This window comes from Lithobates pipiens, unplaced genomic scaffold (genome assembly GCF_037356315.1).
Source record: "Lithobates pipiens isolate NorthernLeopardFrog02 unplaced genomic scaffold, aLitPip1_a1.2 Scaffold_27, whole genome shotgun sequence".
Taxonomy (NCBI): domain Eukaryota; kingdom Metazoa; phylum Chordata; class Amphibia; order Anura; family Ranidae; genus Lithobates; species Lithobates pipiens.
Genome location: NW_027507788.1, coordinates 155,941,270 through 156,013,358, shown reverse-complemented (window position 1 = coordinate 156,013,358; position 72,089 = coordinate 155,941,270).

Here is a 72,089-nt window from a genome sequence, read left to right as displayed (position 1 = left end):
GGGGGGAGGGGGGTCCGGGGCCACGCCGGTGGTGGACCCCCCGACCGCTGCGGCTTCTGGGGGGGTGGTAGACATGGGGCCTGGGGGCACGGGGGTCCCCCCAGTGGTCACGGAACCTGGGGCGTGGACCGATGTGGTCAGGATTGCGGATGCTGCCCGGTGCGAAGTATATGTTGATTCGAGGGCCCGGTGGGGGCGTGCCTGGAGCAGGAGGTGCGGGAGAATATTGGCATGGGTGAGTATGTGGAGATTTTCTCTTTGCTCCCCCTTGAGAAGTTCAACTTGGATAGGGTCAAGCCGGACAGTTCAAAAAGGACAACGAGGAGCGGCGTAGGTATCGGTGATTCTGCGCACTTTCTCCAATTGGCTTCAGGCGTTCGCTGGCTTAGCTAGGGTGATTGGGGAGAAGAACCCCGAGCATTGCTCGGCGTTGTTCTGCTGTATGGACGCGACTGGAGAGGCTTATCGGGTGTATGGGGGGTGGCATGGCTGCGTTATGACGAACAGTCCAGGCAGCGGTGCGGCCGGAACTACGCTGGGACCACAAGGACATCAGCCTCTGGATGAGGCTTATGTCTGCGGCTCGGACTCCTGCTCCGTTTCTTCAGGGGGGGGCGGGAGTGTGTTGTCCTCAGGGCTGCCGGCCGGGAAAAAGTGGGGTGTGTGCTGGCCCTTTAATGGGGGGCTTGTAAATTCGGGAGAGCGTGCCGATTTAAGCACGAGTGCTCCCTCGCACTGTCCCGCTGTTTCAGGAAAGAAAAGCGTTCCGGCGATGTTGCTCACGAAAGGGATGACGCCGGTAACCCTGGAAAGGATACTTCCTTTCCTAAGTAAGTATCCGGATGGTTAGGCGGCGCGGGGGTTGATTTCGGAGTTTTCGGGACGGTTTCAGGATTCCTTGTTCATTGGCGGAGGTGCCCCTAGTGGCCCGGAACTTGCGATCGGCTTTGGTACACCCGGGGGGTGGTAGGCGAAAACTTGGGCAAGGAAGTGGCGTTGGGCCGGATGGGTGGGCCTTTCGAAGTGCAACCGTGGGGCGACCTGGTGGTGTCCCCGCTGGGTGTAGTTCCTGAGAAAGAGCCTGGGAAATTTTCGCTTGCTTCATCACTTGTCCTTTCCTAAAGGGGGGTCGGTCAATGACTTCATCGGCCCTGATGCGTGTACGGTCTCATACACGTCTTTTGATGCGGCGGTGAGGTGGGTCAGGCTTTCTGGATGCGGGGCTCTTATGGCCAAGGCAGATGTGGGGTGCCATTGGCGGGGCCAGTTCTATATGAGTAAGTGCCTGCCCATGGGTTGTTCCATTTCCTGCGCCTACTTTGAGGCGTTTAGCTCATTTTGGAGTGGGTGGTGAGTGACGTTTCGGGCCTGGAGTCGGTCATCCACTATTTGGACGACTTTCTGTGCGTGGGCCCCGCCTGCCTCCAGTGTGGGTGCGATTTTCTGTCCACGTTGCAGCACATTGCAGGTAAGTTCGGGGTACCGTTGGCGGGGGATAAAAAAGAGGGACCAGTTACGGACTTGAGTTTTTTGGGGATAGTGATCGATTCGAGGGCAATGGAGTGTCGATTGCCCGAGAATGAATTACTTGATCTGAGAATGGAATTGGTGGAGATGCAAGGATAGTAGAAGGTCCGGTTGAGGGCCCTGCAGTCTCTGTTGGGCTAGCCTAACTTTGCTTGCCGGATCATCCCTATGGGGGCGGGTGTTCTGCAGACAGCTGTCGGCAGCCTCGGCTGGGGTGAGTGTGCCTAACCATTTTGTGCGTCTGCGGGAAGGAACACAGGGAAGACTTGCGGGCGTGGCGTGAATTCCTAGCCTCTTGTAGCGGGCGGGACATGTGGATGTCGGGGCCAGCGAGCAATTTCGATGTGGAATTGGTCGCTGCCGCGGCTGGGTCGGCGGGTTATGGGGCGTATTTTCGGGGACGGTGGAGTGCTGACCCTTGGCCGCAATCTTGAGAGGTGGCGGGGTTGTTGGGCAACCTGGTTCTGCTTGAACTATTCCCGGTGGTGTTGGCAGTGGAGCTGTGGGGGGAGGAGTTCCGTAATATGAAGTTGCGCATTAGTTGAGACGGCATGGGGGTGGTTCAGGTCCTCAACCATTTGGCTGCTACGGCGGCTGGTGTTTCGGTGCTTACGGCTCAATGTTTACGTTTCGGCAGTGCACATACCTGGGGTGGAGAATTCTTTGGCTAACTCGCTCTCTCGTTTTCAGTGGGACGAGTTCCGGGATCTGGCGCCGAGAACGGAGGAGTCTAGGGCGTCTTGCCCTGGGTGGATGTGGGGGATGCCCTTGTAGTCGCCGCAGGTTGGATTCAGGGGTCTTTGAGTGAGTCCACGTGGGCGGCCTATTCTAGGGTGTGGTCAGAATGGTTGAGTTGGAGCGGTTGGTCGGGGCTCCGACCAGCGCTGGTTGGGGCTGTATTGGGTGGCACGGAACATTGAGATGGGATTGGCACCTGCGTCGATTGATCGGAAATTGGCGGGGTTGGCATTTTGTTTAAGCTGTGGGGAGAGCCGGACGGGAATGCGGCTTTTTGGGTGCGGCAAACCTTGAAGGGGTATAGGAGGGAACGGAAAGGTCGGGAGGCGCACAGGCTGGTGAAGTGTGATAACTTGGTGGCGATTTGTTCCCGGCTTGTGGAAGTTTGTTCTTCCGCTTACAAGGCCATCCTGTTCACAGCGGCTTTTTCATTGGCGTTTTATGGGGCGTTTGGGACTGGGGAGTTGGTGTGTCGGTTTAAACGGGGTGCTGTGGGGCTGTTGGATCAGGATGTACAGGTGGCTGCTGATCGGGTGAGTATACGGTGGCGGAGGTCCAAGCCTGACCAGCTGGGCAGGGGAGTGGTGATTATACTGTTTGCCTTGCCAGGCTCGGCAGTGGGCCCTGTGGTGGCGGTAAGGGCCTTTCGGGCGGTGCGGCTGGAGGGGGGGGGGGCCTTTCTTGCTGCATGCGGGGTGCTCTTTTCTCTCTAGGTTGCAATTCGTGTCAGTTTTCAACGGTGCCTGCGGACTGTGGGTTTGGACGACCGGGAGTACTCGTCGCACTCCTTCCGTATTGGGGCGGCCACTGAGGCGGCCCGATGTGGGCTGGCTGAGGCGATTGTTCGCCGGATCGGTCGTTGGGAATCTAAGAGGTTCCGTTCGTATGTCCGGCCGCAGTTGATCCTGGGGTGAGTGGGGGCGCGGCTGGGAGTGTTTTGCAGTATGGGGTTGGGAGTTACAGGTGTTATGGTATATTACGTTTGTTGGTTGTTATGTGTTCTGTGTTATGTTTTTTATTCCAGATGGAGGTTCCTCACGCCTCGTTTGGATCCTAGGGCACTCGGACGTGTGCTGGGGGGCCGGGAGAGGTGATGCTCAGCCGGCAGGCGGGCCGTTGGGAATTCCTGGGGGGAGGCTAGGTTGATGTGGTTGGGATTCCCGGGCATGCGGTGGGAGCGTGTGATGAAGGAAGTTGAGCGCTTTGCAATGAGGGACAGGCCCCCGGATGTGTTGGTCATTTACGCAGGGGGCAACGACCTGGGCATACGGAAGGAAAGGGACATCTTAGCTGATGTTAGGGCGGATGTTTTGCACTTACGAGTCCGCTTCCCGGGTACCATCTTGGTTTGGTAGGTCGTTGCGGGCAGATCGGTGTGGAGGTGGGCTAGGTCCATGGTAAGCATCAACAAAACCAGGATGGGGGTCTGACGTGGGTATTGACCTTTGGTCATTGGGTCTGCAGGAGGGTATACAAAATAGCTCTTAGGGTGTGGGGTGGCCCTCAAGGTTGAGGGGGTCACCCTTTCGGGCTGTGGCGGTGTGTTTTCTGGTGGTTTCTGACGGTAGACAGGTACTCAGAAGGGATCTGAGGGTGTGGGGGGCTCATCTAACGATCGGCCCCTCTGGGTATTCCTGAACGTTGGAGGGAATACGGTTATGTTCACTGGCGGAAGTTGTCTCCGACCGGTCACAGGTGGAGGCCTTTGGGAAGTTGGTGAGGTGTACCGCAGTGATTTGGTATTGTCTTAAGTGGGGTCACCGTCAGAGATCACCAGAATGGGCAGTTAATGTTATTTAATGTGGTTTAATGGTAATAAAGTTATTTATATTTATATATCTATATATATTTAGATATTTTCATATTTACAAGTTATTGGAGTGAATTTTGAGTTATGTTTAATAAAGGCTGTTGTGGCCAGTTTACTCCAACCTATGGTGTGGTCTCGTTTCTAATAGGGGAAGGTATGGGTAAGGAATAATATAAGGGGAACATTCAGACTACACTAGTCAAGAGAAGCACGGATTATGAATGCAATGATATAAGGAGTGCTGGACATGACAGTGTGGATGAGGGACACAGAGGGTTAAGCTTTATGGGTGGAGCTGAGGAAAAAGGTTTGCAGGAAGCAAGTTCAGTGTAGGGGAGGGGTCATATAAAAGGGAGGGGTGTGGCTTTAGGGGATCATTCGGATCCCAGCGTGACACAGAGGAGGCAGTTTTTCCCGCCCTCCCGCCCTAATGTTATGTGTTTGTTTTGTTGTGTCGTTTGTTGCTGGTCTTTTCTTCTTTTGCAGGTTTCGTCGGTTGTCACGGCAGCTGAAGGTTTTCCTGTGTTGGCGGTGTGTTTTCTGGTGGTTTCTGACGGTAGACAGGTACTCAGAAGGGATCTGAGGGTGTGGGGGGCTCATCTAACGATCGGCCCCTCTGGGTATTCCTGAACGTTGGAGGGAATACGGTTATGTTCACTGGCGGAAGTTGTCTCCGACCGGTCACAGGTGGAGGCCTTTGGGAAGTTGGTGAGGTGTACCGCAGTGATTTGGTATTGTCTTAAGTGGGGTCACCGTCAGAGATCACCAGAATGGGCAGTTAATGTTATTTAATGTGGTTTAATGGTAATAAAGTTATTTATATTTATATATCTATATATATTTAGATATTTTCATATTTACAAGTTATTGGAGTGAATTTTGAGTTATGTTTAATAAAGGCTGTTGTGGCCAGTTTACTCCAACCTATGGTGTGGTCTCGTTTCTAATAGGGGAAGGTATGGGTAAGGAATAATATAAGGGGAACATTCAGACTACACTAGTCATGTGAACCCAGCCTTAGTGACACTGGCGACGGGGGGTGATCACGGGGTTAAACCTTTATTGGGGGGGTTAGGGGGGTACATTAGAACTAAAGGGGGCTAACCCTAACTGCCCTAACAGTTATTACAGTCACAAATGACACCAATGCAAAAAAAAAAAAAAATGACATTGGTGTCACTGTGACTGGGGGGGCAGGGGTAATTGGGGGGGTGATCGGGGGGGTGTGAGTGTGCCTGGCATGTTCTACTGTGTAGTGTCGTGTTGGTGCAACTCACCGATCCTCTCTCCTCGGTGTCGGAACGAAAAATACCGACACGGAGGAGAGATTACATCACTTCCTCTCCTGTGTTTACATTACAGGAGAGGAAGTGATGTCACGGAGCATTTCTATTCGTCGGGAGCGATCGCGAGGGGGTGGCCATGAATGAATGGCCGCCCCCTCATCCCGGATCGCTCCCGAACGAATACCGACCGCCGCAGGCACCGGGGGGGGGCCCGATCGGGCCCCCCACCCACGGGAAGGCAGGGACGTATATATACGCCCATATGCCTGCCCGTGCCATTCTGTCGACGTATATCGTCGTGCGGCAGTCGGCAAGTGGTTAAACAGGTACATCTAAGTATGCAGGCATTCGGGGGAAAAGCTGTTCCCATAGACCATCCTCCATACCGCCATCAATGTCATCCCTTCCACGCTGCACTCCACAAGCACTTCAAGCCTCGCTTTCAGATCGCTGTACTGCAGGGTAGTCTTCCTGGTCATGATTGCAGACTGACAGCGGTGAGAGTCGGCTGTGTGGTGGATGGTCTATGTGGACAGCTTTACCCCGGAGGCCTGCATACTTAGATTTGCCTCTTTTAATCATCAACCGTGTGAGTTGCTAAATGTTGTCCCTTCATTACATGTAAGCATATTGCTACACTTACATAGTTACATAGTAGGTGAGGTTGAAAAAATTTAAGTCCAACCTATGTGTGTGATTATATGTCAGTATTACATTGTATATCCCTGTATGTTGTGGTCGTTCAGGTGCTTATCTAATAGTTTCTTGAAACTATCGATGCTCCCCGATGAGACCACCGCCTGTGGAAGGGAATTTCACATCCTTGCTGCTCTTACAGTAAAGAACCCTCTACGTAGTTTAAGGTTAAAACTCTTTTCTTCTAATTTTAATGAGTGGCCACGAGTCTTGTTAAACTCCCTTTTGCAAATTTTTTTTATCCCTATTGTGGGGTCACCAGTACAGTATTTGTATATTGAAATCATATCCCCTCTCAAGCGTCTCTTCTCCAGAGAGAATAAGTTCAGTGCTTGCAACCTTTCCTCATAACTAATATCCTCCAGACCTTTTATTAGCTTTGTTGCTCTTCTTTGTACTCGCTCCATTTCCGGTACATCCTTCCTGAGGACCGGTGCCCAGAACTGCACAGCATACTCCAGGTGCGGCCGGACCAGAGTCTTGTAGAACGGGAGAATTACTGTTTTATCTCTGGAGTTGATCCTCTTTTTAATGCATGCCAATATTCTGTTTGCTTTGTTAGCAGCAGCTTGGCATTTCATGCCATTGCTGAGCCTATCATCTACTAGGACCCTCAGGTCCTTTTCCATCCTAGATTCCCCCAGAGGTCCCCCCCCCCCCCCCCAGTGTATTTTTCATATTTTTGCCAACCAAATTAATTATTTTACATTTTTCTACATTAAACCTCATTGGCCATGTAGTTGCCCCCCCCCCCCCCCCCCATTAATTTGTTCAGATCTTTTTGCAAGGTTTCCACATCCTGCGGGGAAGTTATTGCCCTGCTTAGCTTAGTGTCTTCCGCAAATACAGAGATTGGGCTGTTTACCCCATCCTCCAGGTCGTTTTTTGAACAAATTAAATAGGATTGGTACCAGCACAGAACCCTGGGGGACCCCACTACCCACCCCTGACCATTCCGAGTACTCCCCATTTATCACCACCCTGTGAACTCACCCGTGTAGCCAGTTTTCAATCCATGTACTCACCCTATGGTTCATGCCAATGGATTATTTTGTACAGTAAATGTTTAGAGGCGCCTCTCTTCTCTTTTATACTCTGTGGCTCCTGCTGGATTTTTCTTCTAATCCCCTTGTGGAGGCTTCCATTTGTGGATGGACATTTTATGTTTACACAGCCTATCACATTGCTATAATCTTTCTATATGGACTATAAACTGAAAGACCTATGAATAAATGGTTGTGGAATGAATCATCTGAGTTTCCTTTATTTCTTATGGGGAAATTTGCTTCAATATACAAGTGCTTTGGATTACAAGCACGTTTCCAGACCGAATTATGCTCGCAATCCAAGGTTTTACTGTACATTTTTTACCTAATGAACTGGCTGAAATTTGCTTAGTGGAGCAGCTGGTGGGGCTGTGGATGGGCGAATCTCCCACTGTGGCTATTGATTTTTGACAGTTGGCCCCACCCTCTATCAAAATACTGGGGCAGCGATTGCTTGTGTTTTGATGCAGCGGCTGTTTGGCTGACAAATTTCCACCTGGGAAGGAGGGAGACAACAGTGCCACCCACTAAACAAATTTTGCCAGTTTAATATTATTAAATAACGCCAACAGTTTGTGCAGCACTTTGCAACACGAGGGCAGACAGTACACTTACAATACAAATCAATACAGGAGGGATCAATCGGAACAAAATGAAATTTGTGCAGTATATGGCCAGCTTAAAGTGTTTGGAAACCCTTACATATACCCAGCAGCATGACTGGCCTCAGGTGATACACAGAGATGAAACAAATCCTCCTACATAAGTTGTACCTGTCTATCTGCAGTTGTCTTTGCCCTACATTCAAAGTGCCAAATTTACACAAGATCTCTCAGCTCTGAAAAGCAGGAGGTGGGGAGCTGAAGATACATCAGTGAGGAGAGCTCTGAAAGCTGATTGGAGGGAAGGGGCACTGCCCCCTTCACAGAGCACACGGGAACAGAGCTGAGGCTGTCCATCAGCTGGAGTCCCCTCCCCTGTCACCATTTTTCTCTTGGTGTCAGGAAAACTTGTCAGAAATGATTCATAATTATAGCAGAGGAATGAAGCAGCAGACAGAAATGACACTTAGGGGGAGATTTACTAAAACTGGTGCACACAGAATCTGGTGCAGCTGTGAATGGTAGCCAATCAGCTTCTAACTTCAGTAGTTTAGGGGTATACCTCGATTGGGATATTCTTTAAATAAAGGTAGGTACCATCATCTATATTATTGTATAGAAAAGGAAAGCCTGGGGCTGCCCCAAGCATGCCCCTGCCAAAAAAACTTGAAGAATTTTGGACTCGGTACCCAAGGATTTGAGCAAGAATATAATTAAAATAAAATTTATTAATAGAAAAAAAATGATTAAAAACAAAAAAAGTGAATGACATAATGATTGGAAGTTGCAGAGATGTTGATGAACCCCCGATATTAATATGGGGTATCAGATATAGTGAGGACTGTTGCCAAGACTCACTATATCTGGCACCCCATATTAATATCGGGGTTCACCAACATCTCTGCAACTTCCAAACATTATGCACGGGTGTATTTATTGACTGTTTACAAGTTTATTTGTGAAAATGTCATTCACTTTATTGTTTTTAACCACATGTTTTTCTATTAATACATTTTATTTTAATTATATTCTTGTTCAAATCCATTTTTTTTTTACCAGTGGCATGCTTAGGGAAACCCCGGGCTTTCCTTTTCTAGCTTCTAACTTCAGCTTGCTCCGTTAAGCTTTGACAATAAAACCTGGAAGCTGATTGGTTACTATGCACAGCTTTACCAGATTCTGCATGCATTCGTTTTAGAAAATCTCCCCCTTAGTGCTTTGGATTGAGACAAGTAAACACTATAGAGAGATATGCTTTGTTCATATTTCATGTCTAAGGTTTACAACCACTACAACCACTGGGGTAGCGATGAGCAGGTTATCTGGAGAAAACTAGAGGGGAGGGGCTGAGGGGGAATATGGGTGTGTTCTTTCCTGCTTGGTCTCCCTAAATCCTTGGTCTCCCAGAAGAAATGTTCGACGTCAGGCTGTTGTCGGTAAATCCGACTGTGTGTACGCTCCAGCGGACAATTGTTGTTGGACTTTCCACCAACAAATGTTGGATGGCAGGTTTTTAAATTTTCCGCGGACAAATGTGTGTTGTCGGATTTTCTGAGAGTGTGTACACAAGTCCGTCGGACAAAAGTCCAAAGTACAAACACGCATGCTCGGAAGCAAGGACGAGCCAGAAGCGGTCAGTCTTGTAAACTAGCGTTCATAATGGAGAATTAACATTTGTGACGCAGCAAATTATGAAATCTCGAAATGCAACGCACAATTCTCTTCTTCTTTAACCCCCCCCCCCCGGTGGTATTCCCGAGTCTGGCTCGGGGTGAAGATTTTATACCAAAAGCGGTAACCCCGAGCCAGACTTGGGACCGCATCGCTAACTGCAGGGAGAGTTTACTTACCTTGTCCCCTGGATCCAGCGATGTCACCCCACTGTACGAGCGTCTCGTCCTCCGCTCGATTCATCACGGAGCCAATCTCCATTCCCTGCGAGCGTTGCGACGCACGGGGACGGAGAACGGTGCCAAATTCAAAAGGTGAATCACACATTACATAAAGTATAATGTGATCTTACAGATTACATTGCTGTATGTAATTATTTCACATCCCCGTTGTCCCTAGTGGTCTGCCCAGTGTCCTGCATGCAGTTTTATATTATAAAAACTGTTCTTTATGCCTGGAAACTGGAGATTGTCCATAGCAACCAAAATTGTCACTTTACATCAAAAATGGTTTTAGAAATTTCAGTGTTTTTGATTTGATTACATTATTGAATATTTTATTATTGTTATATTATTATTTGGTATAATTATTTATAGTTATTTATTATATTATAATTTATGATTTCATTTTTCAAACTTTATCATACCCGGGATGTCTGCTAGACTCTGGTTTGGACAGATTTAAGTGAGTTATTCCTAAGAATTGCAGGCCTAAAATATAAAACGCCAAATTTTAATGCAAAATAATTTTACCGCTTTCAGCACCTAAAATCTGAAATAATCGACCACCAGGGAGGTTAATGGGATAATAATGAAGCTGCTTTGCTGGTGATACTGATGGAGTTATTGCAAACACATTTTCAAAGGTTTTTTTTTCTAGTGATATCAAGAATAATATTATTATGCTTTTTTTATTATTTGGACAAGTTACCACAACACCATTATCCTGTAGTTTTTAAGAACAAAGATACAACTATGTTGGTGCCCCTTGTTAATTTTACATTGTATTTTTTTAAATGTAACTGCCTACTCCCAAACTGTAATTTGAAGTAAAACACATAACCAAGTATTATTCTACACAATTTTTTTATTGTGCATTAAAAAAATAAAACAAATACAATCAGACATGCTATCTGCCAATAGAACTTAACCAAAAAGGGCATTATATGCATCCAAAAATATAGAAAATATACCAAATCAAATCATTATTCAACCAAAAAAATGTCAAAGCAATAACTCCAAGGCCAATAATAAATAACATGTTATCTCCTCCGATTCCACAACATGGCTAGTTTGACGAATGAACATTCAGAAACGAACTGAAAAGCGTGAAATGAAAAGCGCAAATCAACACTCACCAAACTACTAACACACAATTAGCAGAAGGATCCCAAAGGGTGGCGCTAAAGAGAGGAAAAAACACGTAGTACATCACTACGTTCGTAATTGTTGGCCAACAATTGTGTGGCCGTGTGTATGTAAGACAATTTTGGGCCAACGCCCTTTGGAAAAAGTCCACGGTTTTGTTGAAAAACAATTCAATCGTGTGCATGAGGCATGAGATTTTAACTAGAAAGCCAGAGAGCTGATAAACTGAAAAGTCGACATCTCCAGCCAAAAACCGACATTTATTTAAGCCCCCTACACACTATCAGATTTTCTGCCGATTTTTTCCTTCAGATTTACCAAAACCATATCATATGAGGTCAAACCTTAGGAGTTTCAATGTGTATGCAATCAGGCAGGCCCTTGCACGACATGGTTTTGGTAAATCTGAAGACAAAAACCAGCAGATCACAATCAGTGATACAGTGCGTATGGGGCTTTAGATATGGCCATCACTAGAGTTCACGTAGACAGGAACTGGCTAAAAAGAGACTGCAGGAGATCAGCAGCACTGAGATGTAACAAGAAGGGTGAAAAAAGCTAGAAAAGAGGTATTTTATTTTTTAAAGAAATGGGGATAGTTTATGGCACACACTGCTTACAGAAACAAATATTAAAGGTGTTGTAAAGATAAATATTTTTTTCACCTTAATGCATTCTATGCATTAAGGTGAAAAAACATCTGACAGTGCCGGCGCCCCCAGTCCCCCTGTTTTACTTACCTGACCCCTCGAAAGTCCCGTGCTCGCCCCCATCGTCCTCTTCGCCGCTCAGCCTGGCTGCTGATTGGTTGGAGTGGATGGATTGAAAGCAGCGCAGCCATTGGCTCGCGCTGCTGTGAATCACATCCAAAGACGCACGCGCAGGGGGGCTATAGCCGCCGGCTGTATCACGGGAGCGTGCCCGCAAGTGCTTCTCACCATGTGAGGGAGCTCACATGAACATGAGAAGTACTTGCTGGGGGAAGCCGAGACAGCCGCCGAGGGACCCCAGAAGACCAGGTTTGGGGCCACTCTGTGCAAAACGAGCTGCACAGTGGAGGTAAGTATAACATGTTTGTTATTTAAAAAAAAAAAAAATAACTTTACAACCCCCTTAATCATTAAAAATGAGCATGTGCTTTAATTGTATTCATTCATTAGAGATATCCTGTACATATCACTGACTTCTGTGTGGCTGAGCGGAGTTCCAAGCAGTAGGAAGAGGTGACATACACTTCAGGGTTACAGATTTGCAAAGAATTTTTAGAAGTGAGAAATTTCAGTCATTGCCGAGAATCTGACACTTCAGAGCTCTTCCTCTGTCAGACAACACTTGTCGGGAAATACTTTTCCTATCAGCTACCAGCCCGTCTATGGCAATATGGCAGATGGGGGTCATTCACCTCTTCGAAGTTAGTTGGTTCTGCAGAGAGATTTCAGATTACCCTTCAATAAATTCCACTGACTCACCCTACAGCAAAATATTGGATGTCAGCTTGGAGAGGGCTGACCCTTTTAGTATATTAATCACGTGTGTTAACATGTGACATGAGTATATTACCAATAAAAAAAATGGAAAAATTATACGCATTTGCAGAACAGTTGAAATCCTATTATTTATATCTATAAAGCAATTACAGGATTTTTTTTTTCAAATCTATCTCAAACATTGATAGTGGAGATATTACTGTCATAAAATGTAACTTTGCAGATTGGTGGTAATCTGACATCTCTGCTACCTATATATGACATATATTTTAAAGGAATGACATCACTGCAGTCACAATATATTTGAAAGGAGTGATGTACGTATCTACTAGCAATGTATAAGTGACTTTTGTTATAGGAGAGATGTCACTGCTTCTATCCCAAAGGATTGATGTAACAGCTTTCTAATTATGTTAGATTTTAATTATAATTACATTAAAATGTAATATGTATAGCATTTATATTATGTTATAATAATACTTTTGCAATATAAACGATATTTTAAAGGCATGAAGGCCACTTTCTAAATAAAAATTAGATTTTGTAGAGATGCTTTCTAAATATGTTATTTTTTTAAAAAGAGATTGTACAATCAGATTGTAATGTGTGTGTGGTGAGCTGTATTTTATATGAGTGACATCTCTGCTGTTTATACAGTATATGGGATCAGACGAGACAAAAAGGAAAAAATATATATACAGTATATGGAAGGGCTCTTATGCCGTGAGGTGAAAAAAATATTTGATCCTCTGCTGATTTTGTACGTTTGCCCACTGACAAAGTAATGATCAGATCAGATCATTTTAATGGTAGGTGAGAGAGAATAACAACAAAAATATCCAGAAAAAAGCATTTCAAAAAAGTTCTAAATTGATTTGCATTTGAATGAGTGAAATAAGTATGTGACCCCTTCCCAAAGCATGACTTAGTACTTGGTGGAGAAACCCTTGTTGGCAATCACAGAGGTCAGACGTTTCTGGCCACCAGGTTTGCACACATCTCAGGAGGGATTTTGTCCCACTCCCCGGTTTCGAGGCTGACGTTTGGTAACTTGAACCTTCAGCTCCCTCCACATATTTTCTATGGGATTGCGCTCTGGAGACTGGCTAGGCCACTCCAGGACCTTGAGGTGCTTCTTCTTGAGTTACTCCTTTGTTGCCTTGGCCGTGTGTTTGGGGTCATTGTCATGCTGAAATACCCAAGATTTGATGGTACATGGGCACGTTCATTGTCCCTTTGATGCAGTGAAGTTGTCCTGTCCCCTTAGCAGAAAAACACCCTCAAAGCATAATGCTTCCACCTCCATGTTTAATGGTGGGGATGATGTTCTTGGGGTCATAGGCAGCATTCCTCCTCCTCCAAACATGGCGAGTTGAGTTGATTCCAAAGAGCCTAATTTTGGTCTCATCTGACCACAACACTTTCACCCAGTTCTCCTCTGAATCATTCAGATGTTCATTAGAAAACTTTAGACATGTGATTTCTTGAGCAGGGGGACCTTTCGGGCACTGCAGGATTTCAGTCCTTCACGTTGTAGTGTGTTATCAATTGTTTTCTTGGTGACTATAGTCTCAGCTGCCTTGAGATCATTGACAAGATTCTCCCATGTAGTTCTGGGTTGATTCCTCACCGTTCTCATCATCATTGAAACTCCACGAGGTGAGAGCTTTCATTGAGCCCCAGACCAAGGTAAATTGACAGTTATTTTTTATGTTTCTTCCATTTGCAAATAATCGCACCAACTTTTGTCACCCTCTCACCAAGCTGCTTGGCGATGCTCATGCGTAGGTCTACAATCTTGTCCCTGACATCCTTGGACAGCTCTTTGGTCTTAGCCATGGTGGAGAGATTGGAATCTGATTGATTGATTGCTTCTGTGAACAGGTATCATCTCAAGTAAAAATGTTTTATTCACATTCATGTGATGGTGGCTGCAGTGCAGTTCCATATAATAAACTGGGGAGCAATTGGCACTTGGCAAATGCGCGGAAGTGCTGATTTGATTTGATTTACAAAGTCATGTTCTTCGGGATTAACTCTCTTTTTCATTCGCATGTTCACCTAGTGGAAGTCTTAACTGGCTTAATTGGGTGTAAATAAATGTAGAGTAACCATTACTTCCCGGTTTTCTTAGTAAATCAACCTCACAGCGTCAATTTATTCATCCAGGGTTTTCTACTCCCACAGAAAAAGTGGATGACTGTCAACAAAATAGTGGAGGGTAATTGGCCTGGTAAAAGGTTTATTTGATGGGAGTGTGATTACCGCTTTTGAATTATTAATTTTATTTAATAAAAGTCCCACATTTCTTTTATAAAAGTTTTCAAAAATATTTATTCTATTCTAAAGAAGTCACATGAAAATACATGTAAATTGTATTTTATAACAATGATGTCACTGCTCTCTATATATAAGTTGTATCTTCTTCCCTCAGCCAGAACACTAAAGATGGGTGTTCCAGCATGACAATGACCCAAAACATACCGCTAAGGCAACAAAGGAGAGGCTCAAGCAGCAGCACATTAAAGTCATGGAGTGGCCTAGCCGGTCTCCAGACTTTAATGCTATTGAAAATTTATAGAGGGAGCTAACACTTCGAGTTGCCAAGCGAAAGCCAAGAAACCTTAAGGATTTAGAAAAGATATGTAAAGAAGAGTGGACGAAAATCCCTCCTGAGATGTGTGCAAACCTGGTCACCGACTACAAGAAACGTCTGACCTCTGTGTTTGCCAAAAAGAGTTTCTCCACCAAGTACTAATGCCGCGTACACACGACCGGTTTTCCCGTTGTAATAAACTCCGAAGGTTTTTTGGACGGAGTTCCGCTAAAATTGTAATGCGTGCACACGATCACACCAAAGTCCGATTGTTAAGAATGCGGTGACGTACAGCACGTATGACTGGACTAGAAAAAGGAAGTTCAACAGCCAGTAGCCAATAGCCTCCGTCTTGTACTTGCTTCAGAGCATGCGTCGTTTTTTGTCCGTCGGAACAGCATACAGACGAACGGTTTTCCCGATAGGAATTGGTTCTGTTGGAAATAAAACCTTTTCTATTTCTAGTACGGACCTAGATTCACACAATCTGAATATACGATGAAAAGCTTCTGTGTGACTTTTTATGTAGGACATTCCGCTCGTGTGTACGCGGAAAAAGTCATGTTTTGCTTGGGGATCAGATACCTGTTTTACTTACTGAACTGCAACTTAATTTATAACATTTGTATTATGTGTTATTTCTGGATTTTTGGTTGATATTCTGTCTCTATCATTTAACCACTTACAGACCGCCCGCTGTCATTATATGGTGGTACTTTTAGTATCATTGTTATGACAGCAGCTAGCTGCCATAACCCCATTATCCTCTTCTTCAGTGGGCGGTGCGCTTTCAGATAAAAGTAAGTGGATTCGCCGCAAGATCACTTTTATTGGTGGCGGGAGAGGGGCCATCCCCCTCCTGCCGCACTCCGCTGCCCTCCGCTGCTTACCGGGGCCGCCAGCAGCGGCAGAGGCGATCAGATCCTGTGTCCTCTGTGGTATGGACCTGAATGAGGGAAAGATGGCCCCCACCCGGCTCCATACCAATGCAGGGCGGCAACGACATCAAAACTTCACTTCCGCCCATAACTCATAAAGCAACATTTTTTTAAAACAACATTTTTTTTATTTTTTATTGCACTTTAGTGTAAATATGAGATCTGAGGTCTTTTTGACCCCAGATCTCATATTTAAGAGATCATTTCATGCTATTTTTTCTATTACAAGGGATGTGCATTGTGTACATTCCTTGTAATAGGAATAAAAGTGACACTTTTTTTTTTTTTTTTTTTTAAAGAACAGTGTAAAAATAAAAAACAAAATGTAAAATAAATACGATTTTAATGCGCCTGTCCCGCTGAGCTCGCTTGCAGAAGCGAATGCAGACGTGAGTATCACTGCATATGAAAACAGTGTTCAAACCACACATGTGAGGTATCACCATGATCGTTAAAGCGAGAGCAATAATTCTAGCCCTAGACCTCCTCTGTAACTCAAAACATGTAACCTGTAGAATTTTTTAAATGTCGTATATGGAGATTTTTAAGGATAAAATGTTGTTGCTATTTCATGAGCGGGCGCAACTTTGAAGTGTAACATACTGGGTATCAATTTACTCGGCGTAACATAATTTTTCAAAATTTTGGGCTAACTTTACATTTGTCTTATTTTTTTTTTTTAAAGTGCGCTTGTAAGATCGCTGCGCAAATAAGGTGTGACAGAAAGTATTGCAACGACCACATTTTATTCTCTAGGGTGTTAGAATGTTTGGGGGGTTCTAAGTAATTTTCTAGCAAAAAAATAAAAATGATTTAACTAGTTTGAAAAATAGGCCTCGTCTTAAAGTGGTTAAAATACATTTATGATAAAAATTATAGACCCTTAATTTCTTTGTAAATGGGAAAACTTACAAAACCTGCAGGGGATCAAATATTTATTTTCCTCACTCTATATTATAGTATCAATGTCACTGCTTTCTTTAATAGTTATATTTCATAGAAATTACATCACTGCTGTTTATATATTTTATATATCATGGTAGTGATGTCACTGCTTTTTTATAAGCTGTATTTTATAGAAGTGACCTCACTGCTGTTTATATACTGTAATTTATATATTCATAGCAATGTCGTTGCTCTCTTTATACATTTTATTTTAACCACTTGCCGCCTGAAATATAGCAAAATGGCGTCGGAAAAGTGGTTTAGTTATCCTGATTGGACGTCATATGATGTCTCTGACAGAGACTCTTTACCACATGTTCAGCTGTGTCCAATCACAGCCAATCACGGTGTAAACAGGAAAAGCTGTGTATCAGCTTTTCCTCACTTATGCCTGTCAGACAGGAGTAGAGGAGAGCCAATCGGCTGCTCCTTTGACGGGGGGGCGGGGGGGGGTCTGTGCTGAGTGATTATCAGTGCAGCCCCCTTGAGGATGCCCGGCCAGGACCACCAGGGACACCACCAGGACCACGAGGGATGCCCACCACTTGTGACCACCAGGTATGCCACCCATGGCCACCAGGGATGACAATCAGTGACTACATTTGATGCCTGCCAGTGCCTGCAAATCAGTGATGCCCATCAGTGGCATCTATTAGTGTACATCAATGCCACCCATCATTGCCACCTATCATTGCCCATCAGTGCCCCGTATCAGTGACCATCAGTGCTGCCTATCAGTGCCCATTAGGGCTTCCTTTCAACACCCATCAGTGCCACCTATGTGCACCCATCAGTGCTGTCTATCAATGCCCATCAGTGCTGCATCATCAGTGCCACCTCATTGGTGCCCATCAGTGCCCGTTAGTGCAGCCTCATCAGTGCCCATCAGTGAAGGAGAAAACATACTTATTTACAAAGTTTTGTAACAGAAACCCAAAAATAACTTTTTTTTTCAAATCTTTCTGTATTTTTTTATTTGTTTAGCAGAAAATAAAAATCCCAAAGGTGATCAAATACCAACAAAAGAAAGCTCTATTTGTGGGAACAAAATGATAACAATTTTGTTTGGGTATGTTACCGGCCTCAAAATGTGAATTAAGAGAGCCGATGATTGTAGACGCGATGAGATAAGGTGATCAGCTTGGCGTGGACTGCAAAGAATCACACAAACAGCATGAGACATGACCACTGACTTTATGGCTGGAAGTAGTTTTTTTTTACATAACAATTTTACATTTTTATAGTCACATGTTTATAAACATTAACAATATATATAATACCGATTTTAACTAAAGTATTTTAAAACGTAGTTATAACAATGAACATTACTATATTTAATAACATATATATCCCTGTTATTCAGTGTTATAGATAATTATCTTTATCTCTCTGGTACACTTTAAGTGTGCAATAATCATACTAGCAATGCATTGCTTTAATACAAATATTTTCATGGTAGTACTCTTTTTTAACCACTAGATGGTGCACATTGCATGTCTGTATGATGCAATACATAAGCTTTACATACAATAGGTTTTTTTCTATATTAAATAACAGAAAACATGTGCTTCTATAAATCTATGCCATTTTCAAGAAATCAGGTTTAAATATACCTATTTAGAAAGGTTTAGTGTTTATCATAGACAATTGTTCTGACTAATGCAGTATTTTCATGTTTTTATGCACTTTTCACTTGTTTCTGACACATGCTGTTCTAAACTTCTAATTACAGCAAAACTATAGCATAAAATCTGCTGAGACTTTTTCTGCATCTGCTCAAGATGTTTAGGAATCTTTCTATCACAGGTTAATACAGATTAGGAATGATTTAGAGTACATACCTGCAAAGAATCACACAAACAGCATGAGATATGACCACTGACTTTATGGCTGGAAGTAGTTTAATTTCCAGTCACATGGTGTGTGGCCTTATATAGACTCTGTTTGTGTACCTTCTCTGCCATCTACTGGTTATTAATAGAATAGAAGGGAGATATTTAGAATTAAAAAAAAATGAATATGTACTTTGCTTTGGGGTGTCTGTTTTGTGACCATATAAACCCCAGTCCGTCACACTCTCCCCTCCTTCAGTTAATGGCTCCCGACATTAAACTCAATTGGTATCTGAACACTATTTAGTGATTTAAGTAACCCAAATAGGTACTTGTTGCCACCAAGGAGCTACGTTAACTACCTGGCATGTCCTGGGAGTAGCTAGCATTGTGTGAGTTTGTATGGTGTGAATCTGACTTGGTATGTATCTTGGCTGACCTAGTGTGTCATATGTAAAGATCTCTTTAGGCTTAACTTGTCTGGTAGATCTTCTGACAGGAGTTGAGTCTTCTCCATCAACATCATTCTCCATTTGCATATCTTGGTTCACAGGTAAGTCTTGACTTAATGAGGGTAATTCTGCAGTGTCTAGTCCCACCATATCTGTAGCCCAGATTTGGTCGCCAACTACTGTTCCATCATTTTGTTCTTGTTCAAGATTGGGTGTGGTAGTTGTAGGATAGAACTCTTCAGCAGAAACTCTTAATGGGATTTTCTGTACGTTTTGAGAGTTTGGTTGAGACACAACACAATCATGACTTTCTGTAGTCTTTGGTATATAAGGATAATACCATCTTTCTTCATCTGAACATTCCTCCTCCTGGTCCACATCCATTCTGGTATCCTTTCTGTTACTTGATTGTCTTTGTTTCATCGGTACTCTTGGAATGTGTCCTTCAATTTGTAGGTCATTTACTGGTAGTAAAAGATTTCTGTGCAGTACTCGAATAGTCTTTTTACCACTTTCAGGCTGAATTTTGTACACAGGCCCATCTTTGATTCTTTCTACCACTTTGTGTACTGATTCTTCCCAGTATGAACGAAGTTTACCAGGTCCTCCTCTTTCAGAGAGATTTCGTACTAAGACCCGATCACCCGGTTGAAGAGGTGCTCCTTTTATCCTTTTGTCATAGTACTTCTTCCCTTTAGCAGATGATTTTTTGCTATTCTCGGATGCGATTTTGTAAGCTTCTTGCATTCTAGATGCCCATTTCTGAGTAAATATTGGTTGACTTTCTGATTTCTTTTTCAAATTTAGGTTGAGCATTAGGTCAATTGGCAAACGAGGAGATCTTCCATACAATAGAAAGAATGGCGAGTATCCTGTGGCTTCATGCCTGGTGCAATTGTATGCATGAACCATATGTGGAAGATGTTCTTTCCAATCTGACTTTTTCTCTTCCTCTAAGGTGCGAAGCATCTGTAACAAAGTACGGTTCAGTCTCTCCACTGGGTTACCCTGTGGATGGTATGGAGTAGTTCTTGAATGAGAAATCCCTGCCAATCGTTGCAATGTCTGAAATAAGTTGTTTTCAAATTCTCTTCCTTGGTCATGGTGGAGTTTCTCTGGATAGCCAAAACGTGGTATGAAATCTTGAAAGATCTTTTCTGCCGCCGTTTTTCCAGATTTGTTCTTAGTTGGATACGCTTGTGCAAAGCGTGTGAAATGGTCAACTATTACAAGTATATACTCATATCCTCCTTTGCTTTTCTCCAAGTGAAGATAATCAATGGATACTAACTCCAAAGGTGAACTGGTAGTAATCGAACCCATAGGTGCTCTTTCGGTGATATTTGGACGCTTTTGTTTGATGCAGCTGCACTTCTTCAGCACATATTCATCAATGTCTTTTTGCATAAATGGCCAGTAAAATCGTTCACGTGCTAGGTGGGTTACCTTGTCAGTACCAATGTGACCCATGTCATCATGAAGATTTCTTAAGACCAATGGTTTTAACTTTTCTGGTAGAACTAGCTGTTTTCGGGTTCCAGAGTGTCGGTAGAGGATTCCTTCATCGACTCTGAGTTTATTCCATTCATGTATCAAACGTCTTGTTTTGCTGGTCATACTCTCCTTTTCTTTGTGGTTTGGAATCCAGTTGTTCTCCTTAAGCCAGACCACTTCTCTAATGTTGGTATCGTCTTGTTGTAATGCTCTGATATTCTCCTGAGTCATTGGGCAGATTGTCTGTCCTTTCAGCAATTCTTCGGCCACATCACCTTCTGAGTGAAGAGTCAATGAAGCCACCCATAATGCCTCTTCTTCGTCAACAGCTTTGCTCCCTTGCCACATAGCTGACACAACCTCAGATGGTACAAGCTCTGTGTACTCACTCAGATTCTTCGTGAGTTCCACCGGAAATCGTGACAGTGTATCTGCGTCTGCATTCTGTTTACCTGGCCTGTACTTGATATCGAAGTGGAAATCAGCCAACTCGCCAACCCAGCGATGACCCACAGCATTCAGTCTGGCAGTACTCAATACATATGTCAATGGGTTGTTGTCTGTGTAAACGGTGAATGTTGGAGCGTAGTACAAGTAATCTCTGAATTTGTCACAGACTGCCCACTTGAGAGCTAAAAACTCAAGTTTACCAGAGTGAAGATGGTAATTGCGCTCTGCTGGAGTCAATGTTCTGGAGCTAAACCCAATAACACGAAGTTTTTCTCCTTGTTGTTGGTATAGTACAGCACCTAGGCCTTCATTGGAAGCATCAGTGTGTAAGACGAAGGGTAAGTCAAAATCAGGGTATGCTAGAATTGGTGGATTGGTTAGCATGTCCACCAGTCTGGATACTACAGCTTGATGTTTGGGTGTCCATTGAATCAGTGTTTTAGATGGCACTTGTGCTTTGTTCCAGTTTTTCTTTGTAGATTCCCTCCGATTGTTTTTGGGGATGGATGTAGCAGATTCTTTCTCAGTGTTCTGCAAAAGTTCATACAGTGGTTTAGCAAGTCGAGAGAAATCTTGAATGAAGGACCTGTAGTAGCTCAGGAATCCTAACAAAGATCTGACTCCTCCCACTGTTTTTGGTTCTTTCTTTTTCAAATGTAATACCGCTTCAAGATCTTTTGGGTCAATTTTTATGCCTTCTTCTGACACCATTCGTCCAAGGTATCGAATCTGTCGTTTAAAGAGTTCACACTTCTTCGGTCTAAGTTTGATACCATGCTCACGCATTCGACTAAGCACTTGCCTAATATCATTGACATGCTCCTGAAAAGTTTTGGAGTAGCAAAGTACGTCATCCAAGTATGGAGAACAACATTTGTCTCTGATGCCCTCTAATACATTCTCCATGCATCTCTGAAAAGCTGCTGGGGCATTCGTTAATCCAAATGGAATACGGTTCCACTCCAGGAGTCCCCAGGGGGTGCTGAAAGCCGTCAGATGTCTGGAGTCTTCATGCACAAAGCCTTGATGATACGCACTACCCTGGTCCAGGATTGAGAACCACGTAAATCCTCCTAAGCTATCCAGCAGATCTTGTATTCTGGGTAGTGGATGTCTATCTGGGATAGTCTTTCGGTTTAACTCCCTAAAGTCAACACATAGTCGCAGGCTACTGTCCTTCTGTCACGTACCTTACAGTGGAGTCAGACTGCTGAGGGTGGCCTCTCGCACGGTTCCGGTCTCCACGCCCCTGAGGATGGGGACAGGGCGCGTGAGGACACGAAAGGGTGCAGGTGCCTGAAGGTGGAGGTAGCAGACCTTGGAGATGCTGGGTCCTCACGGTAGAAGAGATGTTGTAGGTAGGCACCGGAAGATCAGCAGGTGTGCAGGAAGCACTGCGTGTCTGTAACAGGCAAGGTCGGCAACTGGCAGGCAATGCGGTACAATAACAGGAGGCAGGTGCGTAATCAGGAACAAGCAAGGGTCTGGCAACGTGCAAGCAAACGAGGTACAGATTCAGGAGACAAGCCAAAGTCGAAGTCCAAGCCGGGGTCAAAGGTAGTCCAGGAGATAGTAGCACAGGGTATCCAAAGAGCGGGTGTCAGGAACGGGTCACAGGAACAAGGATCACGGGAGCAAGGTCACAGGAGCAAGGTCACAGGAGCAACGATCAGGTCTACAGGAGTAGCTGAAGACGATCCAGCACTGATGTCAGGCCAGGATCCTGTTTATATAGAGGGGAGTGAGCCAGGATTGGTGGAAGTGGCCGTCCGTGCGTGAATACGTACATCCGTTCAGTTTGCGCGGGTGTCTTCGCGTGTTCGGATTGGTGTACGTCCACGTGTTCGGATTGGCGTACGTCCACGTGTTCGGATTAGCATACGTCCGTTCGTCCTGGAATTCGTACGCCTCTGACGGGGACACCGCGCATGCCGCCTGGAACGAAGGGAAACTGTCGCTATACGGGGACGGGCATACGTATGGTGAGTTCCCTGACAGTGCCCCCCCCTTAAGGGCAGCCTTAGAACCGACCTTTGAGAGCGATGAAAAGCCCGTATAAGCCTCTGGGCATGAAGATTTGCTTCGGGTTCCCAGGAATTTTCTTCAGGGCCAAAGCCTTTCCACTTAATCAAGTATTGGTTTTGTCCTTGACGCTTCCTGTAATCCAGAATGGCTTCGATTTCAAACTCCTCCTCCCTGTCTACCAATATAGCTTCTGGAGGGCTTAACTCCCGACCTGGAAAGGAATTAGGTACATCAGGCTTAAGTAGAGAAGTGTGAAATACAGGATGGATTTTAAATGAGCCGGGGAGTTCAAGTTCATAGGCTACTGAATTAATTTTCTTCTTAATTGGAAAAGGTCCCAAATATCTGGGTCCCAATTTTTTAGAGGGACACGCCAGTTTTAGGTTTGCAGTTGACAGCCACACACGATCACCGATTTTTAAATCCAATTCCCCCCTTCTCTTCCTGTCAAAAATTTTTTTTATCGGCCTCCTGAGCCTTAGAGAGGGTTTCTTTAAGTGCCTGATTGTTGATAACAAAGAAATTCAGCCTATCCTGGACGGCTGGTACAGGAGAATCCGGTAAGGATGTTGGCAGGAAGGAGGGATGGAACCCATAGTTGGAGTAAAATGGTGACTGGTTTGTGGCGGAATGAGTAGAGTTGTTAAATGCAAATTCTGCCAAGGGTAGTAACGAAGCCCAATCCTCCTGAGAAAAAGAAGTGAAACAACGTAAATATTGTTCTAACGTTTGATTAGTGCGTTCAGTCTGCCCGTTTGTTTGGGGATGGTAGGCTGAAGAGAAATTTAACTTGATACCCAGAGCTTCACATAATGATTTCCAAAATTTTGACGTGAATTGGACTCCACGATCAGAGACAATATCACCGGGAATTCCATGGAGTCTGACAATTTCTTTAATGAATACTCTGGCTGTCTCGGTTGCAGATGGAGTTCCCTTCATGGGGATGAAATGTGCCATTTTGGAAAAGCGATCCACCACCACGAAGATAGAGGAGAATCCTTCAGAGGGGGGAAGCTCAACAATAAAGTCCATTGCGATCTTATCCCATGGTTTTTCAGGGATAGGTAATGGCCTCAACAATCCCCAAGCTTTATTCTTGCTGTTTTTATTCCGGAGGCAGGTTGAACAAGAGCTAACATAGTTCCTGCAATGTTTCGCAAGGTTTGGCCACCAGAAATGTCTTTGAACTAAACTTATCGTCTTGTGACCCGCCAGGGGATAGTCATGACAAGCCTGTAGAACGGAAGTGCGAAGATTTTGAGGAATGAATAGTTTACTTCCTCGCCAGAGAAGACCATCTTTTTCTTGGAGGTTAATATCTGGAGGGACTGATGCACCTTGAGACGACTGCCGAACCTGTGACAGAAAACTGGTTTGTGTTAATAGAAAGTTTCCGGCTTGCAAAATGGTGTCTGGAGGGGATGAGGCTTCGGTTTCAGCAAACATACGGGATAATGCGTCGGGTTTACTGTTCTTGGATCCTGGTCTGTAGGTTATGTGAAAATTAAAACGGGAGAAGAAGAGAGCCCATCTTGCCTGCCGGGGCCTGAGACGCTTAGCTGTTCTGAGATATTCCAAATTTTTATGATCTGTAAAAATTAATACTGGATGTGTTGCCCCCTCAAGTAGGTACCGCCATTCTTCTAAAGCCAGTTTGATTGCCAGGAGCTCCCGATCTCCCACATCGTAGTTCTTTTCTGACGTATTTAGTTTTTTGGAAAAGAATGCTACAGGATGCATTAATGATTTAGGTCCTTGGCGTTGGGACAGAATGGCGCCTACAGCGTTCTCTGAAGCGTCCACTTCCAGAGTGTAAGGTAGAGCAGGATCAGGGTGTTTGAGTATTGGGGCCGACGTGAATAGCCCTTTTAGTTTGTCGAACGCAGCTTGGGCCTCGATGGACCATCGGAAGCGGTTTTGTTTGCTGGTGAGTTGCGTGATGGGAGCTATAACACTGGAAAAGTTTTTAATGAACTTTCTATAAAAATTAGAGAATCCAATGAAGCGCTGTACCCCTTTCTTATCAGTTGGAGGTGGCCAGGATAAAATGGCTGAAACCTTTTGAGGATCCATCTCTATTCCCTCCGTTGATATTACCAGACCCAGAAAGTGAATGGTCCGTCGCTCGAATTCGCACTTCTCGGCCTTGGCGTAGAGCCCATGTTGTCTTAACCTCAGGAGAACTTGTTTCACATGGTCACGATGGGTTTCTAGAGAGTCTGAGAATACCAAAATGTCATCTAAATAAACAATTACAAACAGATCTAAAAAGTCCCTGAAAATGTCATTAACAAAATGTTGAAAAGTAGCTGGTGCGTTGCAGAGTCCGAATGGCATGACCAGGTACTCAAAGTGGCCAAAACGTGTCCGAAAGGCCGTTTTCCATTCGTCCCCCTTACGGATTCTGATTAGATTATAGGCCCCTCGTAAATCCAGTTTCGTAAATACTTTGGCTGATCGAAGTCTCTGGAATAATTCTGGAATCAATGGAAGGGGGTAGCGATTTTTAATCGTCACTTTATTTAAATCCCTGTAATCCACACATGGGCGGAGCGAATGATCTTTCTTTTCAACGAAAAATATTCCAGCACCGGCTGGGGAAGAGGAATGTCGAATAAATCCTTTCTTGAGGTTCTCATTGATGTATTCTTTGAGGACCATGAGTTCAGGTTCCGATAGAGGGAATATCCTCCCGAATGGAATTTCGGCTCCAGGTAGTAACTCGATTGGGCAATCGTAGACCCGATGAGGAGGGAGTGTGTCTGCCTTTCTTTTGTCAAATACGTCCAGGAATCTGTGGTATGTGACTGGGACCAACCTCTGGAGCTCAGATGTAGAACCCGAACAGGCAATGACCGGAACCAGGTGGTTTGAGGTCCTGACACAATTTTGGAGGCAGTAAGTGGATCGAAACACGACCTCACCGGTTATCCAGTTTATTTGGGGATTATGGGCTTGTAGCCATGGCATTCCTAAAATAATTGGGAAGAGTGGTGAAGAAATGACATCCAGGCAGATTAATTCTTGGTGATCGGATAGAATGTTGGCAAGTAGTGGCTGAGTCTCATGGGTAATAGGACCTGATCTGATGTTGGATCCATCTGCTAACCTTATAGAAAGTTGGCGTTGCTTGGGTACCAATGGAATGTTGTGTTGTAGAATGAGAGTATGGTCAATGAAGCAACTACAGGCGCCCGAATCAATTATAGCCTGGACCTGGAGTGTTCCTCCTGGAAGCTGTAAGGAAAAGGGAACAGCTATATGAATTGATTTTGTCAGAGGTAATGCATTGGATACAAGAGGTGAGTCTTTGAACTTACGAATCTTATTTGGACATGCATTCGCATAGTGACCAGTTTCCCCGCAGTAAAGGCAAAGGTTATTCTGGCGCCGGCGTAGCTTCTCTTCAGGAGACAATGGTGAGCGAAGTAGCCCTAATTGCATTGGCTCTGGAGCTTCGGAAATGGGAGCAGGTGTGGAAGCAGGAGGATAATTCGGAGCCTTGGGTAACATCCAAGTGGGGCGAAACTGGCCAACTCTTTCAGACCTCCGTTCCCTAAGACGGCGGTCAATTTGGATCGATACCTGTATGAGGTCTTCCAAGGAACTGGGAACTTCGATACGGGCCAACTCGTCTTTTAATGATTCAGACAATCCGATGCGGAATTGGTAACGTAGGGCGGCGTCGTTCCATTGAGTGTCAGAACTCCACCGCCTAAAGTCCGTCACATAATCCTCTACAGGTCTGCGACCCTGACGCAGGGCATGGAGACTGGCCTCAGCAGTTGTGGCACGCTGAGGATCGTCGTATAATTTAGCCATCTCATCCAGAAAAGAGTCCATGGTATCAAGTAAAGGGCTGGCCTGTTCCAAGAGGCGATGGGCCCAGGTCTGAGGTTCCCCCAGAAGCAAGGAGACGATGAACCCTACTTTTGTGCTTTCCAAGGAGAAGGTGCGAGGCTGTAGCAGGAAGTATAGTTGGCATGCATTACGAAAAGCACGGAATTTGCTGCGATCTCCGGAAAATCGCTCTGGAGTAGGAACTCGAGGCTCCGGGGATGGCACCACTATTGCAGGCATGGATGCTGGGGTTGCCGGACTGGCGGACCGAGATGCTGTAGCCCCTTGGGAGGCAGTAGTGTTTGGAGTTAATGTCTCCACCCTCTGCTCGAGTTGATGGTAACCATCCTGCAGGCCTTGAACTGCTTGGGTAAGGGCAGAGATTTGTTGGCACAGAGCTTCCAAAGGTGAGGCCCCCCTGTCTGACTCCATGTTTCTGGCTGGATCGTACTGTCACGTACCTTACAGTGGAGTCAGACTGCTGAGGGTGGCCTCTCGCACGGTTCCGGTCTCCACGCCCCTGAGGATGGGGACAGGGCGCGTGAGGACACGAAAGGGTGCAGGTGCCTGAAGGTGGAGGTAGCAGACCTTGGAGATGCTGGGTCCTCACGGTAGAAGAGATGTTGTAGGTAGGCACCGGAAGATCAGCAGGTGTGCAGGAAGCACTGCGTGTCTGTAACAGGCAAGGTCGGCAACTGGCAGGCAATGCGGTACAATAACAGGAGGCAGGTGCGTAATCAGGAACAAGCAAGGGTCTGGCAACGTGCAAGCAAACGAGGTACAGATTCAGGAGACAAGCCAAAGTCGAAGTCCAAGCCGGGGTCAAAGGTAGTCCAGGAGATAGTAGCACAGGGTATCCAAAGAGCGGGTGTCAGGAACGGGTCACAGGAACAAGGATCACGGGAGCAAGGTCACAGGAGCAAGGTCACAGGAGCAACGATCAGGTCTACAGGAGTAGCTGAAGACGATCCAGCACTGATGTCAGGCCAGGATCCTGTTTATATAGAGGGGAGTGAGCCAGGATTGGTGGAAGTGGCCGTCCGTGCGTAATTACATACATCCGTTCAGTTTGCGCGGGTGTCTTCGTGTGTTCGGATTGGTGTACGTCCACGTGTTCGGATTGGCGTACGTCCACGTGTTCGGATTAGCATACGTCCGTTCGTCCTGGAATTCGTACGCCTCTGACGGGGACACCGCGCATGCCGCCTGGAACGAAGGGAAACTGTCGCTATACGGGGACGGGCATACGTATGGTGAGTTCCCTGACACCTTCTTTCGAACACAAACAACTGGTGATGAGTATGCGGAAGAAGATTTTGTTACCCAACCTCGGTCAAGAAGGTTTTGGATATATTCTTTCACTTCTTTGTATAGGGGTTTCGGTATCGAATTGTAGCGTTTCTGGACAGGAGTTTCATCTTTCAGATTTATCCTCAGTTTCAGGTTAGGGATGCATCCTATGTCTCCCTCATCTCGAGCAAAGACATCTGATTCATCATATAACATTTGTCTCGCTATCTCCTGTTCTTCTTCTGAGAGATCTTCCAAATTGACAGGTGGGTGCCGCTTAACAGATTTGTTAGTGGGTAGCTGATTTCCAGTGTCCACTTGATTCAACTGGTTTACATGAAACAACCTTTTCTTCTGGTCAATTCCCTTTCCATCGTCTTTGTTTGGAGACAATGGTAGAATCTCAGCTGCTGGAGAAATGGTACCCAATACTGTTCTGGGTGGAAGGTAGATGTCATGTTGAGCACGGTTCAGTATAGGTATCTTCACCAGTTTAGAGAACCCATTTGGCACATCTACCACTGAAGGAAATAGTTCAAGTCCTTCCTCAACTGGATATTCGGGAAGTGGTTCAAATGACATGATTCCTCCTTTCGGCCACGCTCTAATTCTGCATTTGACTTCACAGAGCTCGCCTCCTTTAATCTGGAGTCCCTTCTTCCCCACTTTGACCATACAACTATCGAATATTTCTCCTGGGTCAGTTGCTTGACTGACAGCATTGACAATGTTATTCGCTACACTCTGTCTTACTTTCATAGCTTCACTCAGCAAGATAGTCAGGTTTTGGGTGCTGTTTGGTCGGTCACGGTTTTCTCTGATCAATTCTTCGATAACATTAAACCCAAGAATTGGATTGTCATTACAGCAGTCACTCACCAGCATTGGCACATAAATGGCTAAGTTTCCATGTCCACTACTTTCGAATTCCAGGCAGACTTCAATCCATCCGATGAATGGAATGATAGAACCATTTGCAGCTGTAATGGATAAGTTGTCATCACAAAGTAAATCTTGTATGTGCCTAATGGAGACGCTGGGTAGAAAATTTTCTAACCATGCCTTCCCGACAATGCTGACCTGAGCTCCTGTATCCATCAACATGTCAACCGGTACACCATTCATCCGACATGACAGTAGGCATTTTCCTCCAATTAATTGTGCTACGTGTTGTTTGGAGAATTCATTCTCTTTTGAGAGTGTTCTAGTTGACCGGTGGGTGAATACCCTGTTTACCTTAGCATGGGACAGATCATTTGAGGTGGTCACTGGTTGTCCCTTTCCCAGTGACCGTCTGTCGTTTCCCGACTGCCTTCTTTTCTTCAAGCAATCAACCGCTCTATGTCCTGTCCAACCACAGTAGAAACAATGGTAGCAGTTCTGACTCTCTCGTTTAATGCAGTCATCACACCTGGGCTTACAGTGAGTTGTATCTGGAACTTGAACATTGGTTAGTGGCTTAGTCATTTGGTTTCCAACAATAGGAGTTAGCTTCATCATCTTTTCCAGGTTCTTTGTGAGAGCAGAGACCTGTGTTGTTAGTTCCATTAATGCAGTGTGATTTGCTTTAACATCTCCCTCAACTCTCTTTTGGAAGGTGTCTTTTTCACTATTCCCTGGTGTCTGTGATGAATGAACAGTAAGAGGTTTATGTTTAGGTGCACTGTTTAAGCGTCTCTGCCTTTCTGTTTCCTCATCAACTGATCTGGTGACTTGCTCTATGATAAAGTCATCCGTTACTGTCAAATCAGACACATAAGGCTTGATATCTCGTCTAACATTAGAATTTTTCTCATTTAGTCCCTGATAGAGTGTATCAAGGAATATGCCTTGCACCAGTTTTTTGTCATAGCTAAGCTCTCGCCTATCATGTTGTGATGTGGACAGAACTTTTTGTTTTAACCCCACTAGCCTGTAAACAAATTGTTGTGCTGTTTCTCTTTCTTGCTGGGCAGCATTGCTAAGGTCCTGAAATAACTCATTACCACTTCATTCTCTCATATGTGACTTCAAAAACCTTTTCAATTCAGCAACAGTAAGATCATCTTTGTCAGTCAACATATCTTTAAAATTACCAGGTTTGATTATTCTCAACACTGTGTGTATAATTTCAGATTCAGGGAATTTTTCTGTTAGACCCTCGTCAATTTGTCTGCACACGCTACTGTAACTCATGTCCGAACCATGATCTGAAATTACACCACCATGCATTTTAAATTCTCTACGTGGCAATAAAGCAACAACATCAGTTAATCTCACCACCTCCGATACCTGTTCAGTCCTTGCAGTCCCACTACTTATTTTTTTTGCAGCGGTTGCAATGTCCACAGTTGGTGTACTTTCCTTGTTAAGTTTTAGTTCATTGATCTTGTCTTGGATAATGAGTAGGTAAGACATAGCTTGATCTTCCAACTTTTCCAGCTGATCACTTCTCAAGTAATCTTCAATAAATTCAACAAGTTCCATTTCGTTGGTACCAGTCACTGATGGAACGTCCACTTCTCTTTCATCTCCCAGCGTAATAGCAAGGCTATGCAGCTGTTCTTCATTAAGCAGATGAATTTGTTTCCGGATATCCCACATCAGCGCACGATGAGGAGACGCCATCTCTGTTGCAATCTGAAGACTTGCACTCACGAGGCAGACGACTCTCACGCCTCTCCTTGTAGCTCTGTAGCAGGCTCACGCTTGTCTCGCACTTCCCTCTCACTGGTAACACAACGAATCCCGGCACACGAGCCCCCAAAATGTTACCGGCCTCAAAATGTGAATTAAGAGAGCCGATGATTGTAGACGCGATGAGATAAGGTGATCAGCTTGGCGTGGACTGCAAAGAATCACACAAACAGCATGAGACATGACCACTGACTTTATGGCTGGAAGTAGTTTTTTTTTACATAACAATACATCTTTTACATTTTTATAGTCACATGTTTATAAACATTAACAATATATATAATACCGATTTTAACTAAAGTATTTTAAAACGTAGTTATAACAATGAACATTACTATATTTAATAACATATATATCCCTGTTATTCAGTGTTATAGATAATTATCTTTATCTCTCTGGTACACTTTAAGTGTGCAATAATCATACTAGCAATGCATTGCTTTAATACAAATATTTTCATGGTAGTACTCTTTTTTAACCACTAGATGGTGCACATTGCATGTCTGTATGATGCAATACATAAGCTTTACATACAATAGGTTTTTTTCTATATTAAATAACAGAAAACATGTGCTTCTATAAATCTATGCCATTTTCCAGAAATCAGGTTTAAATATACCTATTTAGAAAGGTTTAGTGCTTATCATAGACAATTGTTCTGACTAATGCAGTATTTTCATGTTTTTATGCACTTTTCACTTGTTTCTGACACATGCTGTTCTAAACTTCTAATTACAGCAAAACTATAGCATAAAATCTGCTGAGACTTTTTCTGCATCTGCTCAAGATGTTTAGGAATCTTTCTATCACAGGTTAATACAGATTAGGAATGATTTAGAGTACATACCTGCAAAGAATCACACAAACAGCATGAGATATGACCACTGACTTTATGGCTGGAAGTAGTTTAATTTCCAGTCACATGGTGTGTGGCCTTATATAGACTCTGTTTGTGTACCTTCTCTGCCATCTACTGGTTATTAATAGAATAGAAGGGAGATATTTAGAATTAAAAAAAAATGAATATGTACTTTGCTTTGGGGTGTCTGTTTTGTGACCATATAAACCCCAGTCCATCACAGGTACAGTGTAGCATGACCGCACAATTGTCATTTAAAAAGCGACATAGCTGAAAGCTGAAAATTGGCTTGGGCAGGAAGGGGTGGAAGTGACCAATATTGAATTGGTAAAGAAGTGACATCACTGCTGTTTATAAACTGTATATGTTAGAGTAGTGATGTCACTGTTCTCTTTATGAGCTGCATTTTATAGGAGTGACATCACTGCTGTTTATACAGTATATGTCATATTATGGTAGTGTTGTCACTGCTTTTTTAATAAGTCATAATCTATTGAAGTGACATCACTGCTGTTTATATACTGTATGTTATGTATTAGTAGTGATGTCACTGCTCTCTTTATAAGTTGTATTTTTTAAAGGGTTTTTAAAGGTTCGTGTTTTTTCACCTTAATGCATCCTATAAGTGAAAAAACGCCTCCCAGCCCCCTGGTTTACTTACCTGAGTCCTGGAACTTGACCTGGCAGGGGATGCGCTGCCTCTCTGTCTGGGGTTCTCGGCTGTTGATTGGATAGTCTGATAGCAGCACAGCCATCAGCTTCCACTGCTGTCAATCAAATCCAATGACCCTAGTGTCGGGGGGTGGGTCCGAGTCCTGCATTTGGCCTCTATGGACGCCGAATGCTGGACCCGGGAGTGTGCCCACAAGGTAACTCCCACGAGAGATCACTTCTCCTAGGGGGTTATCTGATGCGGGGAGGAGCCGCAAGAGCCGCCGGGGGACCCCAGAAGACAAGGATCGGGGCCACTCTGTGCAAAATGAGCCACACAGCGGAGGTAAGTATGATATATTTGTTATTTAAAATAAAAATAAAAAACAAACCTTTGGTGTACTTTAAGGCTGTATTCACACCTATGCATTTTTACTGCTTCTTGCATTTTGCAGATTTGCACTACAGAACATGTTCCATAGGAAACCATGTTAAGTAGGCTGTAGTGCAAATCTTCAAAATGCAAAAAGCACTAAAAATGCATAGGTGTGAATACAGCCTAAGAAGGATATTGCTGCTCTAGAAATATATGTCAAACCTTACAGGAGTGACACCATTCTCCTCTGTATATAATTCATACATCCCGCACTGACTAATCTCCCCTAAGGCCTGATACACACCTATGCATTTTTAGTGCTTTTTGCATTTTGCAGATTTCCACTACAGTCCATTTAGCATGGTTTCCTATGGAACACATTCTGTAGAGCAAGTCTGCAAAATGCAAAAAGCACTAAACATGCATAGGTGTGAATCCAGCCTAAGGCACTACAGAACGTGTTCCATAGGAAACCATGTTAAATGGACTGTAGTGAAATCTGCAAAATGAAAAAAGGATTAAAAATGCAAAGGTGTGAGTCAAGCCTAAGGCTGGATTCACATCTATACAGTTTTAGTGCTTTTTGCATTTTGCAGATTTGCACTACAGAATGTGTTCCATAGGAAACCATGGTAAATGGATTGCAGTGCAAATCTGCAAAATGCAAAAAGCACTAAAAATGCATAGGTGTGAATCCAGCCTAAGGCCTGATTCACACCCATGCAGGTTGCAGTTTGCAAATGCATTTTGCATTTTTTAATACGTGCTTTTGATCCATTGAAGTCTATGGAACCAAAAAACAGAAAAACCTTCCGTGGCCCTTTCCATAAAATGCACAGATGTGAGCTACATCCATAGGAAACCATGTTAAATAGACTGTAGTGTGTTTCAGCGAAACTGAAAATTAACTAAAAATTGCAAAAGTGTTGTATGATTTGTATGAGTTGTATGGGTTGTGCTAGCCTTCCATACATTCTAATAACCAGGAAATCCCTGTATCTGGGATAAGATCTTTATGGACTGACTAATAAACTGATTTGCCCTCATTATCCTACACTTCCTATGGGCCTGTGCAGTCCTTGGCGTTGGCGATGATTCGTCACTTGAAGCTGTAATCGCAGGGATGACAGTTCATTTGGTGCACAGAGTCTGCAGAGCGCTCCCGCGATTCGCTATCTACTGCTCTGAAGTGTTCATTTAAAGCTCTAGTGCCTTATCGGTCGGTGCTGACAAGCTACACGGCATTCCTTGGTAGCACATGATATTTCACACCTACACTCCGCTAATGATCTGCGCGCAGTCTCAGCTACCGTTTCCTGGATAGAGGACGAGGCGGACAGTTCTATATTCACATTAGTGTCTGCGTCACATTATTATACAATGCATCGGCACAGCACGTCCTTTCTGCACGCTAACTTCCCAGTAAGACCTGTGATAATTCTAAAAAAAAAACAATGTCGGAATTCTGAGAAGGAGGGGCTGAGTTACTAAAGGAGTTGAAAATTTCCACACAGTACATTTTGTAAAATATTCGCTTTAATTATCCAAACATAAAAATCGAATTCCTGTTCATTAAAAGAAAAAAAAAAGTCATATGTGGATGAAATAAACAGAAATATGCTTTTCAGATGACTGGATAATTAACTACTTGACCTCCGGAAGATTGTACCCAAATGCAATTTTAGTCCTTTCTTTTTCCCCCACAAATAGAGCTTTCTTATATTGGTATGTGATCACCTCTGCGGTTTTTACTTTTTGCGCTATAAACAAAAAAAAGACTGACAATTTAGAGAAAAAAAACAATATTTTTTACTTTCTGTTATAAAGCATATCCAATAAAAAAAACAATATTTTTTACTTTCTGTTATAAAACATATCCAATCAAAAACTTTAAAAATATTGTTTTCTTCATAAATTTAGGCCAACATGTATTCTGCTACATATCACAATCAAAAAAAATGACAATAAGCGTATATTGATTGGTTTTGCAAAAGTTATAGCGTCTACAAACTACGGGATTTATATATATTTGTTATTAGTAATGGCGGCAATCAGCGACTTATAGCTGGACTGTGATTTTGCGACAAACAAATCAGGCACTAACTGACACTTTTAACACTTTTTTGGGGACCAGTTACACACTAATACAGTGATCAATGCTAAAAAATATACACTGTCACTGTACTAATGATGCTGGCTGGGAGGGGGTTAACATCAGGGGCGATCAAAGGGTTCACTGTGTGCCTAGCCTGTGTTTACTCACTGTGGGGGAGGTGCTTTGACTTGGGGAAGGCAAAGATCAGTCTTCCTGCTTTGCAGAAAAAAAGGATCAATACCTTCCCTTCTGACGACAATCTGCCTTGTTTGCAGATTGGCGTTCTGCGTGTGTCCTGTGTAATCAGCGGGTGCCGGCGGACATTACATTTGGAGTACCCACTACTAGACTCCCGCTGTGTGTGATCACAGCAGGAGCAGGTTGCCAGGGTGCACACGTGTGCCCCAGACCTGGAAGTGTCCAATCACATATTAGATAAGTGATCTGGCGCAGAGCGCCGTCCTGCTGCAGTGAATGCAGGGTGGGCGGTTCGCAAGTAGTTAAAGTGAATATTCACACAATATATTGGGGTTGATTTACTAAAGGTAAAAAGGCTGTTCACCTTGCAAGGGAATTTTACACTTTGCTTAGTAAACGAGGTGAAGCTCTGTTGACTTCCATCATCCAATCATGTGCAAGCAAAAACACATTTTTTTTAAATTTTCCTTGCATATGATTGGGTATTCTTTACTAAAAATTCACTACGCTCTGGGGAAGATTTCCTTGCAAAGTGAACAATCTATTGCCTTTGCCTTTAGTAAACCAACCACATTGTGTGAAGATTCTCCAAAATAGATTTAAGAGATGGTATGGTGGAGAGCTCTGAGATAATTAAGCTGTCTTACCAAAGAAGTTGAGAATCTTCACTTTACATTTATGTAAATATTAACTTCAATTACCAGCCATGTGAAAAGCAAATTCTTGTTGACTTGCAAATTCTTGTAGAGTATATATACAGTTGTGCTCATAAGTTTACATACCCTGGCAGAATTTATGATTTATTGGCCATTTTTCAGAGAATATGAATGATAACTCAAAAACATTTATTTCATTCATGGTTAGTGTTTGGCTGAAGCCATTCATTAATAATCAACCGTGTTTACTCTTTTTAAAACATAATGACAACAGAAACTACCCAAATGACCCTGATCAAAAGTTTACATACCCTGGCGATTTTGGCCTGATAACATGCACACAAGTTGACACAAAGGGGTTTGAATGGCTATTAAAGGTAACCGTCCTCACCTGTGATCTGTTTGCTTGTAATTAGTTTGTGTGTATAAAAGGTCAATGAGTTTATGGACTCCTGACAGACCCTTGCATCTTTCATCCAGTGCTGCACTGACGTTTCTGGATTCTGAGTGATGGGGAAAGCAAAAGAATTGTCAAAGGATCTGCAGGAAAAGGTAGTTGAACTGTATAAAACAGGAAAGAGATATAAAAAGATATCCAAGGAATTGAGAATGCCAATCAGCAGTGTTCAAACTCTAATCAAGAAGTGGAACTTTAGAGGTTCTGTTGAAACCAAACCACGGTCAGGTAGACCAACTAAAATTTCAGCCACAACTGCCAGGAAAATTGTTCTGGATGCAAAGAAAAACCCACAAATAACCAGGTAAAATACAAGACTCTCTGAAAACATATGGTGTGGCTGTTTCAAGATGCACAATAAAGAGGCACTTGAAGAAAGATGGGATGCATAGTTGAGTTCACCAGAAGAAAGCCATTACTATGCAAATGCCACAAAGTATCCCACTTACAATACGCAAATCAACACAGAGACAAATCTCAAACCTTCTGGCACAAAGTCATTTGGAGTGATGAGACCAAAATTGAGCTTTTTGGCCACAACCATAAACGCTACATTTGGAGAGAAGTCAACAAGGCCTATGATGAAAGGTACGGAGGTGGATCGGTGAAGTTTTGGGGATGTGTGAGCTACAAAGGCACAGGAAATTTTGTCAAAATTAATGGCAAGATAAACGTTATCAAAGTATACAAGTATGCTATCAAAAAATACCGGAGGAACGTTTGCATTCATCAGCCAGGAAGCTGTGCATGGGACGTACTTGGACAGTCCAACATGACAATGATCCAAAACACAAGGCCAAGTCGACCAGTCATTGGCTACAGCAGAATAAAGTGAAGGTTCTGGAGTGGCCATCTCAGTCTCCTGACTTCAATATCATTGAGCCACTCTGGGGAGTTCTCAAATGTGCAGTTCATGCAAGACAGCCCAAGAATTTACAGGAACTGGAGACTTTGCCAAGAGGAATGGGCAGCTTTACCATCTGAGAAGATAAAGAGCCTCATCCACAAATACCACAAAATACTTTAAGCTGTCATTGATGTTAAAGGGGCAAATACTTGGGATTAAGAACTGGGGTATGTAAACTTTAGATCAGGGTCATTTGGGTAGTTTCTGTTGCCATTATTATTTAAAAAGAGTAAACACAGTTGATTGATAATAAATGGCTTCAGCCAAACACTAACCATGAGTGAAAGAAAAGTTTTTGTGTTATACGGGTATATAAGGGTAATCGGCTTGGCTTTACAGTTAGAAATTCATACACTATATCAAAATGTGGGGCTCTCTGGGAGAGAACCCAGAAACAACATAGAGTGCCTCAAAATATGGTGGGTATGGCAAGATTCCCTAACAGTAGAAGTGGCTTAATGGGATGATTAAACAGAACCTGGTATTCATGGTATACACTGCACACGTATACCACAGTTCTTGTACTGCTGCATCAGTGTCAGTAGAGGAAATAATGCTGCTGTGCCAGGGTTAGTAGAGATAAAATGCTGCTGCGTCAGTGTTAGTAGACACAAAATGCTGCTGCGCCAGCATTAGTAGAGATAAAATGCTGCTGCACCAGGGTTAATAGAGAGAAAAAAACTGTTGTGTCAGAGTTAGTAATGGAAAAAATACTGCTGCGTCAGTGTCAGTAGAGAAAAAAAATGCTGCTGTGTCAGTGTTAGTAGAGTTAAAAAAGCTGCTGTGTCCATGTTAGTAGAGATAAAATGCTGCTTCATCAGTATTAATAGAGCTAAAATTCTGCTTCATCAGGGTTAGTAGAGAACAAAATGCTGCTTCATCAGGGTTAGTAGAGAACAAAATGCTGCTGTGTCAGTGTTAGTAGAGATAAAATGCTGCTGCGTCAGTGTTAGTAGAGAAGAAAATGCTGCTGTGTCAGTATTAGTAGAGATAAAATGCTGCTGTGTCAGTGTTAGTAGAGATAAAATGCTGCTGTGTCAGTGTTAGTAGAGATAAAATGCTGCTGTGTCAGTGTTAGTAGAGATAAAATGCTGCTGTGTCAGTGTTAGTAGAGAAGAAAATGCTCCTGTGCCAGTGATGTCACCGAAAGCAAAAATGCCACTGCATTGGTGTTAGTGGCATAAAAAAATGTACTGTACCGGTGTCAGTGGGAGGAAAAAAGAAGCAGTATAAAAATAAGGAAGTAGCTTATGGCCAGGACATTACAAAAGAGAAGGCAGTATACACAAGCTCCATCATTCCCCCCACTAAATCTCAGTTGTCCCCATCATTTGCCCCCAGCGTGGACCATGCTCTGGCCTTCCCTTAGCTTTGGGTCCCCCCAAGAGTTGGTAGTGAATTGCTAGTCAGGTTTCTCAGCAGCCTGAACGTACATTGGGGTGCCGTTTGGAATGAAGGCTGTGTTCATTGTTGTGCTAAAGCACAAGGTATCACTAATGTTACCTAAAAAAAAGATGGAATGAAAGGGTTGCTTACCGCAATGTACAGTAGTCAGAAGGTACATTGGGGTGCCATTCAGCATGAAAGTCTTTGCACCAATGTACTTAAAGTACGTTATTGTGTGTTATGCTAAAGCATGTGTTAACACTTGCATTACCACTAAAACATAGTGTGAATGGGCCCTCAAAGTTACAGCTACGTGGATAAAATTAAAGAACCGTTTTAAAACTTTGTGAATCAAGCCTTAAGTTCTAGTGTCAGAACATGCTGCTGCTCCAGATATAACTTCTAGGCAGATAAAAAGTGACTAACAACAATAAAAATATTATACAGATCTATTTCAGGAGCATACGCTCATAACATTGTCACTTTGTATCTTCCTGTAGTTATCGGGCAGAATTTCATTATCACCAGGGCATAGCTCCTGCAGGGTTTGTGTCCACCCACGTGGGGTCATGTGCTGCACTCGGGTCTGCGGTCACAAGCTGCGTGATGTTATGTGTCGCAGAGAGGGGGTGTAGGGGCACTGAGGGTGCCAAATACTACAAATAGCTTTCTGTTGACAAGCTAAACTCTTTAATGGTTTTGTTTGCTCTACACAATGGAGGGAGATGTACTAATCTAAAGTGAAGTGAAACGGACCTGTCCATGCATCCAATCAGACTCAGGGAAACAGACCTGTCCATGCATCCAATCAGACTCAGGGGAATATAAAACAATAGCAGTTACTTTTTGCGCATGAATGAAGCAAACTCAAATTCACATCTCTTCACTTATATAAACTAATATAACTAAATTATTATTAGTGGTAAATAATAAATTATTCATTGGTAACATGGTCACATGGTGTTTGTTATTGTGTCCTTGCTACAGATATGCTACCCATATAGCTTGTTCAAATTTTTAATATACAGATTTATACCTGCTAAAGAATTTCTGATTCTGTTCAGCCTGTTTTGTGATCCAGGGACCTCTGCCAGTAATGCTCTGAGCCTTGCAGGCAGGCCTACCTCCCAAACTATTCAAACTATCCCTGATTCTGCTGGACTCTGGGATTTTAAAGGAATCCCACCGTTCCGTGGACTTGGGCTGTGCCCCATGATACTCTTTCTAGCACTCAGCACCACACCTGGGGTTGGGCAGTTGGTTGTTGGCTGGGTTGTTTGGGAAGATCCATTTGTTACAATATGCAAGATGCAAGATACATGCCACTCCCAGTGTAGGGGATGTAGTTGCCCAATGCTTTGTTCCCCAGGGAGGCAGCTCAGAGAAAGATGACATCTCCCAAAATGTGATGGCTGTGGATGATGCAGAGCTTATTCATCCAGGTTATGAGCAAACAGCTCTGTGGATAAACTCTTAATATTCAGTGCAGAGGTGATGTGTCCATGATGTTGGCTGCCCTACTGAGCAAGGTAGCTTGCTGGGTGGTTGGATACCCCCTTAATCTGCAGCTCACTTGTCTCCAGGCAGACCAGGTCACCTTCTGCCTCCCTTTTATCCTCTTTTCAATGTATGCTGTGTTGTGCCCACTAACCACCAATGCTTTTCGAGGGGGTGAGGACCTTTAATGACCACCAATGCCTGAAAAAATAGGCAGTGGTGCTAATCCACTGACCACCAATGCTTTTCAAGGGGGAGGGGGGAAATCAATAATAAACCACCAACTCTGGTAAATGTGATGAGGACCTTCACTGAACACCAATGCCTGGGAAGGGAGGGAGTTCTGCTAATCTACTGACCACCAATTATTTTTAAAAGGGAGGAGGGGAATCACCACTGACCACCAATGCTTTTCAAGGGGGAGGGTGGAAATCCCCAAGACCACCAATGCTTTTCAAGGGGGAAAATCCCCAAGACCACCAATGCTTTTCAAGGGGGAGGGGGGGAAATCATCAATGACCACCAATGCTTTTCAAAGACACGAGGACCTTCACTGACCACTAATACTCTGTATCTTGTGTGTTAGTGTTCCATTCCTGACATGTGCATTCTATAAGCTATGGTGTGCATTACATACTCCTGACTGCTGCACTGCTGTTATACAGTATAGCCCTGACCACTGCACTCTGTAATCTGTGCTGTAGAATACATACTCATGACCACAGGGTTCATAGCCTCAACAGTTTCTGGATAATCCCGATTCCCCAACTATTTTCATGACGTTCTTCTTTAAGGAACAATCAAAATGTTAGCTGTCCATCTATATTCTGTGCAGGGAAAGATGTGTAATGAGAGTTTGAACTTTAAAAAAATGATCCTATGTGCTGAGGTTTCTGTGGGTCTGTAAGAATTTAATTTGTGGCACTGTAGCTTTTGACTGTGGCATACATGTGTGATGTATGTATGAGAAGGCTCAGACTCTTATAGCGAGAGGAAGATGTCCACATCCTAGCAAATCGTGTACAACTATGAACAGAATATGTAGTCATGAACTTTGTATGGACATATAGAAGAGAAATTAAGTACCATAAAAACTACTTTGTTATGTATCATTAAAAATCTACTACATAACATTAAAAATTACTCTCCACATAGGGGTTCAGAGCATGCAAAGATTCCGATTACAGTTCACATGTGGAGTCTATGAGTTTTTCTTACATCCTTCTTCAGGAGCACATATGACAAAATTAGTACACTGGAACCAATTCCTAATCTTTAATAGAGTAATATCAACCAGTAGGGTAGAAAGGAATTCATAGCATGTGCATGTTGCCAATTGAAGTGCAAATGAGTAAGCCAAGGTGAAGCCATTGCCTCTCGGGTGGAAAATTCAGGTACAATCAATAAACAGCCAATAGCCTTTTACCCATAATCTTAAAATGGAAGTACCAACTTCCCAATGGGGAACCATCCAGACCCAATGTGAGTAAATCACCATAAAGCCAGCATGGTAGTTAAAGCAGTCAAGGCACATATATTCCAAAGAGGGGTCTCTTGATAAGTATCTTCGAAACAAGCTCAATTAACATCATTCCAGCCTGTGGGAAGTCAGTCCTTCTATTTTAAGATCATGTGTACAAGACCATTGTTTTTTTACTGAAGGTACCCTAATTTTCCACTTGGGAGGCAGTGGCTTCACTTTGGCTTACTAATTTGCACCCCTATGGGCCACATACCCTTGCTATGCATTCTAGCAGTGGTGTCTGATGCTAAACTTTTTTTGGGATGGGGCGGCAGAAAAAACCCCAGGTCTGCACTCACCCCTCCATGGTCGCAGCACCATGGCTTCTCCTCCCAGCCAACCCGATCCGTCTCCTGTCCTGTTTACCCGGGAGGAGAGGCCGGAAGACAATAGCGAATACTGATTTGCTAGTGTCACAAGAGGGTGGGTTTGGGGCGCAGTACTCTGCGCCCCAAACCCAAGCTTTTTCCAACCCAATTAGAGCCGCCAATCATGTGGCTTGAAAAAAAAACTCATAGAAACCAATCAGTCTGGCACCCCGCATGCATCACCGCATGCAAACTAGGAGGGCAGAGCCCCGTCACCGCTTATGGATTGGCCGCTCTTGCAATCTAGTCTACCCTGCTGACTGATATTACCCTATTAAAGATTAGGAGTGGGTTCCAGTGTACTGATTCTGTTACATGTGCTTCTGAAAAAGGATTCCTGAAACGCGTTGAGTCCACATGTGAACTGTAATTGGAATCTTTCCATGTTGTGAACCCTTATGTGCAGATTAATGTTTAATGTTGTGTAATAGATTTTTAATAGTACCAAATTTGTTGTTTTTATGGTACTCGGTTTCTCATCACACAAAGTCCATGACTACATATTTTGGTCATAGGCTCAGACTCTGTTAAGCCCTGCCCAAGTGTAATTTAATCATGCCTACTTTTAAAACAGCAGCTGATCTCCATCTCCATAAAGGGTCCCTCTTTCTCAAGCTATAAATTTGGGAAGCATTGGCAGATCCATGGCACCCTGGGCTCAGAAAAAGTGGGTTGACTAATGCTGGCATCTATTCATCCTGGATATGGCTGACATCTAGTGGCTGAAAAATGCACTGCAGGCAAAAGAAGACATTTATTGGCAGAAAAGGAGTACTGCAGGGGGCAGCTTGTCTGAGGATATCTAATGACGGAATGTATGTACTACAGGGGTCAGCTTGACACATTAAATATTGAAGATGAATAATTAACCAAAAACTGCTTTTTTTTACCTTTACAATTCTTTGGCTATTAATTATTATTTATTTATTTTTTTTAAACTAACTTTTTTTTTCTTCCACGGAAGGTGCATTTAGAAATACAAAGAATATGAAAATAGCTTATTATTTTTTCAACTTTATGTTTAAAATATTAATTATATATTTTTCTGTTTGACCAAACTACTGCTTTAAAATATGTGTACAATCTCATATAAGCATTAACATTTTAAACGCGCAGCTTTTATTTAATTAATCTCTGATGATCCTGCCATTATGAACCTTTCAGGCATTTCCTGTTATAGGCTATTTGTCTCTATCACTAAATTATGCTCCTCACCCTGTCACATGCACTTCCGATAAAGACTACAAATGACCATTTCAGCACTTATGGTCCATTGTCAGGAAATTCACCCTGAGAAATGCCATGCAGCCGTCGCTGGACTGCAAAGAGACAGGAAGCGGCTGCAAAGGGGCCGCAGGTGATCGGCGGTACTGACGTGCAACAAAGGATTGAGAAAAGAGATTTTGTTAAAAAGCCAGCTGTTTATGCTACACAGAGCTTTATCAATCTAAATGACACCTGGTTAGAGTTTACATCTACTTATAAGTAAGAAATTAAAATGGATTTTCACTGTATCTGAGCACCACAAACCGAAAACACTATTTCAATAATTTTTACTATTCAAAGAAAACTCCCCCTTATCCGTCCTTGTCTTCATATTTTATTTTGTTGAGAAAAAAAGCCCCCTAGCATTTCTAGCCGTTGCCATCTTGTGTAAGAGCAGATGATTCATATAGCATTTATTTCCTGGAATCCATCTGCCCTTAGCTCAAGTATGCATGCAGAAAAGTGTGCTTAGCTTGGGAAACCATCCTCCTCTCCTCCTGAAGACTCCTGAGATGTATGACATCATTTGCCCAGGCAAGAAACCAGGAAGTACCTGAAGAAATGTAAAAAAAAAAAAACTTTTTAAAAACAAGTAAATATGATTTACTTTCCTGTCTATTTACTAATTGCAAATAACACAAATTACAAATAATCAGTGAAGTTCAGCTTCAACTGATGAAATAACTACATTCAATCCAGAGATTTTCCCTGCAGTACTTTTTTTCACTGAGACTCCACTAGATGTTCTCAGTCTGATGGACAGCATAGCATATCTCCCAGCATTTTCAGATGGGAATGAAGGACACCGATTAGCAGAAGTATGTAGACATGGGACACACCCCCCTACCACGCCTTCTTAAAGGAGAATTGTACAACAACAAAAAAAGATCAGTTACACCCACAAGTCCTTTCTTACCGCTACTATTCCTTTTTTATTGGCTCTTGACATTTACAAATGATGAAAAGTTTAGCACCGGGAAACACTTTTTGGAAGATAAACAGTGCATTTTATATAAAAGTATATAAATCAGACCAAAATGAGGGACAAATGAATAGGAAAGAGGGACAGAGGGACTTTGTTTCAAATCAGGGACAGTTGGAATCATCCTCTAAACCCAAGTTGTACCAGACTCATCCCCAGCCTGTGAATGGACAGTGAAAGGAGAAGCAGCATAGTGATGAGCTCATCTCTCTATCACTCTGCTCTCTCCTCCTATCAGCATGATTCTTGGTAACACATGAACTGATTGGTTTCTTGAGCTGCTTCTTTCTCTCACATTCCAGCTCTGCTGTACAGGAGCTGCAGGAGGATGATGCCTGGTCTCATTTAGGTATTTACACTGCTTGTATTTAATAAATACATTTATTGGTATATTCAAGTGATACTAAACTCTGGTTTAAAAAAAAAAATCTATTAAAGTCTGTATTCTTACAGTGATTATAAAGTCTTGTTTTTTTTTAGGAAAAATAACAAACATGTTATATTTACCAGCTCTGTTGCAGTGGATTTGCACAGAGCAGCCCAGATCCTCCTCTTCTCTGACCCCTCTTTGACTCTGCTGGCCCCTCCCTCCTGCCGAGTGCCCCCATAGTAAGCAGCTTGCTATGGGGGCACCCGAGCTGAGCCACTGCTCTGTGTGTCCATTCGGACAAGAAGCCCCGACCAGGCCCCACCCTCTTTCTCTCCTCATTGGCTGACTGACTTTGATTGACAGCAGCGGGAGCCAATGACGTCAGGCTGCTGTCTCAACCAATCAGGAGGGGGGTCATGGCCAGCCAAGAGTCTCATGCAACATCACTGTATCTAGATGGGGCTTAGGTAAGTATTAGGGGGGCTACTGCACACAGAAGGCTTTTTATCTTAATGCATAGAATGCATTAAGATAAAAAACCTTCTGCCTTTACAATCACCTTAAAGCGGTGTTCCAGCCCAAATTTTTTTTTTTTAAGTCAGCAGCTGCAAACACTGTAGCTGCTGACTTTTAATAAGGACAATTACCTGTTTAGGGACCCCGCGATGTTGGCCCTCCCAAGGCCGATCTGTCCATCGGAACGGGTGCAGGCCCCGCCATTCGAAGGGAAACCAGCAGTGGAGCCTTGGGGCTTTACTGCCGGTTTCCGACTGCGCGTGCACAAGTCGCACAGCGCATTGCGAATTGCCAGCTTGTCTTCTGGGACACACACATGTCCCAGAAGACAATGGGGGGGCTTGCCACAGAAGAGGCTGTGATGTCCTCAGCCATGGCCCAGCTGAATCGGAAGTACTCTTAGTACTTCTAAAAGGGTACTAGAGAAAGAATTTTTTTTAAAAATATTCAAAAACTAGAGGTGGAGAGATGGTCTTTCGTTTAACCACTTCCCGACCGCCGCACGACGATGTACGTCGACAGAATGGCACGGGCAGGCATAAGGGCTTACATGTATGTCCTTGCCTTCCCGCGGGTCGGGGGCCCGATCGGGCCCCCGCCCGGTGCCTGCGGCGGTCGGTATTCGTTCGGGAGCGATCCCGGATGAGGGGATCATCATTCATTCATGGCCACCCCCTCGCGATCGCTCCCGACGAATGAAAATCCTCCGTGACATCACTTCCTCTCCTGTAATGTAAACACAGGAGAGGAAGTGATGTAATCTCTCCTCCGTGTCGATATTTTTCGTTCCGACACCGAGGAGAGAGGATCGGTGAGTTGCACCAACACGACACTACACAGTAGAACATGCCAGGCACACTCACACCCCCCCCCCCCCCGATCACCCCCCCAATTACCCCTGCCCCCCAGTCACAGTGACACCAATGTCATTTTTTTTTTTTTTTTTTGCATTGGTGTCATTTGTGACTGTAATAACTGTTAGGGCAGTTAGGGTTAGCCCCCTTTAGTTCTAATGTACCCCCCTAACCCCCCCAATAAAGGTTTAACCCCGTGATCACCCCCCGTCGCCAGTGTCACTAAGGCTGGGTTCACATTGCAGCAGTTTATGAGAACGAATGTGATTCGCACCGCACTGCAGTGCAAATCACATCCGATCTCTGTGCGATTCGAGTTCAGCCATACAGATAGTATGGCTGAATTCGCATCGCACCCGCCGCACCCGCCGCAAATTCGCACGGGACCCTTTTTTTGGCCCGCAGCAGAATCGGATCGCATGGGTGTTCACACCATGCGATCTGAGTTTGCAGATCGCACTGCGATATGCGAACTGATCTGGGGGTGTCATTAACATTTCACTGACACTCCCAGCAGTTCGCATAGGGCAGTGTGAACTGCTGCCGGGAGGCATGCGATGCGGGAACCCGCCACGGATTCGTGACGTTCCCGCATCGCTCCAGTGTGAACCCAGCCTAATAAGCGATCGTTTTTCTGGTCGCTGTATTAGTGTCACAGGTGACGCTAGTTAGGCAGGTAGGTATTTAGGTTCGCCGCAGCTTTTTATAGCGCCAGGGACCCCCATATACTACCGCATAAAGCCCCCTGATTGCCCCCTAGTTAACCCTTTCACCAGTGATCACCATATAACTGTTACAGGTGACGCTGGTTGGTTAGTTATTTTTTTATAGTTTCAGGGCACCCGCCATTTATTACCTAATAAAGGTTTAACCCCCTGATCACCCGGCGGGTGTCATTTGTGACTGTAATAACTGTTAGGGCAGTTAGGGTTAGCCCCCTTTAGTTCTAAGGTACCCCCCTAACCCCCCCAATAAAGGTTTAACCCCGTGATCACCCCCCGTCGCCAGTGTCACTAAGGCTGGGTTCACATTGCAGCGGTTTATGAGAACGGATGTGATTCGCACCGCACTGCAGTGCAAATCACATCCGATCTCTGTGCGATTCGAGTTCAGCCATACAGATAGTATGGCTGAATTTGTGTCGCACCCGCCGCAAACTCGCACGGGACCCTTTTTTTGGTCCGCAGCAGAATCGGATCGCATGGGTGTTCACACCATGCGATCCGAGTTTGCAGATCGCACTGCGATATGCGAACTGATCTGGGGGTGTCATTAACATTTCACTGACACTCCCAGCAGTTCGCATAGGGCAGTGTGAACTGCCGCCGGGAGGCATGCGATGCGGGAACCCGCCGCGGATTCGTGGCGTTCCCACATCGCTCCAGTGTGAACCCAGCCTAATAAGCGATCGTTTTTCTGATCGCTGTATTAGTGTCACAGGTGACGCTAGTTAGGCAGGTAGGTATTTAGGTTCGCCGCAGCTTTTTATAGCGCCAGGGACCCCCATATACTACCGCATAAAGCCCCCTGATTGCCCCCTAGTTAACCCTTTCACCAGTGATCACCATATAACTGTTACAGGTGACGCTGGTTGGTTAGTTATTTTTTTATAGTTTCAGGGCACCCGCCATTTATTACCTAGTCTCACTAGTGTACCCCTAAATTTAGGGGTGTCTACTTTCCAAAATGGGGTCATTTGGGGGGGTTTGTGCCATCTTGGCATTTTATGGCCTTCAAAACTGTAACGCCCTTAGAAAGCCTGAAGGCGGTGCTTGGTTTTCGGGGCCCCGTACGCGGCTAGGCTCCCAAAAAGTCCCACATATGTGGTATCCCCGTACTCAGGAGAAGCAGCAGAATTTATTTTGGGGTGTCATTTCACATATGCCCATGGCATGCGTGAGCAATATATCATTTAGTGACAACTTTGTGAAAAAAAAAAAAAAAAGTTTGTTATTTTCCCGCAACTTGTGGCAAAATATAAAATATTCCATGGACTCAACATGCCTCTCAGCAAATAGCTTGGGGTGTCTACTTTCTAAAATGGGGTCATTTGTGGGGGTTTTGTGCCATCTTGGCATTTTATGGCCGTCAAAACTGTAATAGGTAGTGAGGAGTGAAGTCAAATATTTAGGCCCTTAGAAAACCTGAAGGCGGTTCTTGGTTTTCGGGGCCCCGTACGCGGCTAGGCTCCCAAAAAGTCCCACATATGTGGTATCCCCGTACTCAGGAGAAGCAGCAGAATTTATTTTGGGGTGTCATTTCACATATGCCCATAGCATGTGTGAGCAATATATCATTTAGTGACAACTTTGTGAAAAAAAAAAAAAATTAAAGTTTGTAATATTCCCGCAACTTGTGGCAAAATATAAAATTTTCCATGGACTCAAAATGCCTCTCAGCAAATAGCTTGGGGTGTCTACTTTCTAAAATGGGGTCATTTGTGGGGGTTTTGTGTCATCTTGGCATTTTATGGCCTACAAAACTGTAATAGGTAGTGAGAAGTGAAATCAAAAATTTACGCCCTTAGAAAGCCTGAAGGCGGTGCTTGGTTTTCGGGGCCCCGTACGCGGCTAGGCTCCCAAAAAGTCCCACATATGTGGTATCCCCGTACTCAGGAGAAGCAGCAGAATTTATTTTGGGGTGTCATTTCACATATGCCCATAGCATGTGTGAGCAATATATCATTTAGTGACAACTTTGTGTAAAAAAAAAATATATATATTTTTTTGTCATTATTCAATCGCTTGAGGCAAAAAAATAAAATATTCAATGGGCTCAACATGCCACTTATCAATTTCCTTAGGGGGTCTACTTTCCAAAATGGGGTCATTTGGGGGGGTTTTGTACTGCCCTGCCATTTTAGCACCTCAAGAAATGAGATAGGCAGTCGTAAACTAAAAGCTGCGTAAATTCCAGAAAACGTACCTTAGTTTGTAGATGTGACAACTTTTGCGCAAACCAATAAATATACAATTATTGACTTTTTTTTTACCAAAGACATGTGGCTGAATACATTTTGGCCTAAATGTATGACTAAAATTGAGTTTATTGGATTTTTCTAATAACAAAAAGTAGAAAATATCATTTTTTTTCAAAATTTGCGGTCTTTTTACGTTTATATCGCAAAAAATAAAAATCGCAGAGGCAATCAAATACCATCAAAAGAAAGCTCTATTTGTGGGAAGAAAAGGACGCAAATTTTGTTTGGGTACAACATTGCATGACCGCGCAATTACCAGTTAAAGCAGCGCAGTGCCAAATTGTAAAAAGACCTCTGGTCATTTACCAGCAAAATGGTCCGGTCTGAAAGTGGTTAAGATCACCTCTCAAAATTGGGTGGAACTCCGCTATAACGTAAAAGATCCGTTTGATTGCTCTCAGCTTCCTCCACATCTCCAAATTCCTTTTTTTTTTTTTTTTTGCTGTGATCCAGCTTCCTAATAGAAGGTGGTTAAATTCGTTCTCCATGGTCCCACTTAATATATAATTGTGGCCACCTTATTTTGCCCGCTCACAGATGGACTAGTGACTATGAACGGTGGGATTTGTAGTGTGTATAGAGTAGTGCACATGACCGCAACTGACACGCATTGCTTGTTTCAAACAAATGTAAGCAAGGGGTAAAAGGAGAGACTTGGTAGCTCACAGAGGACATTTTAAAAAGGAATAAAAACACAGTAAGAAAATTAGATTACAGGGCCATTTTAATATCTACAGAGCTGCATTCATTTGCGTCTTTTATATCTGCCTGGAGTTCAGCTTTAATATAATTTCCCTAAAAAGACCCAGAAGATAATAGACTTTCCATGTAAATCACAGAGAAGACAGTTAATAATATCCTCACATGACATTTAGTGTGAATGCATTGTTCCCCGCACACAGCTAACGAAGATCACCGGCCAATTATCTGATTAAAAGGCACCGAATTTCCGATCTGATGGGAATAAATGGCTTTCTTTAATCTTGTAGAAATAACAGAAGTATAATGATAAAGGTTTCAATTTTTTTCCTTTTTTTTTTTTAAATTCCGGCTGACTGCGTGCCATTTTCTGTGTCTCTTCCTCCGTGTGCTCGCTATGATCTGCCTCCTAAAATAGGGCTCATTTGGACTCTTTTCTCATAGATATACCAGAACTCCACTGCCGTCATTGCTGAATTCTCCTCATTTTAATGATTTTCACGGATGTCCTTTGTAAGTTCCTCCACTGAAACCCTTGTAATGGAAATTTCACATGCATTCGTATCGCTCGGATATGAAAAGTCTCCTTTTCCACAGATTGCTGATGTAATGAGCTTTATTATTTATATATCAGGGTCCTATCACATCTGCATGCGACAAGAATTACCCTAATACACATTAAGGTGGAACTCTGGGCAGACACAAAATGAGATATATGCCGTAATCTGTCAGTAACATTAAATGAGATCTGTGGTCACAGCATACAATTTATTTATTTTATATTTATACAGTGCCTTGGAAACATATTCATGCCCCTTTAAATTTTCCACATTTTGTCATGTTACAACCACAAAAGTAAATGCATTTTATTGTGCTTTTATGTGATAGACTGACATGGAAATGTATAGATAGGCAACTCTTATCCTCATATTAATTTGGAACCATTTGGAACCACTACTCAATATGAGGATAAGAGTTGCCTATCTATAAATTTCCATGTCAGATGGCGAGTTTTGCCCAGGAGAGGATTTACAGGTGAACCTAAGAATCTGAAACGAGGAGCTTGAGACGATCCGGGAATTTCTGATAATCAACTGGCTGAGGTAAACCTTTTGCTTACATTTGAGTTATCAGACTTCCTTGATTGGTAAGGCATTTTCGGGACAAAGGGTACCTATTTTACTCCACTTAATCGAACTGTATTGATTGGTGGTTATATGTTATGTTGTCACTGTTTACTGCCCATCGGAGTGTTATAAGAAAGGGAAGAATAGTGCTGTTCACATGTATATGTAGTACACATCTGCTAGATAAAGTAGTTTAGAGGCAAGAGGGTATAGGGAAGGGACACTAAGCCCTTGTACACACGGTCGGAGAATCCGTCGGAATGTGTCCTATCGGACCGTGTCGTCGGATAATCCGACTGTGTGTGGTATGCATCGGACTGATTCCGTCGGAATATCCGTCGGACCCAATTTTCCAACATGTTGGAAATATTTCCCGACCAACTGGGCCAGTCGGACATACTCCGATCATGTGTAGCGAATTTTGAACGGACCAAGTGCCACGCATGCTCAGGTCAAATTCCTACATCAAAGCTATTGGCTACTAGCCTGAATGTAGTCCCATCGTAACGAAATTACGTCATCACCTTCTGAAAGATCGGATTTTTCGTCAACTTAGTCGGACCGTGTGTATGCAACAGTTTCGGACAAGATCCGACGGAGAAAATCCGACGGATTTGGTTGTCGAAATCTCCGACCGTGTGTACAGGGGCTTAGAGAAGACTGGCCAGTTATTATGGGCATTAAATTAAGTAAGGGAATGAAGGGTAAGAGACCCTCAAAAAATGGCCAGTATAAAAATATATGAACTGAAGATGCGGTTCCACCTATACTGAGCCCCTAGATTAATGGTTAAAGTGGACATGGATCCAGAATGGGTAACTGGGTTACCACCAAAGTCCACAGGGACTAAACTAAGAGTAAACAGCTAGAGAAACAGCTATCTATTTAAACAGGATGGATCAAGGGTGACAATTAACACTAGACAGAAATGGACATTTTGATGTTAAATTGTGGGATGAATTTGGGGTCAGGCACTACAAAACAGTCAAAAAAGAATACATCAAACGGGGTAAACCTAGACAGACTTGGCACCACATCCCTAAATAAGTAAACAAATTTAAACACTGGGAAACGCAAGAACTCCAGGACTTTTAAGGTGCTGGATATAATAAGTAGATATTAATCATGAATATATCATAAAAAAATACATATTTTTATTTTGATAACAAATTTTACAAAATTATTCACACACAGAAAAATTAAATAAAATTGATTATCCACATAAATGTTTTCAGATGGAAAGGAATAATGAAATTGTTAACATTTATCACTTTAGAGTATACCACTAGACATGTTTCGCTCATCCAAGCTTCCTCAGGAGTTAAAGGTACACTTAGTGGATAAACTAAAAACAATAAAAAGATACAGATCAAAATTATGTCATAAAGATATTGCTATCACATAATTATCTATAAAGACAATTCGGTATTGATCATAGTATTCTATAAAAGTATAGATAGTATATATCACAATCATACAATATGGTAAGCACAGACTATATTCAAATGTATGTCCATGTATGATCTTACCCAAATATGCCCATTTGCACCACTTGCGCCACAAACGTTTTTTGGCAGTAAGCCACTAAATAATGTTGAAACGGGGTCTTGGGCTGAACATCACAGCGCCTGACTGGGGGGGGGGGGGGGGCACAGGAAGGCTATTACAGATTACACTGTGTGAAAATTGACAAATGTCTAATAAAGAATTAGCTGATTCTATATTAACTATTCAGGTAATGGTATATATTTTATGTACTTTATTCTTATACAACAAAATTTGAATGCCCCATTACTGGTAATGGGTGACATTTTTCAATGTCCAATTTTCACACAGTGTAATCTGGAATAGCCTTCCTGTGCCCCCCCCCCCCCCCCCCAATATCTTTATGACATAATTTTGATCTGTATCTTTTTATTGTTTTTAGTTTATCCACTAAGTGTACCTTTAACTCCTGAGGAAGCTCGGATGAGCGAAACATGTAGAGTGGTATACTCTAAAGTAATACATTTTAACAATTTAATTATTCCTTTCCATCTGAAAACATTGATGTGGATAATCAATTTTATTTAATTTTTCTGTGTGTAAATAATTTTGTAAAATTTGTTATCAAAATAAAAATATGTATTTTTTTATGATATATTCATGATTAATATCTACTTATTATATCCAGCACCTTAAAAGTCCCGGGGTTCTTGCATAACCCAATTTCCCCGTGTTTACATTCGTTAAAACAGAATACTTTATATTTTGTCAGAGAGGGAAGATTGGATGAGCACTATGGCTGCCCGTTTGATCATAGAATCATAGAAACTAGAGTATGTGAAGTATGGGATTACAGTACATGGGATGCAAAGGATATCAGAACAAAATAAGGCAAGCAGAAATTAAGCAGGGAAATAAGAGTTAAAAGAAAGTGAGAGAATGATATGCATGTGTTGTGTACAAATGGTAAAAATGGAAGTGATTTTAGAGAGATATTCGTGTATGTGTGTGAATGCTGGAACCTAGTTCTATCTCTTGTGTGTGTCATGTATGCAGATGTGACCCCCTCCTTTGTGCTCTCATGAAAGAATGTAGCTGGGATGAGAGACCGGTGAAAAGCTGGAGGAACACCATGCCAATTTCAGTTTTTTAGACAAAACATTAAGAACAAAATGTGCCGGGTTAATTAATCGAATGATAAACAATGTGATCACAATTATTTTGAATCTGTTTTCCAAACATGATAAAATGAAGGTTACAGTAAACCGTGTATTACACAAATTGAATATCCTTTGATAGTGGAAACTGTGCATTTAAAACAAGGAATTTAAAGGGGTTGTAAAGGTAAATGTTTTTTCACCTTAATGCATTCTATGCATTAAGGTGAAAAAACATCTGACAGTGCCTGCGCCCCCAGCCCCCCGTTTTACTTACCTCACCCCTCGAAAGTCCCGCTCTCGTCCCCCGACGTCCTTTCCACCGTTCAGCCTGGCCGCTAATTGGCTGGAGTGGATGATGGAAAGCAGCGCAGCCATTGGCTCGCGCTGCTGTGAATTACATCCACTGATGCGGAGCGCTAGGGGCGGGGCCGTGTGATACAGCCAGCGGCTATAGCGCGGGAGCGCGCCCGCAGATGCTTCTCACCATGTGAGGGAGCTCGCATGAACGTGAGAAGCACCTGCAGGAGGAAGCCAAGACAGCCACCGAGGGACCCCAGAAGAGCAGGTTCGGGGCCACTCTGTGCAAAACGAGATGCACAGTGGAGGTAAGTATAACATGTTTGTTATTTAAAAAAAAAAATTTCACTTTACAATCACTTTAAGTAAAAGGTACTCCTTTAAGGAAATATATCTGTGGATAAATATTATAATTAGGATATGATATTGAGATTATCACTTGAGCGTTTATTTCTGATATGTTTAACAATTATATTAATAATATAGATATATTGTAACTGGTTTAGACAACCTTTGGTTGGAAATGAAATCCAGGTTATTGGGGGAAATTCGTAAAATTGGATAAGTTTAGATTAAGATAACGATTTTGTAATTTTACATTTTATAAAATGCCCTTATTGAGAGAATTTTTTTTTTAGAAGAGGTTGTTAATTGGAATACAGCTGCCATAATATTTAACAAAGCCAAGATGGATGAGATATATAAGAAGTTTTTCTACAAAAATGAAATCTAAAGGTCTGATAATAACTTGATGTGCGGTCCATGATGTGAGAATAATAAATAAAATTAAAATATGACAGACTCGTCACATCAAGTTCATACACCCTGTTAGGATAGATGGCACCTGCAGCCAGTTGTTTTATAGTTTTTGATGTGGCTGAGAGCTTTCTGTTCTGTCATGTACAGATTGTTGGTCCTTTTTTATTTATTTATTTTTATTTTTTAAATCCAAAGCAGAATGTGTAGCTTGTGAAATGATGTACCCCTTTTCCTTGTAAGTGTAGTGGTATATGCAGAATACTTTGGATTTATTGGACATCTCTGCATGACCGCAGGATATTGTTATCATTTATTATGTTATGACATCAGGAAAAGAATGCCCGATGGAAACTAAGGACTTGTGTTATCTAGCTAAAACTAACAACAGAGCAAACAATGAGAAATTATAATATTGCCAGGAAAAAGTTGTCTTTTTGTAACATGAAACTGGAGTTCTTACACAAACAGCATGATAGAAAACAAGCCATTGTAATATATTTATGCAAGCTGGATCCAGTAATGAAGAGTTCAACCCCAATATATCAGAGATGTAGCTTTATGCAAAGGTGCTATTAGACAAAGTTAGACATTATTTTGGTCAAATATTTAATTCTTAATGGTCCCACATTCTGCGAAGCAGATATACAGCTAACTAAATGTTTGTCTAATTAAAGGTTCAAAATATGAATTTGTTTTGTTTGTTTATGTACAAATCTAATACTGAAAAATGCATACATTTGAATCCAGCCATCTTATTGCCTCTATTGGAGAAGGCTGGCGACAAAGAAAAAACACAAACTGAGCTGTTGGCTTGGCAACCCTGCACTCATTGCTAGCGCCTGGGCCGCCTGGCGTCTAGCAACGAGTGATGTCATTGAGACAGTCACGTGACTCACGTCGGACTCAGAGTCGACGTGACAGGAGCTGCCTGGAGGAGCGGCACTGTGTGGCAGAGGCAGAGCGCCAGCAATCTTCCTTCTATGCGTCCGCCCCTGAGTGTGTTGAGTGTGTTGGCCCCTCCCACCTGCATCACCTCCTCCCTCCATCTTGTCCATACTCATCCCAATCACTCACACTGAAAGCAGACCTCCGCCCCTGACAGCAGGAAAGTGACATGGCAAGTGACAATTGGCAACAAATGACAGGTGACATGGCAAGTGGCAATCTGTATCTGGTGGCAGGTGACGTGGCAAGTGACAATTCGCAACCTGTAGCAGGTGAAGTGGCAATCCGTATCTGGTAGCAGATGGCGTTGCAAGTGACAATCTGCAACGTGTGGCAGGTGACGTGGCAAGTGACAATCTGCAACATGTGGCAGGTGACGTGGCAAGTGACAATCTGCAACATGTGGCAGGTGACGTGGCAAGTGACAATCTGCAACATTTGGCAGGTGACGTGGCAAGTGACAGTCTGCAATGTGTGGCAGGTGATGTGGAAATCCGTATCTGGTGGCAGATGACGTGGCAAGTGACAATCTGCAACGTGTGGCAGATGATGTGGCAAGTGATAGTCCACAACGTGTGGCAGGTGACATGGCAAGTGGCAATCCGTATCTGGTGGCAGATGACCTGGAAATCCGTATCTGGTGGCAGATGACGTGGCAAGTGACAATCTGCAACGTGTGGCAGGTTACGTGGCAAGTGACAGTCCGCAACATGTGGCAGGTGACGTGGCAAGTGACAATCCGCATCTGGTGGCAGGTGGCGTGGCAAGTGACAGTCCGCAACGTGCGGCATGGCAAGTGACAATCTGCAACTGGTGGCAGGTGACACACTCGGGGCTCTCACTGATTCTGCATTATGGTGAGTTGAATCATTTTATTTTATATAACATTCTATATAACAATGTAATAATAGAAATAATGTGCTTCCAACATCCTGACACCATATTAACCATGGTGTCGGGATGATTGAAACGCTAACACCAGCCATGTCCCCGATAAATTGCGTATTTTCTGGCAGTGCCCCTCCCGAGACTAGACTCTGGATCCGCCCCTGGTGTATGGACATGCATTCTGCAAATGCTACTGCAAAGACCACATTAAAAAGTGTTATAAGAAGTAGTTTATAAGTGCAGAGTGCAGAATTTACAGAGGAAATCATTTTTATAGGAGAGTCCATACTAGAAGTTTTGAGGTTTTATTTTTACACCCCCTACTGTCTACAGTGTAGCTGCAAAAGTAAGAAACTATAAAACTTTTGCCTGAATGTTTTCTTATAATTTATCAAGCCCTTAGGGGAATGTTAGACCTCTAAGATTTTGTTTGGGAGTGTGTTACTCACTTGCTTATATTTAATCTCAGCAGCTGAAGTCCTCCATTTGGATCTCACATAGTTGCTGATCTGTTTTAAGGTTTTTTGACAAACTCATGTATGTGTTTTCTCCCCAATTCCAGATTAGGGATGAGCTTCGTGTTCGAGTCGAACATACGTTATGGGCCGTTCACACCCAATTCGTGTGGCGCTCACGGCCCACAATGCACTGCGATGGCGCAGTGCATTGCTGGCTCATGATTGGCCAAGCATGCACTGTGACCCCGCATGCTTGGCCAATCACAGCGCTGGCAGCGAGGAGAGCCATGATTGGCCACAGGCAGGATGCCTGTGGCCAATCATAGCTCAGGCTGTGTAGTACACGCCCCACACTATATAAGGCCGCCAGCGCGGCGGCCTTGTGTAGTGTGTTGGCATCTGTAGCAGTTAGTGGGTGTTCTGTGTACCTTCAACACAGTATACACCGATCGTTATCGGCCGATTTTTCTTGCTCTTCTGTAGTGGTTGTTGTCTGCGTGCCCTGACCGCAGTATACACCGCTATATTCACCTATATATCTAGCGATATATCTATCATTTATAATAGAGCTTTCAGTCAGTGTTAGGAGATTGTGCGTGCTGTCTGCGTGCTCTGAACCCAGTATACACAGCTATAACCACCTATATAGCTAAATATCTTGCTCGTTTTAAATAGAGCTTTCAGTCAGTGTTAGGAGATTGTGCGTGCTGTCTGCGTGCTCTGAACCCAGTATACACAGCTATAACCACCTATATAGCTAAATATCTTGCTCGTTTTAAATAGAGCTTTCAGTCAGTGTTAGGAGATTGTGCATGCTGTCTGCGTGCTCTGAACGCAGTATACACCGCTATATCCACCTATATAGCTAAATATCTTGCTCGTTTTAAATAGAGCTTTCAGTCAGTGTTAGGAGATTGTGCATGCTGTCTGCGTGCTCTGAACGCAGTATACACTGCTATATCCACCTATATAGCTAACTATCTTGCTCGTTTTAAATAGAGCTTGCAGTCAGCGGTAGGAGATTGTGCGTGCTGTCTGCGTGCTCTGAAAAAGATGGACGGCAAAACAAATTATACAGGGGTGATAACCCTTCCCTATGTTTTCCAAAAAGCTTAAAAATAGTTTTTTTGACTGGAGCTACACTTTAAAAATGTACCAGTTGAAAATTACAAACAGATTCAACTTAACACAACAAACCTACACAGTCCCTGTCTTGTTTGCACCGCCTGTATACTGCTGTTCTGAGTATATAGGGCCTGGGGGCCACACGTATTTCCTTTTTTTAATATGGGTACGGGGTTCCCCTTAATATGCGTACAAGACCTAAAGGGGCTGGTAATAGGCAGGGAGGGCTACCTATGCCATTTTTCTCAATTATTTTCAACCATATTGCAGGAACCAGATATAACATTAAAACCGCAAGCAGCTTTAACCACTTGCCGACCAGCGCACGACGATGTACATCGACAGAATGGCACGGGCAGGCAAATGGGCGTACATGTACGTCCCTTTAAATTTGCTGCCCAGCCATCGGGAGCGTGCTGCGGCGGCGCGCTCCCGCGCTGGTCGGGACCCCCGTGAGTCCGGTCGCGGGACCCGCGGACTCGATCGCCGTGGGCATCCCCGCGATCGTCTCACGGAGCGGCCGAATGGAGAAGTGCCGTTGTAAACAACATTTCTCCATTCTGCCTAGCAACTAGTGACGCTGATCTCTGCTCCATGTGATTGGAGCAGAGATCAGTGTTCACTAAATGAAAGCCCAACCCCCCCACAGTTAGTAACACGCCCCTAGGAACACTTAACCCCTACACTGCCACCCACTGGTTAACCCCTTCACTGCCAGTGTCATTTACACAGGAATCACTGCATTTATATAGCAGTGATTACTGTATAAATGACAATGGTCCCAAAAATGTGTCAAAAATGTCCGATGTGTCCGCCATAATGTTGCAGTCACAATAAAAATCGCTGATCGCCGCCATTACTAGTAAAAAAAAAATAATAAAAAATTATTAATAAAAATGCTATAAAATTATCCCTATTTTGTAAACGCTATAACTTTTGGGCAAACCAATCAATAATCGCTTATTGAGATTTTTTTTTACCAAAAATATGTAGAAGAATACGTATCGGCCTAAACTGAGGGAAAAAATTTTTTTTTATATATATTTGGGGGATATTTATTATAACAAAAAGTAAAAAATAATGCGTTTTTTTCAAAATTGTGGCTCTATTTTTGTTTATAGCGCAAAAAATAAAAACCGCAGGGGTGATCAAATACCACCAAATGAAAGCTCTATTTGTGGGAAAAAAAGGACGTCAATTTTGTTTGGGAGCCATGTCGCACCACCGCACAATTGTCAGTTAAAGCGACGCAGTGCCGAATCGCAAAAAGTGGTCTGGTCTTTGACCAGCAAATTGGTCCGGTCTGAAAGTGGTTAAATGACGTTATTTCCGTTAAATGTCATTTTGTGCAGGGACTGTTCTAAACACGGGAAACACGTGGCACTTCACAAGCATACTACAGACACCCCCCAGGCACGATATTTAAAGGAATATTTCACTTTTTTTTTCACTTTAATCGTCATTAAAATCAGTGCTCCCGCCAAAACGGCCGTTTTTAAAAGTTTTTTTTGCATTGACCCATGTCCCCTGGGGCAGGAGCCAGGTCCCCAAACCCTTTTTAGGACAGTATCTTTCATATTAGCCGTTAAAATTAACACTTTTCATTTCGCACGTTCGAGTCCCATAGACTTCAATGGGGTTCTAACGTTCGTACGAATTTGGGGTCCGTTCGAAAGTTCTGGTGCGAACCGAACTGGGGGGTGTTCGGCTCATCCCTATTCCAGATCCTAAAAGTTTGGAAGGACCCACCCACCAGGCTCTGCCTGTAACTAATATATGACTTTTGGGGGGACTGACTATTTAAGGTCATTTCTGTGGGTCAACTGAAACTAAAGAGCTTCAAGAAGACACTCTAGATGAGATTTCCAGGGGCCATTAAGAACTGCATAGAGAATCATATGCATATGGGAATCATATCATATTGGAAGAGAAAGTCCCCAGAAAATGCATGCAAAGCACTAATGATGCTCACACTTGTCCTTGCTAAATCCACTGGCAGTTTGGCCAAACAGGCAAAAAATTGTCAAAAACCACAAATTCAAATACCATCTAAGGCAATGATGACAAAGTTCAAGTGGGCTGTAGATAACACACTTCCATGCAATAATTCATTTACTGTTGGGAATTCTGGATGACATCATTAACTGATTTGGCAGTAAACATAAATTATTGCATTCGGGAATCTGTCATTTAGCCTCAGGAGTGTGCCATGTATAGATCGGCGGGCAATGGGTGATCTTGATTAGCATGGATTACATCGCTGGATGATGTGATTCATAGTGCATTACATTGGGGGCAATAAAATGTATTTTGAAAGCCGCCAACTATGCTTGTTATGATTTTATTTTAATAAAGGGTTTTTAATTTGGTTCGGGAACTTGTGGGAACGGGTAACGGTTACCAACGTAATTCTGTACTAGGGGGAGGGAGATATCTGGCTGCCCTGTTTCCTTACCCTAGGTTGGATACATTTGGTTCTTGGCCCTCCAGCTGAGCAGAAATTTATTTTCTCGGTGTGTTCAGGTCCAACTCTATCTCTTCAGGTCCATCTCTAAACTTGGGAGTTGAATGTGTCTGTGTGCCTCTGCAAGAAGCTTCCAGAAATAGAATAGGAGGATCATTCTTTGGGCAATAAATACTTATCTGACCTCAGCCAATCCTTGGGAGGGGGTGCCCAGAAAGCGTGGCTAGGAAAAGACGGGTACATATTTGGAAGGGTCTGTTCAGAGCTTTCTCTTTTCTTGGGGCCTCTGCCCCTGGGAGGCAGTCTATGTTACTGAAGAGCTGTTGCTGCTATGCTTCAGCATGTGCTTGGCTTTTGGACTAAAGAGAATTTGCTGGAGGACACTAACCTAGGTAGGTTGGCTGGAGAAGGGCCCCCTTTTATTGAACAATGTCACAGGAAAGCTGGTTGGGAGCTGTCTCTGGACATTGTGAGTAGGACCTTTTACCAGGAGCTTCAGGTGTGCTTGTGCTCTGAGGGCCAAATGCCAGAGGTTGCTACAAGGACTGTGACTGCTCTTACAAGGTCTCAGACTGATTGGCCGTCCCCTCTATCTCTAGCATTGCTTAAAGCTGCTACTGAAGGACTTTGCCTAAGAATCTGTCCTCAAATGCCTGCATATATTTCGGAGTATCTTGCACTCTCTACCTCAGTGTTTCTCAACTCCAGTCCTCAACGTGCACAAACAGGTCATGTTTTCAGGCTTCCCACTATTTTGCACAGGTAATTTGATCAGTTTCAGTGCCTTAGTAATTGACACAGTCGTTGGAGGATGGAGGGAAATCCTGAAAACATGACCTGTTGGGGCACCTTGAGGACTGGAGTTGAGAAACACTGCTCTACCTGCCTGTGTTCTGGTTCTACAATAAAGCTTCAAAAAGACCCCTAGACCAAGCCTGAATTTTTTTTATTGCCACTGAAACTGGTATCTGGGCTGGCAGCCTCTGAGCAGGTAAGGGGGACCTGTCTATTTCCAGTGGACCCTTCAGGGCTGAGCACTACACCCCCTTATTAAAATAAAGGCTTCTAGATTAACCATAAATCCCCCCTGGTTTATAATTCACCAGTGTAAATAGTCCACTGCTGACTTTGACCCCTTGCTACTCCTGCTGGCCCTTTAAGAGGTTGAACAATATGGGAGGCAGAGTGCCTGATCATGTGACCAGTGTGATTGGCTGTTGTAGAGGTCACATGATTGAGAGCCCCACCCACTGGCTTCTGAAAGTAAGCAATGATTGAAAGCTGTCAATGACAGCTCGATCACGGTTTTGAGAGCGCACTCTTAGTACATTACTGACATGCACTCAACGGCCACTATTAGGTACACCTTGCTAGTACCGGGTTGGACCCCCTTTTGCCTTCAGAACTGCCTTAATTCTTTATGGCATAGATTCAACAAGGTTTTGGAAACATTCCTGAGAGATTTGATTGATCCATATTGACATGATAGCAGCACGTAGTTCCACCACATCCCAAAGGTGCTCTATTGGATTGAGATCTGGTGAGTGCGGAGGCCATTGGAGTACAGTGACCTCATTGTCATGATCAAGAAACCAGTGGTGAGATGATCTGAGCTTTGTGACATGGTGCATTATCCTGCTGGAAGGAGCCATCAGAAGATGGGTACACTGTAGTCATAAAGGGATGGACATGGTCAGCAACAGGGCTCAAGTCCTGCTGGAATGCATGGGAACGGAGTTCCTGTACTTTTTTCACAACAGGAGCATCCACGTCCTGCAAGACTTTGAAGTATGCGAGCTGTGTGGCTGTGCTGTCACCGACACAGCTTGCAATAGTGAGTGCTGCACACCAGGGGTGGACTGACCATTCAGGCATTGCCAGTAGGGGGCCCCATGACAGCTTCCTCTTCGATTTACCTGTCAATCACAGCTAGCAGAAGGGTAGATCAGGTCACTGCTGCTAAGAGATTGTATTTAGTCAGACCTCTCGTGATGCGCTCCTCCCTGCCGGCCCCTCCTGATTTTCTGTCTCCTCATCCTCCCCCCTAGGTCTCCTGCATACTTGCTCTGTGTGTCCCGCTGAATCCCCCCCTCCTCTATCTTCAGTGCCATATGATGAGAGAACCCAGAGGAGGAGCACAGCTATTCTGCTCACAGGACATGCAGGGAGAGAGGTGAGCTGAGGGAGGAACATCAGTTTGGGGTGGTAAGCTGAGCACAATACCGGGCAAAGTTTAATGCCAGGAGGGAAGTTTATGTGGAAATATGTGAAGGGTTGGAATAGAAGCGAGTGTGTGTTGGAGCCCTGCAGAGTTTGCAGCCCCCAAGCTAACATTCATCTCCTAAGCAGGAACACATCACTATCTCCCCAAGCATTCTGTCCAGATAATGTGCAGTTAATTCATGACCTTTCCATTTAACCCTGTGTTATCCAAACTCTGTTCAATGAAAAGTGTAAACTCACCACATAAACACTCTATATACAAAATACAATTCCCCGCTAAAGATCAGAACATAGGGTTGCCACCTTTTCTTCAAGCCAAACCCGAACACTTTAGCCGTGCATCGGAATTTTTTTTGTAGTGTACACTATAGGATTGTGAAGACCTGGGAAACCTTTGGGTGCACTAAGGAGAGCAATAATGTGGCACGCTTTATTGGACAGGGTTACCTCAGGGGTCATTGTCACCCCACTTTATAAAATACGGGTCAGTGTTACCCCCTCCATAATTTAGGGGTCTTCCATAGAGGACCCCCATTAGGTCCCCTTATATCAGCACTCCCCTTAGAGACTTCTATTAGATCAGGGAACCCCCCCCCCATCGGTGTCCCCTGCCCCTAAAGGCCCACATTAGACTGACTTACCAAGAGCTGTTTCAAGCCAGGAAGTGTGGGAGCCGGAGTTTGGGGGCGGAGCAAAGCTGCTCTACTGTAGTGCTATTTTCCTTCTTTCATTCCATTGTGTAGGGGGGCTTGGAGAGTAAGCAAAGTAGAGGCAGGTGCTGCATCACTGTGCCCAGTGTCTGCAGGACACAGGAATCAAAATACATACAAACTTGTGCACTCACTCACAGGGCCACTATTAGGAATCATGGGGCCCTCACCCCCTGAGGGAGAGAAGAGGTGGGGGCGGGAGTTGAGAAAGGGTGAGAGGAGAAGCAAAGGGGTTGAGGAGGCAGAAGAGAGAGGGGGGGAGAAAGAGAGATGGGGAGGGGATTGGGGGTGTGATGGGAAGTTGGGTGAGAGAAGCAGGCTGAGAGGGAGGAGGGGTGAGAGAGAAAAGTGGTAAGAGACGGGGTGGCCTGACAGAGAGGGGGTAGCTGACAGAGGGGGGAAGAGTAGCTGACAGAGGGGGGAAGAGTAGCTGACAGAGGGGGAGGAGTAGCTGACAGAGGGGGAGGAGTAGCTGACAGAGGGGGGGGGGAGTAGCTGACAGAGGGGGGGGAGAGTAGCTGACAGAGGGGAGGGGAGAGTAGCTGACAGAGGGGGGGAGAGTAGCTGACAGAGGGGGGGGAGAGTAGCTGACAGAGGGGTGGGGAGAGTAGCTGACAGAGGGGTGGGGAGAGTAGCTGACAGAGGGGTGGGGAGAGTAGCTGACAGAGGGGGGGAGAGTAGCTGACAGAGGGGGGGAGAGTAGCTGACAGAGGGGGGAAGAGTAGCTGACAGAGGGGGAAGAGTAGCTGACAGAGGGGGGAGAGTAGCTGACAGAGGGGGGGTGAGTAGCTGACAGAGGGAGAAGAGTATCCAACAGAGGGGGAAGAGTAGCTGACAGAGGGGGGAGGAGTAGCTGACAGAGGGGGAGGAGTAGCTGACAGAGGGGGGGGGGCGTAGCTGACAGAGGAGGAAGAGTAGCTGACAGAGGGGGAAGAGTAGCTGACAGAGGGGGAAGAGTAGCTGACAGAGGGGGAAGAGTAGCTGACAGAGGGGGGGAGAGTAGCTGACAGAGGGGGGGAAGTAGCTGACGGGGGGGGTAGCTGACAGAGGAGGGGCAGTAGCTGATAGAGGGGGAGGAGTAGCTGACAGAGGGGGAAGAGTAGCTGACAGAGGGAAGAGTAGCTGACAGGGGGGGAGAGAGTAGCTGACGGGGGGAGTAGCTGACAGAGGGGGGGGAGTACCTGACAGAGGGGGGGAGAGTAGCTGACAGAGGGGGGGAGAGTAGCTGACAGAGGGGGGGGGAGAGTAGCTGACAGAGAGGGGGGGAGTAGCTGACAGAGGGGGAGGAGTAGCTGACAGAGAGGGGAGTAGCTGACAGAGGGGGGGAGAGAGAAAGGTGGTAAGAGAGGGGGTGGCTTACAGAGAAGGGGGTAGCTGACAGGGGGGTAGCTGACGGGGGGGTAGCTGACGGGGGGGGTAGCTGACGGGGGGGTAGCTGACGGGGGGGTAGCTGACGGGGGGAGCTGGCGGGGAGGGGAGCTGACGGGGGGGTAACTGACAGGGGAGTGGAGCTGACAGAGGGGGAGGAGTAGCTGACAGAGGGGGGGAGAGTAGCTGACAGAGGGGGGGAGAGTAGCTGACAGAGTGGGAAGAGTAGCTGACAGAGTGGGAAGAGTAGCTGACAGAGTGGGAAGAGTAGCTGACAGAGGGGGGAGAGTAGCTGACAGAGGGGGGGGGAGTAGCTGACAGAGGGGGGGGGAGTAGCTGACAGAGGGGGGGGAGTAGCTGACAGAGGGGGAAGAGTAGCTGACAGAGGGGGAAGAGTAGCTAACAGAGGGGTGGGGAGAGTAGCTGACAGAGTGGGAAGAGTAGCTGACAGAGTGGGAAGAGTAGCTGACAGAGTGGGAAGAGTAGCTGACAGAGGGGGGGGAGAGTAGCTGACAGAGGGGGGGGAGAGTAGCTGACAGAGGGGGAAGAGTAGCTGACAGAGGGGGAAGAGTAGCTTACAGAGGGGTGGGGAGAGTAGCTGACAGAGGGGGGGAGAGTAGCTGACAGAGGGGGAGAGTAGCTGACAGAGTGGGAAGAGTAGCTGACAGAGTGGGAAGAGTAGCTGACAGAGGGGGGAGAGTAGCTGACAGAGGGGGGGAGAGTAGCTGACAGAGGGGGAAGAGTAGCTGACAGAGGGGGAAGAGTAGCTTACAGAGGGGTGGGGAGAGTAGCTGACAGAGTGGGAAGAGTAGCTGACAGAGTGGGAAGAGTAGCTGACAGAGGGGGGGAGAGTAGCTGACAGAGGGGGGGAGAGTAGCTGACAGAGGGGGGGAGAGTAGCTGACAGGGGTGGGGAGAGTAGCTGACAGAGGGGGGGGAGAGTAGCTGACAGAGGGGGGGAGAGTAGCTGACAGAGGGGGGAGAGTAGCTGACAGAGGGGGGAGAGTATCTGACAGAGGGGGAGGAGTAGCTGACAGAGGGGGGAGAGTAGCTGACAGAGGGGGGAGAGTAGCTGACAGAGGGGGGGAGAGTAGCTGACAGAGGGGGGGAGAGTAGCTGACAGAGGGAGAAGAGTATCTGACAGAGGGAGAAGAGTATCTGACAGAGGGGGAAGAGTAGCTGACAGAGGGGAAAGAGTAGCTGACAGAGGGGGGAGAGTAGCTGACAGAGGGGGAGGAGTAGCTGACAGAGGGGGAGGAGTAGCTGACAGAGGGGGGAGGAGTAGATGACAGAGGGGGAGAGTAGCTGACAGAGGGGGGGCGTAGCTGACAGGGGGGGTAGCTGACAGAGGGGGAAGAGTAGCTGACAGAGGGGGGGAGAGTAGCTGACAGAGGGGGGAGTAGCTGACAGAGGGGGGGAGTAGCTGACAGAGGAGGGGCAGTAGCTGATAGAGGGGAAGGAGTAGCTGACAGAGGGGGAAGAGTAGCTGACAGAGGGAAGAGTAGCTGACGGGGGGGGGGGGGAGAGTAGCTGACGGGGGGAGTAGCTGACAGAGGGGGAGGAGTAGCTGAGAAGAGAAGGGGAGAGAGAAAAGTGGTAAGAGAGGGGGTGGCTTACAGAGAGGGGGGTAGCTGGTGGGGGGGTAGCTGACGGGGGGTAGCTGACCGGGGGGGTAGCTGACGGGGAGGGGAGCTGACGGGGGGGTAACTGACAGGGGAGTGGAGCTGACAGAGGGGGTAGCTGACAGAGGGGGTAGCTGAAAGAGGGGGGTAGCTGAAAGAGGGGGGTAGCTGAAAGAGGGGGGTAGCTGACAGGGGAGGGGAGCTTACGGGGGGGGGGTAGCTGACAGGGGGGTAACCGACAGGGGAGTGGAGCTGACAGAGGGGATAGCTGACAGAGGGGGTAGCTGACAGGGGAATGGAGCTGACAGAGGGGGTAACTGACAGAGGGGGTAACAGACAGAGGGGGGGTAGCTGACAGAGGGGGGTGACTGACAGAGGGGGGGTGGCTGACAGAGGGGGTAGCTGACAGGGGAGGGGTAGCTGACAAGGGGGTAACTGACAGAGGGTGGTAGCTGACAGGGGAGTGGAGCTGACAGAGGGGGTAACTGACAGAGGGGGGGGTAGCTGACAGAGGGGGGGTGGCTGACAGAGGGGGGTAGCTGACCGGAGGGGGAGTGGCTGACAGGAGGGGGGTGGCTGACAGGAGGGGGTAGCTGACAGGGGGATAACTGACAGAGGGGGGTAGCTGACAGAGGGGGTAACTGACAGGGGAATGGAGCTGGCAGAGGGGGGAGTAGCTGACAGGGGAGTGGAGCTGACAGAGGGGGTAGCTGACAGAGGGGGATAGCTGACAGAGGAGGGGTGGCTGACAGGAGGGGGGTAGCTGACAGGGGAGGGGTAACTGACAGAGGGGAGCTGACAGAGGGGGGCAGCTGACAGAGGGGGGTAGCTGACAGGGGAGGGGAGCTGACGGGGGACTGGCTGACAGAGGTGGGTGAGAGGGCAGATGTGAAAGACAACTCAGCGAGGACTCGAGGAGACACAGCAGAGAACACACCAGGCAAGGAGGCGGGACTTCGGGCGGCCGCGATCACCCACAGTGAAGCCCCGCCTCCACATGTGACAATGTCCACCGAGCCGATCAAAGACCTTCGCGTACGCCGCCCGCACGTGAAACTATCAGCCAATCACAGGCTGAATAGGTATGCCCGCTGCCCATCGTTGAGCGTGGCTCGGAGACTGAGCGCACAGGCAGTAATATACACTGTTACGCTGATGAATCAGGATTCACCGCTCTAGGGTGAACTGCAGCTATATGTGCCCGGGTTTCAGGCGGCTTGAAAACCGGGCACATGTGTCCAAACCCGGACTGTCCGGGTCAAAACCGGGCAGGTGGCAACCCTATCAGAACATGATGTTCACATTTGCATGGAAGCACAATTGAATGAATGCTGATTATTCAGAGAATTACCATATTTATGTTTATCAAGGAATTTTTTTTTATGTACTAACAGTTAAGCTTCATACACACAAATGAAAATTGGATGAAAAATACCACTTTTGAAGTGTTCGTGCATATGAGTGTATCATATATTTTTTTGGTGGGGGAGTGGATCTTGGGTGGCAGTTCCCATACTTTTTTCTGCAGGACTTGACCCCTGGTCAGCAACAATACTCAGGTAGGCCGTGGCATTGGTACTAAGGGGCCCAAAGTGGGCCAAGAAAATATCCCCGACACCATTACACCACCACCAGCCTGAACCATTGATACAAGGCAGGAAGGATTAATCCTTTTCACGTTGTTTACAGCAAATTCTGACCCTACCATCTGAGTGTCACAGCTTAAATCGAGACTCATCAGACCAGGCAACGTTTTTCCGATCTTCTATTCTCCAATTTTGGAGGGCCTGCTGTGCAAATTTTAGCCTCGGTTTCCTGTTCTTAGCTGACAGGAGAGGCACCCGGTGTGGTCGTCTGCTGCTTCAAGGTTGGATGTGTTAGAGATGGTATTCTGCATATCTTGGTTGTAACGAGTGGTTATTTGAGTTTCTGTTACTTTTCTATCATCTCTAACCAGTCTGCCCATTCTCCTCTGACGTCTGACATCAACAAGGCATTTTCATCCACACAACTGCCGCTCACTGGATATTTTCTCTTTTTCGGACCATTCTCTGTAAACCCGAGAGATGGTTGTGTGTGAAAATCCTAGTAGATCAGCAGTTTTTGAAACTACTCAGACCAGCCTGTCTGGCATCAACAACCATGCCACAATCCTTATGATGTTCAGTTTGAACTTCAGCAAGTCCTCTTCACCGCATCTAGATGCCTAATGCCCCGTACACACGATGAGATTATTAGACGAATGATCGTCCATTTTTTATTGCATGCTAATCTCAGATCGAATCTGATGAGATTACTAAAGTCACAAAAATTCCGGCACGAAAGGAAAAAAAATCAGAAGTGATGTCATGTGTTGTAATGCATTTGTATTACATTTTCGAACGATAGCTGTACGGATTAAACGAATATCATGGCATCTGTAAAAAAAAATTCGTGCATGTCCGATAGAATAATATCGGATGAACTGTCCTGATCGGCTCTCAAAAGCTCTTTATGAACGATCCGATTATCGTACGATCGATTCAAAAGCGGTATTTTCCATACGATTTTCTGATCGTGTGTACGGGTCATAAGTGCATTGAGTTGCTGCCATGTGATTGGCTAATTAGCAATTTGTGTTACCAAGAAATTGAACAGATGTACCTAATAAAGTGGCCGGTGAGGGTGTATAAAGCATACAGCTGGCATTAAGTCTCACCTGCTGTGGAGACACAAATCTGTGTTATACAGATGGGAGGAGGATAAAAAGCCGCAGGGGCAATTATATGTGCATAATGACTTCTCTGTACATATGATCATGCATGCTGTGTCGCTTTTAGCGCATTTTATGCGCCAAGGCTGCGGTTTTCGAAAATTTGCGTCTTTCCGAACATGAACAGCAACGCTGCAAAATATGACTAGAATAATTCTTTGAGCAGAACGGCCTAAGATAATAAGCTGCTCCGAGCTGTCACAACCTCATTCCTATTATTTTTCACGTTCTGCCGTTATGCGGTCAGGCATCCAGATACGCGGCAGATAATACACCTAATTGTATCACGGCTGCCTCGTACTGCCTGAATTTCCTCCTTGGAATGCTCTGAAATCTTCAATAAAACCCATTTGCTGAATTTCCTCTATAAATGTCAGAAGCTTATTAGAGCTATCGATGGCCGTCATAAATAAAATAAAAGTCGGAGATGTCACCCCGGTGGCAGTGCGGCGGAGACTAAATGTCATTGAGCAGGGATTATCTGCTTGTTACTTGTGTCTATCGGCATTTAGGGGGAGATGATGGTGTATGGCAGGCTCTCCTCTCTTCTCGTTCTTCTGCATGACTAAACAGGATAATTCCCCTTCTTTATTAACGATACACCAGATTGCACTATTCCTGTAATAAGCTGGCCATACACTATGCAATCTGTTTGTGCAATCTGTTCTGGATTTACCAAACTATGTAATATGAGGGTAAACCTAAACAATCGATTCAAATAGTAAAAAAAAACAAAAAACAAGCCCTTGTACTACATAGTTAATCGTAGACCTATCGGAGATTTTACACTTTTCGTCAGAGTATCCGACGGACAAAGTTTTAGAGCTCGGCCATAAAACTTTCCGACAACATGATCCGATCGGACTTTGTCCGATCATTTGTAGAGAATTCCGATTGGACAAAGTGCCACGCATGCTCAGGTCAAATTCCTAGACCAAAGCTATTGGCTACAAGCCTGAACGTAGTCCCGTCGTAATGAAATAACTTCATCACGTTACAAACGATCGGATTTTCTGCCAACTTTGTCCAACCGTGTGTATGCAACACCAGTTTCAGACAAAATCCATTGGACAAAATCCAACAGATTTTTTTGTCGGAATGTCCGACCGTGTGTACAAGGGCTTAGATTGCATAGTGTATAGCCGGCCTTCACTGTGTACGCACAGAGCAATACAATCTCTGAAATTACATTGATTATTACAACAAGGCACCCAGGGGTTTGACATACTCAGGACTATATATTCCTGACCAGAGCACTTTTTGCGATTCGGCACTGCGTCGATTTAACTGACAATTGCGCGGTCGTGCGACGTTGCACCCAAACAAAATTGACGTCCTTTTTTTCCCCCTAATAGAGCTTTCCTTTAGTGGTATTTGATTACCTCTGCGGTTTTTATTTTTTGTGCTATAAACAAAAAAAAAAGGGTCAATTTTGGAAAAACGCATTATTTTTTACTTTTTTTTCTATAATAAATATCCCCCAAAAATATATATAAAAAAAACATTTTTTTTCCTCAGTTTAGGCCGATGTGTATTCTTCTGCATATTTTTGGTAAAAAAAAATCACAATAAGCGTATATTGATTGGTTTGTGCAAAAGTCATAGCATCTACAAAATAAGGGATAGTTTTATGGCATTTTTATTCGTAATTTTTTTTATTAGCAATGGCGGCGATATGCGATTTTTATCGGGACTGCAACATTATGGCGGACACATCAGACACTTTTGACACTCTTTTGGGACTATTGACATTTATACAGCGATCAGTGCTCTAAAAATGCATTGATTACTGTGTAAATGACACTGGCAGTAAAGGGGTCACCCACTAGGGGGCAATGAAGGGGTTAAGTGTGTCCTAGGGAGTGATTCTAACTGTGGGGGGGTGGGCTTCAAGTCACATGACAGCGATCACTGCTCTCGATGACAGGGAGCAGTGATTTCTGTCATGACACAAGCTGGATTGGGGAAATACATTGTTTTCATAGGCACTTCCCTGTTCTGAGGCTCCGTGACACGATCTCCAGGAGACCGGCGGACATGTTCACACTGTACGCGGAGGGCCCACAGGCGTGCCTGCTATTTTTGCCTCTTAAAGGAGACGTACAGGTATGCCCATTTGCCCACTGCTGCCATTGTGCGAACGTATATTGGCGTGCAGTTTTTTTTTTTGATTTGGGTAAAGCAGGAACAAAATTTAAACCAGGCTGCTATAATAGATTCTCTACAATTTAATGTTTTGCTTGTCTTGAGGCAGGAGGTTTACATACATACAGGGCAGCCATACATGGATCGAAATTCAGCCAGTTCAGCAAGGACCAGCCGAATTTCCATCCATATATGGGCAGGCTGGTTGTACTGTTGTCTCCTAGTGTGTTGCTGAGTGGCAGTGACACTAGGCAGCAACTGAATTCAATGTTGGGCAAAGGGTGCACCGGTGGAGTTATCCTCAGCTCTGTGCTGTGACATCACTTGTCTCCTGCTTATTTCCTGTACCCCACGTGGGCACACAACTAGCCACATACTTTGCTCTTGCCGCTCTTCTCACCCAGGCCAGTGCCAAACTGCCACCACAGTCACCATCGGAGCTGCAAGGTGCCTGCGCAGTGTTTGTAACCTGGCTGATTTCTTCCTGCTCCTGCAATTGCTCCTGCTCCCAACCCCAGCCAATACATGCTGAGCTTGCTCAAGGTCTTCTGAGGACCAGTTCTGTGTATCTAGTATTGCTATTAGTATATATAGTATTATACTATTACTATTGGACACTGTGAGTGTGTGTGGTGTGTACATTACACACATTTGACTTTACACAAGCCGAACCACTGTACTTTGTACGTTAGACGCACCTAACCCCTGCACTTTGTACATTATCCACTCCTGACCCCTGTCCTTTGTATATTATACAGACCCAAACCCTACCCTTTGTACATTACACACATTTGAACCTTGAACTAAGTGCATTACTCAGTTCTGACCTTTGCCCCTTGTATATTACACACACCTAAAGCCTGCACTTTTTACCTTACAAACGCCTGACCTCTGCACTTTGTACATTACACACACCTGACCCTTGTCCTCTGTTCATAATGCACACTTGACCTCTGCACTTTGTACATTACATACACCTGACCCTGCCCTTTGTACATTACTCACACCTGACCCTTTTGCTTTGTACATTACACACTCCTAACCCCTGTCCTTTGTATGTGATACATACCTAACCCCTGTCCTTTGTATGTAATACATACCTAACCCCTGTTCTTTGTGCATAGTACACACCTGACCTCTGCACTTTGTACG